At 35.7% G+C, this 72,089-nt stretch overlaps 4 protein-coding genes and 1 pseudogene across 10 annotated transcripts; 3 read left to right on the top strand and 2 right to left on the bottom strand.

Annotated features, from left to right (window-relative positions):
* The first annotated feature begins 12,214 nt into the window (after window positions 1-12,214).
* Window positions 12,215-13,338, top strand: LOC145166781 (uncharacterized). The gene has a single exon (XM_079085822.1). It carries the CDS (start codon window positions 12,301-12,303, stop codon window positions 13,117-13,119), a length of 819 nt encoding a protein of 272 aa, XP_078941948.1. The 5' UTR covers window positions 12,215-12,300; the 3' UTR covers window positions 13,120-13,338.
* A 595-nt stretch (window positions 13,339-13,933) lies between these two features.
* On the bottom strand, window positions 13,934-16,524 carry LOC145162712 (uncharacterized). 6 transcript variants are annotated; one of them, XR_013739265.1, is made up of 8 exons: window positions 16,144-16,524; window positions 15,861-15,961; window positions 15,585-15,669; window positions 15,027-15,126; window positions 14,694-14,813; window positions 14,392-14,613; window positions 14,199-14,318; window positions 13,934-14,087 (listed from the first exon to the last, which is right to left on the bottom strand). XR_013739265.1 is itself a non-coding variant. In XM_079081783.1 (8 exons), exons 3-7 carry the CDS (start codon window positions 15,649-15,651, stop codon window positions 14,491-14,493), a joined length of 348 nt encoding a protein of 115 aa, XP_078937909.1. In that variant the 5' UTR covers window positions 15,652-15,669; window positions 15,861-15,961; window positions 16,144-16,524; the 3' UTR covers window positions 13,934-14,087; window positions 14,199-14,490. The 6 variants fall into 6 exon arrangements, 1 of the variants encoding a protein (XP_078937909.1); XR_013739266.1 differs by having other exon boundaries at window positions 14,199-14,282; XM_079081783.1 differs by having other exon boundaries at window positions 14,199-14,493; window positions 14,556-14,613.
* Window positions 16,525-31,900: 15,376 nt separating this feature from the next.
* On the top strand, window positions 31,901-32,269 carry LOC145164235 (putative mitochondrial protein AtMg00820 pseudogene; annotated as a pseudogene).
* Window positions 32,270-60,667: 28,398 nt separating this feature from the next.
* LOC145164234 (uncharacterized) lies at window positions 60,668-62,380 on the top strand. The gene is made up of 2 exons (XM_079082957.1): window positions 60,668-60,693; window positions 62,245-62,380. The coding sequence occupies exons 1-2, from the start codon at window positions 60,668-60,670 to the stop codon at window positions 62,378-62,380; spliced, it is 162 nt and encodes a 53-aa protein (XP_078939083.1).
* Window positions 62,381-62,819: 439 nt separating this feature from the next.
* LOC145166780 (uncharacterized) lies at window positions 62,820-65,517 on the bottom strand. 2 transcript variants are annotated; one of them, XM_079085820.1, is made up of 6 exons: window positions 64,954-65,517; window positions 64,443-64,857; window positions 64,198-64,352; window positions 63,830-64,092; window positions 63,389-63,451; window positions 62,820-63,278 (listed from the first exon to the last, which is right to left on the bottom strand). In XM_079085820.1, the coding sequence occupies exons 1-6, from the start codon at window positions 65,243-65,245 to the stop codon at window positions 63,021-63,023; spliced, it is 1,446 nt and encodes a 481-aa protein (XP_078941946.1). In that variant the 5' UTR covers window positions 65,246-65,517; the 3' UTR covers window positions 62,820-63,020. The 2 variants fall into 2 exon arrangements, with proteins under 2 accessions (XP_078941946.1, XP_078941947.1); XM_079085821.1 differs by lacking the exon at window positions 63,389-63,451.
* Window positions 65,518-72,089: the final 6,572 nt, after the last annotated feature.

Below are 72,089 nucleotides of genomic sequence, written 5' to 3'. Positions count from 1 at the left end.
ACTAAAATGAAGTATATCCTCTCCCTTAATTATAGCAAAACAACTTTTTCAATCCCTGCAGCCTCACGAATTGAAACTTTTGTTTTCTATAATTAACATTGCTAACTTGCAACACTAACAATAATTATCATGCTCCCACTAACATGATGATTATTAGCATAACACTTATGCTCCCACTAGCTTTGACATGTACTCAGAAATCAGCTGGACTTCTAGAAATCAATACTTTATTGACTTTCTTACCAAAGTTCAGATTTCTGATACGAGATGCTTTGATAAAACTTTATCAAAATCATACACCTTTCCTTAAATAGCATGCATGTGTGTCTAAACAATTTCAGAACTATGAAAAGGGATGCCGTAATCATAGTCTCAATTGTTTCGACCTTTTGCCATCTGCTTCAAATCTACTTGGTGGAAGTGTTTCCTCACCATCATTTTCATGAATTGGAGAGAAACCTTATGACCCTTAGATTTTATGGTGTATGTGTTCTTATCCATGTGAATCGTCAAAACCATAGTCATAAGACAAGGATAATGACAAATCCAAACTCATATGGACTGAACTTATGCAATCTTAACTTCTTGCCACCTGGCAGTACAGGGCCTGCCATTGCTTCCAAGTTGTTATGCAACCAATTGAGAACTTTCAGAACTCCTATGCAAAGCCAACTTTAACTGGAATGGGCACAGAATATGTCAACACGATAGGTTATAAACCTCAAGTCGTGTGCTAGTGAAGAACCTCAGGTTTTATTCTTGATTAGTTCTTGAAATTCTTTTTAGGATCTTTAAGACTCCCACTATCCTCTTGACATATAAGACTATCTTGCCAAATATTCAAGAGATAGTGCGGATTCTTTATCAAGACAAACACTTCACACAATTAGCCTTAGTTGGTCTTTGTTTTATCCAAAACATCACAACTTACCAATTTCAAATGTATAAGAGTAGGACACTTTTACTCTTACATTTGACAAGTGTTTTAAACCTTTCTTTAAGATATGTCACTCAAGTTACAATCTTGGAGTATGACTCTAAGATTTGTTTTGGAACGAAGTATGACTCATCTTCCTGATCTAACCATTTCAACAATTCATGACTCCTCTTCTTAGTCATAAGAATGCACTAAGATGACCTTTAGAGGACTAATTGTGATATGATTTCTAAATAATTAAGATGATCACAAACATGATACTAAAGTACTCTCCCATCTTTTCAGATTTGAGAAACTTTTATCTTTCCGCCTAATTTGATTCTTCCCATTCGTTCTGTCATACATTGAGACTTTTCCAATGTTTCAGAATTATACTTAAACTTGTAAGTATAACCATATTTACTAAACTTTAGTAAATCAAATAGTCTTAACGAGCTTTGTGGTGGACATGACCAGTGCACAAGAATGTGTACTCGATCCCTTTAGTCCTTCACTTGACTCACACATCCATGTGAACAAGTAATTAGTCTTGATTTTCCAATGCTTGAAAGTTCTCATTCATCATACTATTCAACTTGCATGATTCCAAGTTTCGGTCCAATTGAAACTTGGGAGATGAGGAACTTTCCTGATTTGGTAAATTTAGACACTACCACAAATGAAAGAATCAAATCCATTTTCCAATATTGCTGTCAGTGGAATCATATAAGCAACAATTTTCCACAAATGCCATTGTAAGGATACTTCAAATAAATAAAATTAAACAATTTTCTTTTATTTTAAAACTTTGCGGAAAAACTTATCCTTACAATCCACATGGAAAATTGTTGTTATCTATTCCTTAGCAATATATCATAACTTCTTAAGCAACTGCTCAAAATTCTGATGCGATCGAAATCCACCTTCGCGATCAGAATCAGCATATACTTCCTTTAAGATTTCTCTCTATTCTTTTATTCTTAAAACATCAACATGTGACCCAGTCACATCATGTAATGAGGATCTCAGAATAGAACTTAACAGAGTTAGATAATGGGCTCTACCTGATGTAGAGTCAAACTTATTGACTTTAACATCCTTAGGTAAATTTGGCAGCTTTGCAATCAACGCCCCTTCCTTTGGCAAAATAAACATATGGACCCTTTGGTAATGGGACTATCTCAGACTTAGCCTTTCTCTTTACCATTTGGTCAACTGGGTTGACTATGGCCAATCCCTTTCCATTGGGAAGAGAATGCTTTTTCTGGATTTCCAGTGTCACCATTGTCACTGTCCATAAAGTTTTTGGGAAGTTGATCTTCTAATCAAATTTGCTTTACTATCGTTCCAAATCATTGCTGATTCAGCAGCACCAAACAAATAGATATGATCATTAAGGTTCATGTCGTAGTCTGTTTCATAGTAGTCCCAAAGGAACTCACTATGTGACTTAGAAAGTGATTGAACATCCAACTTTCTCAAGACTTTGACACCCAACTCTCCCGGCTTGTCAATATGTGACTTCATCTCTAAGATGTGATCACACATAGACCTTGCTTGCCATTAGGGCTTGAGTGACCTTGAACTTGTGGGTTAGGGAGAATAATTGGAGGAGGTGGAGGAAGTAAAGTTCCAAGAGATTTGGGAAGATCATAGATGTCTGAACTCGACATCTTTTGGGAGATATTCAAGATAGTTGATTTAAAGTCCTTAATATAACACCCAATATGAAATATTAAGGCTAGGATCCAACAACTTATTTATAACTGGAAGAGGGATGCCGTAATCCGAGTTATAAAATAGTTGAAGGTAGGTAAATGACGATTTACCAATTTCCACCATGAAAAACGAAATAATTTAATTAGGTTTTTTACTTGGATTTGAAACTCCTAGATCTTTTGAGATTCATTGAACTTTTCAATGGAATGTTTCAATCTCGAGTGTGCCCTTCAGGTTTTGTGACTGGGATGCCGAGGATCACAAAACAAGGTGTGAAGTAACCATGCAAATATACTTGGTACCCTTAATATTTACCCCTCAATCGATGTGTCGGTTAACCACACGAGCTCCACCGATACTATGATAAATATTAAGTTACCCTTTGCCTACTTTGTTAAATCCAGGTTAGTGTGTCGGTTAACCACACACGCTCCACTAACGGTTTAAACAAACTGCAAAGTGTAATTTCATGGATTAGCACCTTATTCACATTTTCCTAAGTAACTAAGATTGGGAATTAATAAAAGGTTTAGTTACTTAGTATTTATCATTAATACTTTTAATGAAGGGAGAATTATAGTCCTTGTCCTACCTGTTCGGCTAACGACCCTCCACCGGTCAAGGAAGCGGTGAGTGAGAGTGGACACCGATTAAACTGCCATTTTATAGGCAGTAACCTTATACCCCCCTTATAGACCGGCTTCGTGAATAAGGCCTACTAATGGTAAGACGACTTGCTCTTATACATATAATATATTAAACTTTTAATATTATAATAGTATAAGGGTGTATTTTAGACATTTAAAATACTTGGTGGTTTAATCTATTAATTAAACTAGACTTTTAATTTAATTAAACTCAAACCATATATTTATGGATTAATAATACTCTTTTAATTAAACGCTTTAATTAACTATTAATAAAGTCCATAAGAGTTAATTTGAACTATTCAACAAAACATCATAATTCCAATTATTAAACTCAAAATTAAAACCATTTAATTAATTGTTTAAGTTATGAACCCATGAGTTTTAGAATTCAATTCTTTTTTTCATAAAAAACTTTTCTCAAATTCCAAAACTTGAGGGCAAGTTTTGTAATTCTTGAAAACCTTTGGATTCCATAACTTATGGAATTAATGGTGTTTTATGATGAAACTTTCCATGTTCCATAACTTAAGAACAAGTTATGGAATTCTTTAAAACATTAACACCAAATTTTGTAACTCCATAAAAACTTTGAATCAAATTTTTTTTTTAAAAAAAAAAACTTTCATATCCATAACTTATGGAAGTTTCAAAAACCCTTAAGATCACAACTTTAAAAAAAAACTTTTGAGCTCCAAAATTTTATGACAAAATATGTAACTCCTTAAAACATTTAGATCAAACTTTTAAAACTAATAAAATAATCATATCATTATATCTTTTACTAAATTTGACCTAATTCAACTCATATAACAAATGATTCAAATTTTACAAATAATTCGTTTTTCACAAAACAAGTAATTATCTTAAAATTTGACAAACGTCATGTTTTTTTTTCCTTTTTTTCCAACTTGAAAATAAAACATTTGCATCAATATAACAGAAAACAACTCATGGCTCTGATACCACTGTTGGGTTTTGAGCATTCTAACACTCCTATGGTGTACATGCAACCCTATAAACCTTGGATCTATGTTTTCTCTATTATACATGCAAATATTAAATATTCCAAGGTTTCATCCTAACTAGCATATTATGAAGCACCTATACTACAAAGTTCTAGTTAGATGACATACCTTTTGATGTAGCTTGATGTCTTCAAGCTTTAAGAGCTTCGCCCCAATAGTGTGGAAGCCTCAAATGGAATCACAAATCACCAAAACACCTTGGAAGAACTTGAGAGAATATGTATGCACACTAAAATCGGCCCACTCTTATTTTCACACACTTGTTTCAATTTTGTGAGCCAAGGACCCCTTTATATATTATGGAGGATTAGGGTTACATCCATGTAAACCCTAATACCCATGACCTTTCATTTACATAGGATCCATGGGTTAAAAGCTCCATGGACCATCCATGAAAGCTTAGCCCAACCTAAATGAACTTGGCCCATTCCATATATATAAGAGTCCATATTTAATTAGTTCTTTTTGATCACTTAATTAATTCTAAATTAATTCTTGATCAATACTAATTAAATAATATGATTCCATATTAATATATTAGAACTTATAATATGTTAATATAAATCATAAATATACTATTCTCAAAAGACTATCCATATAAATTGTGTCGGTGAAGTGCAACCCAAATGGACCATGCCGGGTCGGGTCAAGTACATACCAAATATAGTTATGGACTTAGACATTAATCCAACAATAGCTTCATGACATGCTCATATCCAAGAATGATCCCAAAATAAGCTAATAATGACCATAAACTCTCAAATGAAGAGATCTAGCAAATAAATGACCAAGGTAAAAACTTCATACCTCAATATGGCTGCCATAACAGAGAGACACCGGATCTACAGCCTCTCCCTTCAGATATGCACCATCCACTTCAAGCTTCTTCAAATAAACACCAAAAAGGCACTCTTTAAGCTCTCACACACTCAAAATGATAAAGAAAGCACGAACTAGGGTTTCTCTGGACAAAGGGGGCGATAAGTGAGGCTAACAATGAGGCTTAAGGCCTTTAAATAGGGTGTAAACCCTAAAAATTAGGATTTCATGATCAGCCTTCAACTCGTCGAGTTGGGGCCTTCCAACTCGTCGAGTAGACCTTAAAATATACGCCGCTGGAAAGCTCTCTACATGACGAGTTGGAGCCTCCAAACTCGTCGAGTTCCATTCCAAAATTTTGAAAATTACTATATTTATTTCATACCTGGACCAAGCGTTACACAATGAGAATGTAGAATCATGTCGTGCCTTTCCATTGAACAACTTGAAAAACATTAATCTTAACAACGTAAGCATAAAGCTTAGTGAGTTTACCAGTATACCACATATTCAACCATACATACAATGCATACAAAAACGGGCTCTCGACTTCAGCCGATCATATCATATCAATTACATATCCATATCGGGACTCTTTAGCTTACGGCCTTATCTGGTCTTGTTGTCATCCCAACAGGGAACTGTTTGACTCATGATCCAATCCGGTCTTGTCATCATCCCACCGGCCACTGTTTGACTCACGACCCAATCCGTTTTTGTCATCAGAACACCAGGCATTGTTTGACTCACGTCCTAATCTGGTCTTGTCATCGCCCAACAAAACATATAAACATACAAGAAAACCTATACAAAATGCTAATATTAAAGGATCACCTTATGAACGCATTATCATACTTAGTCGAAAAATAAGACATATGGTCGAACAAATAATCCAACCCGAGAGCAATCAATCAGACACGAACCATGCAATAAGGTCAGATTAAGAGTTCTTAGGCTATCTAAATTAAACTACATACCACCCCTAGGGGCATTCATTCAAAAAACGATAAATACTACCATTAGACTATCCAAACATGACACAAAATTGTATCATGTAATCAACCAATCACATATATATATATATATATATATATATATATATATATATATATATATATATATACAGAAAGTATCCTACTCTACTAGCATAAATGTACCCTAACAATACCAACGGAATCTCAATAGCAATCTCCACAAAGAAATAGCTAGCACAAACCACCTAATAACAAGTCGTATGAGCAACACTATTGACGTGAGCTAGATGAACTTCTCATCACATGCCAATAACTCTACTTGTATCGTATCTTGAATCATTACTTGATATATATATATATATATATATATATATATATATATATATATATATATATATATATATATATATATATAAATATGTATTTTGTACTTTATTTATACTTTTCTTTCAGAAACCTTCTTGTATTATCATATTGTGTATACACCTTTTCTTATATCATTATATAAATATTTATTCATTACTTTATATACTCTTCATCTCAAATACTTATACTTTTGTTTGCTTTTAGTAAGTATATATTCCACTCGTGTCTCATCATATTTTCATTCGTATTACCTTTCCTTCACCTTCAACATTAAACACCATTTTTTATATATTAAGGTTTATATGACCATTTTATGTTTGGAGCTCACATCTTTTCTTTTTATTACATATTTTACTCTTTTAACTTAGTGATAGTTTCATTTTATTTACTTCTTTTTATATATTATTTTAGCATATTTCATTCATAATTTAACTAATTTTCATGCATATTTTCCTTTTTGTTATTTTATGACTATTTCGGGTACTTTCTAGTTTCGTGAGCATAATTGCATATTTTAAGGAGATTACCAGAACGAGACCTTTGAGAGGCAAATGGACTTGGAGGACAATGGAGAATCATGGGCTAGAAGACTTGTGGAGTTGATGCAAATAATGGGCTTATTGATATTTGAAGGCTTGAAAAAAATAGACTTTGAATTTAGAAGAAAACGGAAAAATATTTGAGCATGCGGAGATTATTGATCAGGCTATTACATGAGCTATGGGTAATTTGGAGAGGCCAAATTGGGCTTACATTGAAGAAAACTTGATGAATAATGGGCTATAAGCTTATTGGGCTCGATCTGGCTCAATGGGATAAAGCTTTGGAGGCCTAAAACTCAAATGAACCCACATTAGGCGCCACCCGCGCAGGGCTGCGCGAACCGTGCACAAACCTACAGGGGTAATTTCGCAAAATTTGTCTTTGGTGCTATATGAGGAAGGTTTGTGTGCAACTTTTCCCCACTTCTACACATCCAAAAAATGGTCATTTCTCTGGAGTTTTGGGAGGTCTTTGAGCACTTGCAGAACATCAAAACACCATGCTTTTGCTCTTGATTCTTGCTACATGTTGGGTACCTTTTACTTTTACTTTGTTTTCTTGAGTTTAACCATGCTAGGCTAAACTAATCTTGGTTGACTTTGGTAAAATCACTTGAATTTTGGTTGAATATTGAAGAACTCCATGAACTTGTTCTTGAATCTTTGTGAGAAAGTTTTATGTTTAAACATCTTCTTGCTACTTGTATTTTTTTATTCATGAGTTTAAATATATTTGTAGTGATTAGTTGGCTAATTTATTGATTAAGTAATGGATCCTCAAATTAGCAAGCAACAAGTGGTTCTTGTGTTAGTTTTCACTTCACACAATCACAAAAAACATTTTCTCCAACATTGTAGTCAAAGAATTTGACTCCTCTTGGATTTGGTTACTTTTTGGTTCTTAATGCTTGTTAATTTTCAATAATTACATGCTTAATGGAAATTGTGACTTTAACTAAGGAAATATGTTATGAGCTTCTCTAACTATTTTAATAAGTAAGAAAAGTCTAGGTAATCTCAAGCTTCTTGGATTACTATAGCCAAGCTAGAGATTTAAGACAAGTATTGCACTTTGGATTCTAATGATATGTTTACCAAATGTTCAAGTGAGAAAACCTTAAGTCAACCATCTTTCTCTCATTGATTTTACATCAAACTCTTGCTTTTGTTGAATTGGCTCTTTAAATCGTAGTTTAACTCTAGTTTTCTTTCAAATATTTCAAAAGACTAACCCCCCCCCCCTCCCCCCATTTTTACTTTTATTGTCATTTTACAAGTATATTTACAAAGAGGCTGATATTGAGTAACAAATTGAACCAATCTTCATGGATTCGACCCCTTTACCACTATACTCTATTTTAGTGTAAAATATTAAGGGTTATTTAATTTGTTGGCCTCGACAACCACCACTTACTTTGTTAAACATGTGTTTACCTTGTTAAATGTTAAGTATTCCCATATATATGAAACTGTACATACCAAAAAATCCCACTAAATCTCGATATATGACGGTTAATATGCATTTTGAGGTGGGTTTCTTTGCTTTAAGCTTCAGTACAGGAGCATAAGTATCAAGGAAGTTATGCAGTAGCTTTAACAAGAAGTAATAAGGTTTAGAACTTATTAAACTTGACTACAAAACCGTATATGCAAAAAAAATACCCAAAATTTGAGTTTACCGGTGGATTAAGGGTCATAAGAGGTTGCACCAACCTCCATAGCATCGGGGAAAGGTCAAAGATGTGACTAGGACATGAGGGAGTGCTTGCTTCTTTGGTGGTGGCCTGAATCGATCCACAACAACCACTTTTTGTCAAAACCCTAGTTGATGCTCTGTCTTCCCCCACTATTTTCTCTTAATATTTTGGGCTAAACAGAGAAAAGTTGGCTTCATAAGGCTATCAGGAGTGGTCACCACTTGACCATTCTAAAAGTGTTTCCACCTAATCGTCACGTCATTACCACTTCCCCAGCACACACTTAGGAAATGGTTATCACTCCATATCACATTTATTATGCTTGTACTTTATGCTTAATATCTTGTATATTTAATAGAGAGAGGGAAGAAGATGAGAGAGATAGACAAAGAAGAAAGTGGTCAAGCGTGGTTCTCACCACAACCATTTCCTATTACTCCATTTAGGGTAGTGCTCACATCCATAACCACCCCCCCCCCCCCCCCCTCACCATCACATCCCCATTATGGATAGCCCAAGGTCAAGACTAAGGGTAATAAGGGATGAGTATCGAATGGCTTTCAAAGATTCTCGATTTGTAGGTCTAAAAGTGGGAAGGAACAAGATGTGTGTGTCTGTGTTGTTGTGCGTTTAACCAGAATGACAAAAAGAAAACAAATTTTTTGAATGGTAGCTTTGGTTCCTAAAGTTGGGCATGCTAGCAATTCCTCCCCTATATCTGAATTCCTAATACACAAGAGGTTTCCGGAAACTACATTATAGACCCTGGACTTATAAACTATTATTATTATTATTATTATTATTATTATTATTATTATTATTATTAATTTAACCATTTCTATTCAATTATTCGTTTTATTTAATAAATCTCATTTTAATTAATTTGCTCCCTTAAAGTATTATATTGCCTCGTTTACGCCATTTAATTCATCCATATATTTATTTTCAACTTATTTATTTATTTAATTAACTTATCTATCATTAAAGTTTAATTTCTAATTATATAACCGCCCATGTTATTTATCGAGCCTTTTTTTCTACATAATTAAACAAAAGACGAAGCGTTATAGTGATATTGTCATCTGTTATTTTCTTGTAATTAAAGATTTCTTCTGTTAATTTGACACCATTTGATGGTCTGTTTATTTGTTGTCATTCAAGAAATCATATATCACGTGTGATAGTGCATAAAGATTGACATTCATGATGAAAATCATTGTTCAATATAATTATTAAGTTGGTAATCAAAACTGATAATCATAATTCGTAATCACAAGTTGAAAACCATTAATAGCTAACTGTTCATGTTCCTCATTGACATTCCACGATCCGCGTTCGATAATATGTCCTTGTGGGCTGAAGAGTCGATTCGATGTTAAACAAAATTTGTTAACGTTGGTGTTGTTTTTTCTGGAGAAGTACAAGACGTATGAACTTTTTAGTTGAAGTTTTTACTCAATTGGAATCAAATAATCCATAAACCAATCACCAAGAAAAACCCAAACCTAAATTAAAACAACTGCACTCAACCATAAGGTGTAAAAACTAGATTATAAGTTAATAAGAACACATTCTATTATCGATGAAAACAACACCAAAAAATTCCCCGATTCGAAAGGAAATGGTGTATCATACAAGCATACACATAGGAATAATATTGTAATAAATCGAATATAAATTCTTGAATTCAAAGGCGAATCATGATCACGAAAAAAACTTCAATTCAATTCTGAAAATTCTTAGTGTTATAACCGACATGAAGTATAAAGAGGAGAATCAATATCAATTTACTTGTTTCGTTCAATGAGCTCCAATCGTGAGTCAATGGTGACAAAAGACCGACTAAGGTGGCGTAAAAGGAAGGGAAAAACGAATCAATGTGTATGTCGTATTTTGAGGTCTCGATTTTTGTTTGCTTCAAACGTAAAAGGAAGAGATTCCAAAAGGGTTAGAATAATTATGTGCAATTTGATCGATTCATATTATGTCAAAAAGGTTTTAATATTTAGGGGTAATATGCTCAATCTATTTTTTTTAATTATAATCATTTTATAATATAAAAATTATTTATAAATTTTCAAAAGAAAATTTTAAAAAGAGTTCAGATGAATACAATATTTTGAAAATTAAAATAATATTAAAATTTAAAGTTAGGTCAAATAGGATATTTTAATACTACATATTTGACTCCTTTTTAATATCGTTTAGAGCCTTAATCACACGTGGCTATGTATTTAGATTCATCTTAGTAAGGTGGTGTTTTAAAGAGGTAAAACGTTAGCAATCTACGGGACATATTGATAGAAAAAGAGCTATTAAAACGTTCGCAATCTATAAGAAAAAAATGTTCGCAATCTATAAGAAAAAAATGTTTGTTTTTTAAAATTTACATGTTGCTAAAATAAATATGAAATATAAATACATTAAGGTTATGTTCGGCGTATAAGCTGAAAAACTAGCTGTTAGCTGAAAAGCTAGTTGATAGTTGAAAAACTAGCTGTTCAATAAAAAACTAGCTGATAGCTGAAAAACTAACTGATAAAAAATAACGTTTAGTAAACTAGCTGAAATATATAAATAATAAAATTATATAAAATGACATGTAAGAGTATGTGTTTCTATAATTAATTAAGTGTTGTATTTGAAAAAAATTTAAAAAAACTTCTAAAAAGCTAGTCTAAGTAGCTTTTCAAAAAGCTAGCTTATAAGCCATTTTTTGGCTTACCAAACACGACAACATAAAAAATGTCGAAAAATAAGTTAGCTTATCAGCTAGTTGTGGCGTGCCAAACACAGCCTAAAAAAACCTTCAAAATTAGAATACCAGTTAAAAAAATAAATAAATAAAAAACTAAAATTTAAACAGACTCGTTTTAAATAAAGTAATCAAATCTACGACTTCTAGTTATGTTTCATTGCAAATTAACCATAATAAAAGATAAAAATACAATCACTATTAATTTAACCGAATATGAAAAACACAAATGTTACAAAATGAACAAAAATAGTTTCTTTTAAAAAAAAACAAAACAAAACAACTAAGACTCACAATAACATTTTAATTTTCTCTTCTTCTTTTTTAAATTAAACTCAAATAACTTGCTTTATCAATTTTCGTTAAGGATATTCGGATACGAATTTTCCATTGATTTGGATTCAAAGCAAGCTGACGTTGTAAACAACAAAGACTTGGCCACGTGAAATGGTAAATCACAGATGAACAAAATCTTGCCGACACTGACTTCACAAATTGACTCTTATGACTTATCTACAACAGATTACAGGTATAGCACATATACGGATAGACCTAATTCCTCGTTTTCTGAAGTTATTAAAAAGCATGAAGCCGACTTATTTGAGACGTGTCCATCTTTTGATTGAACAGCTTTTAAAGTGGTTTAGTCATCACTTACCACGTGTGGTTCTCTCACATGCCATGCATCTTCATTTCACCACGTATACCATCTTTTCATCATCTCACTTTCTTCTATATAAAGCCCCCCAAATCTCACCGAAAAAGCACAAGAAAATCACAAACCAAGTGTTCAATTCTACGTTTTCAAGTTTCTTCTAAATATTATCGAGTGAAAAAATGGCACAATACGGAGGAGATCAGAAATACGGAAGAGAAGGTCGCCACACAGATGAGTATGGCAACCCTGTTCGGAAAACTGATGAGTACGGAAACCCAATTCACTCCACCACCGAGGGAACCATGGGTGATTATGGTGCAACTGGCCACCAAGGTCTAGGTCACACCACCGGAGGTACAGGGACGGATTACAAAACTAGCGGCGGTTATGGTGCCACCGGCCACCAGGGGCTGGGTGCCAATATAGGTCATGCTACCGGTGGTTTAGGAAGTGACTACGGTACCACCGGCCATCAGGGTTTGGGTACCGGAGGTTTGGGAACTGATTACAAAACCAGCGGTACCGGTGGTCATGGCACCACCGGTCATCATGGCATAGGCACTGACGTAGGCCATAGGACTGGGGGAACTGGAGGTCATTATGGCACCGGTGGAGCCACTGAATCCTATCAAAACCAACCTAGCGCCACCCCTTTTGCCGGCGGCGGCATTGGCACAGGAACTGGGGCAGGCTACGAGGGACTTGGAGTCGCCGGTCACAAGCAACCTAGCGCCACCCCTTTCGCCGACTCGGTCGCCGGCACCGGAACTGGGACAGGCTACGATCGACACAGATCAGAAGAAGGGCATGAGAAGAAAGGGGTGATGGAGAAGATCAAGGAAAAGCTTCCCGGTGTAGATAGCACCGACGAGCATCAAAGGGTTTCCACCACAACAGCAGGCGGCGTTGGTGGTGGTGGTTATGGGGAAGGAGGTGAAACCCATGAAAAGAAAGGGATGATGGAGAAGATCAAAGAGAAGCTTCCTGGACATCATTAGATCGTATGATATATGTGTGATGATGCGTATATATATACAGAATAATGAAATGACAGAATAATAATCTGGTATTGCTGTCGTTTGTCACGTATGTTGTTGATGGGTAGCAAGCAGAGACGGGATTGAGCGTTGTATTGTCTGTTATCTGAATCTCGTATGTAATTTGGTTTAGTTTTATTGTGTTTATGAAAAATACTTTGCTTATTGTTAATTACTTAATTTCCTGTCTTCCAGTTATAAGTACCTTTCCCAGAAGATGTACGTTTTGTCGTTATACCTCGGTTCCTACTGGAAGTCTGAACCTCTTCAGGAGAACGTACCTCTTCAGGAGATGTCACTACTACAAAAATGCTTATAGAACCCGGTTATATTTATTAAATAACCCGGTTTTGAACCGGGTCCTATTGTCGGCGAGTTCCTACTGGATGCGGTTTTTTTAACAATCGGGACATATAAAGATATTGGAGTATACAAAACATGGGCACACAAGGAGATTTGGACACGGTTCTACCATACAAAACCGAGTCATATAAGGAGATAAGACCCGGTTCCAATTCTCAAAACCAGGTTATGTAACAATTGCATCTGCACCGGTTCCATTATAATAACCGGGTCATTTAAGGAAAGCTGATTTTTTTATAATACTTTTTTATGAAAATAACTAATAGGGCTTACATCCAAAATTACATTATGTTACAATTAACCACCAACAAAGCTAAGACTTAACACATCCAGCCATTATAGTCATTAATTAGCAACACATATTCAATACAAAAAAGTATACTCTAATTAGCAAATTATGTTAATGTAGACATACTAAATAACCAACCATTATAGTCATTAATATAAACGTGTTTGTGTGTCACAAAAAACAACTTGATTTGATCATATCTTACTACATAAACTTTTTCAAAAAATAAATTGTTATTGCATCGAAGTAGAAGTGTAGCAGCCATCCTCCATTCTTACTGGAAAAAAAAACACAACAAAGAATCAATTTTTTGTCTAATATTTCAAAACATATGATATTTAACAATCATTAAACTAAAAGTAAGATGCTTTAATGATTAACAGCTAACCTTATATGCACCTTTAGACATCATTCATATAATTATTCCGAAATTCCATAGTCCACGTAGCAACAGTCGTAACCACACCTTTACCTTTAAGGGAATTTTTTCATTCCCAAGGGTACCAAACTAAATAAAATATTACATAACATGTTTTTGATACAGACAAAATGAAAAAAAAAAGTATTTAATAAGTACTTACTCTATTTGGGAATCCATATTGCCTGGTCATTACAACATCAAACATCCATTTCATTACATAGTGCCCACTCAGCTAACTCTCGGATACGCCAACTTGGTTTCACTAAAATTGTGAAAGAAAGGAAACATAAGCAAGACAAATGAATTGAGTTGGATAAGTATTACCTCAGCGAACATCCATACATATGGAGTTGATATGTTTTTTTCATACCTAGCAAAAGCCCTAAAAATAAACAATCAATTGAGTTGTGTTCAAGTTTATAAAAAGAACGTAATTTTCATGCCTATTAAGAAATTTCTTACATGTACAAAAGTTTGAGCAGGTAGTAGGTGTCGACAGGATTTTGCACACGCTTCATCAGAGAATCCAAAATGTATACGACACGACTTGAAGGGCAAATCACCAAGAGGACCCAATGCATACTGATTATGTTTAGCAATTTTAGTATAAATGAACAAATAAACAAATAACTAATAATACAGATAGAAACTTATGGTACTTTTTCAGGGCAAATCACAAGAAACGATGTGAGACACATAGTTGAAAAAACATAAATCTTGTGAAACCAACTACAATATACACATTTTATCAATAATGAAAAGATAAAGACCATTTGATGCAATAATGGTACCAACTTGGATAAAATGAAAGAGGTTTCGTAGAGGTACGAATATATTCCCTTTGCACACGGATTGCGGTGACATCTATTTCTGAATCTTCGATGCTTGTGTGGTCCTGAACAAAAGAAAAAGAATACATATTACATATAGAATACATCTTGCTAAAGAATTTGAAGTTTCTCCCTAGAGTCCAAAGGGTATATATGTCCAAAAAATTTTGGTGGTTAGACAAGTAAACAGCAAGATAATCTTGTGGGGGTAGATTCTTGGAACCTTGAAATTTCAGTCTAAAAAATGGAGTGATAGTCATAGAAGCCCAAACTTTAGCAACAAAATAATGAAACTTGCTTTGGTATCAATCCCTTATTACCACAAATGGATGTGCCATTAACATGGACATAAACACAAATATAGCAATGAACAATGTAATACTGTAAAAGCATATTCCTCTGATTTTTTAGCCCAAATTCAATTTTGCACTTAAAATATAAAACAATTGGGTAGATATAAAATATTAAAATTATAAAGAAATAAAACTCCTCATAGAAATTAAGAATTTATGATGACTATAACCTGATAATTGATATGAATATGAAGCTCCAGGTGAACCAGTTCCAGCAATTTCAGATCTAACAATCATTGATTTCCATCTTTTATCCTGGATATGCCATTTATATTGATTATACATGCTAATTAATCTTTATTATGGGTGAAAAAAGATTGAAATGTGGAGGGGCATTTTTGTCTACTAAAGATAACAAAGTTCTGAATACCATTTGCATTAAATATAACAGGAACCTGGTTATATAATTTCAAAATATCACAAAACCATCACGAAAGATCACTTACTATATACAGTGTGCTTCCTCACCAGATCTTTACACGGAGAGCTAAAAAGTCCCTTTAAGAGCAGGTATCAACAAATTTAATTTGAAGACCAGATCTTTGACCTGCAACACAAACACACACACAAAAACATATTTTTTTTTAAAAAAGTTATACAGATTGATGTGGAGAGGGATATATCGATACCCAAATCCATAGTTGTTGCTCAACGAAGCGTGGATTGTTGTCATCGATAATCAACACAGTCAAAGCTATAATAATCAAAGGAAATAACAAAAACATATACCAATTAATAAACATACAAAGTACAACACCAATAGAAATGTTGAGTCGTCTAGACGATCGAATACTGCTACACGGACAATGATTTGGCGACCTAGCTAGTGAGACGAGGAATGAGATAGGGTTAATATAGGAGAGGAGAAGGGTTTGACACACCGATGTGATGGTCGACACGATGAAGTGGAGTCGTCGGTTGACGCACGAGAGAAGGGTTTGAGGCGACGGTGCAGTGGTAAAATTCGTCGATTATTGTAGTGGAGAAGAAGAAGGGTAAGGAGTACGTACTGGTAATCGATTGGACCCCAAAATCGGTGGCGGGATATTGAATTTTCATGGCGGGATTTCCAAAATTTTACCTCAAAATAAGTTAGCCAAAACCAATTTATCTTTTAAATAATTTTGGCATAAATATGCACCGATACAAATGTAAAGCCATATATTTATTTACTTTTTCGTCCAACCAAATACTATGGAGGATTTTTTTTCTAATTTGTATTGTTTATTTGGATCTACATTTCATTCAATACTTTTGTTATTTTTTTTATGTATCTATATTTTTAAATATGAAAGAAGGCTAAAATAAAAATGATGAGCAAATTTACAATCACTTTCATGTTTCATATTGAATTAACTTGTTTTACTTTCCAAAGTATGTGGATGAGAGGTACCAGATTTGGTCCCTAGGATTAGAATCGATAGGTCTTAATTCGAGAACAAGGAATCTCCAAAAACTAACTTTATTATGTGGGTGATAGATACGAAATTCGGTCTCTATGATTAGAATTGATAGTCCTTAATTCGAGAACATGTAATCAACAAAATTGTCTTTGACTAGCTTTATTAATTGCATAAAAATAAGAATCAATGGCGCACCATGTTTATAATGACATGCTAAACAACTTTAAACAATATCATATAAATTAGGAATAACTATCCTATTATGCACAGATAACTAAACAACTGGATAATAATATTTATTCAAATAAAACACTCAAAATAACTTTCATATTTTATTGCTTAGCCTTTAAGCAACCCTACTTCTGCCTTTGATAGGCCTAGCCAAACTATCCAGGATTATCAGTGGGTTATGATATCCATAATTCTTCATCTTGATTTGACCATAAGTAAGTGGTGTCATCGACACCATCATTTGAAAATGGCATGCCAATAGAAAATGGTGGTAGCTCGTCAAACTGATCGTACTCTTCCTCGTCCACGATATCATTAACACCAAGTATATTTTGTTTTCTATGCATGATGATGTGCTTTCCGGAGTCCTTTGGGTCCTCAACATATAATACTTAGGTAGCTTGTTTAACTATAATGAATGGTTCTGATACATAACATACACTGTTGTTCTTTTTTTTCCTATCTATCTATTCTTCTCTTTTCTCATCTATCAGATGGATATTAGTGCTCATAACCATAACAAGCCCGATAATATTACTATAAATAACAGTGTTCTTTCGTGTAACGTCCAAAAAATGTCAATAAAAATTTTCATTTTAAAGCATCGAGTCATACAACCAATTGATCCAAAACCAAACAAAGTAAAATTTATTTTCAAACATCATAGTATATCAAAAGTAAAAGTGTGGAAAAGGCCATCGAGTCATGCAATCAAGTCGGACCCTTCCTTTTGAAACTAGAAGTACCTGGAAAATTTTAAACCACAAACCATAAGCAAAAAACTTAGCGAGTTCCCTAAAATACCACATAAACATATGGCCTCGCCCAACATAAAAAAGGCCTCGCCCACATACATAACGGGCCTCGTCCAACATGAAAACGGGTCTCACCCAACGGGCCTCACACAACATACAAACGGATCCCACCCAACGGGCCTTGCACAACATAAAAACGGGTCCCACCCAACGGGCCTCACCTAACATACATAAAGGGTCTCGCCTAATATACATGCAAGAGTTACAAAGACAGCTAGCACTACTAGAAAAACAGCTTTTTACGACGCGCAATGCGTGTCGTAAAACGCTCAGACGACGCGCAAATGTGTGTCAAGGAAGGCCCTGTCATAACGACAGACGACACGCTTTTGTGCGTCGTCCATTTACGACGCGCATTTATGACACGCATTTACGACGCGCAGTTATGACACGCAATGCATATCAAGGAAGGTCCTGTCATAAAGGAAGACGACACACATTTGCGTGTCGTAACCTTACGACGGGCGTGTTTATGACACACAATGCATATCAAGGAAGGCCCTGTTATAAAGGAAGACAACACGCATTTTCTGTAGAAGTTTTTATTAAATACATAGCGACATGTCCTCTGCAGATAATAGGAACTTGTTCAATTTTTTTTTGTGAATTTTATCAACATGTTTAGATTTGTATTTTCAACTAATCGAACATTCGAAAAACTTTTAAATGAAATACGAACATATTCAAATAAAATGGCAACAATCTGATAAAAGTCGAATCAGAACATTCAAAGTCATAATGTTAAATATGTGTTACAATTTTGAAACATATTCAAACCACATAATCACTATTACACGTCAGCTAAGTTTTCTAGAAATTGGTTTGGATCGGGTGGCGGTGATTTGGTAGTTTAGGAGATTGTGATGAAAGTATTGTGCTTGTTTATCCAATACTTGTTTAAATGATGCATTAAACTTGTCATATATTTTATTAAAAACTAGAAATTATTCCATCCCCCACTAGACCCCTATGCCAATGACTTATTCTACTTCTACGACTACATGTCATCTGCAAAGCTTATATACAGTAAACATGTCGTCTATATAAATCTTGTGGATAGAAGAAAAAAATGTCGAGATAGATGTCATCGGGATAGGCCGCTCTTATGCAGACGACAAGTCGTCGGCATATGGTCGTCGAAGTGATTTTCGATAGAAAAAAGAAGTTTCACTATATACTTTTACACTATATACTTTTACAGACCATGCCGGTATAAAAGCAGACCACAAGCCGTGCCTATTCCGACGACAAATCGTCGGGAAAAGTGGGTAACTGTCGTTTCCCTTTAAGTTATAGCGACGACTTGTCATCGGTATAACATATTTTTTTATATTTTTCACAGATTTTATTATATATATCAAATTTTGTTTTTGAAAACAAATATAAACAATATATATATATATATATATATATATATATATATATATATATATATATAACATATGTCAAACACTAAATAAGCATACAAACCATCATAGTTCAAAATCGTGGTCTACTACATACCAAAATAATAATAAAATATTTAAAAAAAAAGTATTTAACAAACATTGTTCAAAATAACATAAAAGTTCAATCACTACAATCTTCTCCCGTCTCCTCGGTCATGTTGATTGGTTCGGGGGTATTTTGTGGAATCATATTGGGATCAAATTGCAATTGTGGCATCGGTGGTGGTTGAAAGTTAGAAATTACGGACGTCAATGAGTTATTATATGCGTGTTGTATTTATTGTTGCATTTGTTGTGTTATTACAACAATTTGGCTATTATCCGTATTTTGAGATTGAGCTTTGTAAGATTTGGAAGGAGGTTGATTTAGAATTAAATGATCGTTGATTCTTGGTTTCCTTCCAACTCCGCGAATGTTTCTACGTCTCTCACCGAAGGCACGAGTAAGACTATGAGACTCATTTACATGTTCGTCCTCCCCGACCGCTTCTTGCATTTTCATATACTCCACTTGAGTTTTTTCCTAAAATAGAGAAAAAAAAATACACAATCATTAATTAAAACAAATAACTAAATTTAAACACTAGAATAATAATAATAATAATAATAATAATAATATACCTTAAAAACTATAATAATAATAATCACATATTTAAGAACGTATTAACTTCGCTTACTACTTACCTAATCTTGTTTCGCTTGCAGTGTAAACCAACCCCGACTTTCTTTAAAACGCATCTATCTCTAACCCGCAATATGTTGTGTCCTTTGTCCTTGTTCAACCAATAATAAGCCAAAAACAATTAATATATTTATATAAGTGTTAATAAAAAATTTATATAATACAAATAAAATTTATTACCTCTGTATGGTGTCTGTTAACACATGACCTACTACCATGAACACTTATATGTGGAAGTTTAATCCTACATTCTTTACCTTTTACCGACTAATTCATATAACCGTCGTTCAAAAAAGAAGATCAATCAACTCATTCCATGCTTCGACTTCTATATCTTCCGATGGATTTTGTCTTGTAGTTTCCACACCCTCTATCCGCCGACTTCGTCAAAATGACGTTTCACGACATGTATATGTTCTTTATATGCTCTTCGGTCGTCGGTATTTACAGCCGCTCGAACGCCTTCCCATAAAGTTGTACCTGATAGCTATTAAGATCAAAATATGTATGCAATAAAAAAACAAATTTAATTAGTATAAGAAATATTTAAAGTATAAAAAGTTTTACATATAAAAAGTATTGTGTACTCGTTTCTAACTCGAGATAGATAACTTCTTTGTATTCGATAAGGTCATGTTGTCAAGACCTATAATGGAGTGGTACATGTTTTTCCACCAAATTTGAGATAAATATTGTTAACATTTTGCCAGTCTTTCTTACAAATCGATAGGTCTCCCATCGCTATCAATTCCCACGGGGTAAAGGGTTTTCACCGTTGGCCCCATACGCTTTATACATATTCAAACTTCTTCCTTTGCCACACACTTTCTTCGGGTTTGCTACATTGAGACGTAGAATTGGAAATTTAGAAATTTAGAACTTTAAAAATATATCCAATACTTAAGAATTTCATGTAACTTACAAGATTCACAACCCGTTGCTATCTCGTGCGTACCCCCATGTGGAGGTCTTTCCCCGCCATCTCCTACATGCCCCCTCGCGAAATGTGCGGCCATCTGTTAAGAAATATTATAAACATTCAAAATATATAATAAACATACTTTAAGTAAAACTAATAAACAAATATTAAAGTAATAAAAATATAAAATAACTGTAACATACAATCAATCAAAATATCACTAGAAGAATATACATGTACAACATAACCATTAATGAATTCCTCATCGTTACTAAAATTATCATCATTATCTGAAGAGTACGTATCATCACCGTCATCATCATCATTAATGAAATTGTCATCGTTTATTGTAGGAGCCACACTGATTCACCACCTTCGTCGTTATCTAAAGAGTACATATCACCACCGTCATTGCCTAAGTTGACAACCAAGGTAAAATCGGTTAATGGAGTGTTATTCATAACATCTATCTCATTAACAACATTGATACTTGGATAATCCCAAAGTTTTCGATGATGATCATCTTCCACAACTCTCAAGTTATTGTTTCGATTAAGATCTTGGAGATAAAACACTTTTTTAGCATGTGTGGCTAAGATGATTTGTTGATCATCATATCATGTGTTACTAACATACCATTCATGACTGGTATCGATAACAACCATATTCTTTTTAGTAATTAATAGAACATTACATAATGACGCATTGAACTATTTACCACGAAAGAGTAAAACGGAGTAACCATGTAAATAGTGCAACTCTATGATGTCCTCTAGTTAACCATACAATGGTGTAACGTCTACCCCTAATGTAACAACACCACTATTTTGAGTAGTGTGTCGGAGATCACAGCTACGCACAACAAATTGAACACCATTTACTATGCAGGTAGTGTAAGAATATGCATTCAACGGACCGGACCATATGTCAACGCCTTTAATTCGTCGGTACAGTCCAAATGCATATCTTTTTTAAGACGATAAATATGTAAAGAAATATAATATTATATGTTTAAGTAATAATATAAATTAGTTTTACTTTATAATATATAAGGTATTTACTTTTCTTTGGAACCATGAAGGAAATTCTATTTTTAAATCACTTTCAAGCGATTCTGATTCAAATTTGCTAGATGTGGGACAAAACAATTAGAATAGTTTGAAGATATCATAACACTATCGAAAAAGTACTTAATAGATCACAAAACTTGTGATTTTTATCCTTTCATCTCATCCTCATCACAGTTGTTTAGCACAAACCAATGCAATGATTTTTTGGCCTCTTTACAAAGTTCAGCTAGCTTCTTAGTGGACATCGGTTGACATTGTGACGAGAACACAGAAAATTGCCTCTTTGGAAGGTCAGGATCCTCATTTCTATCAACACGGTTGAATTTGGTTTTCATACCCTCAAGATACATATACCAGAAAGTCAAAGCTTGTTCTACAACATAACCCTCTACTATTGAACCTTCTGGCTTGCCTTTCTTTCCAACATAACTTTTAAGTTTTTCAGGTATATTTAAAAAGGATACATCCATATCATGTGTACATGCCCTCCAAGAATGGATTCTTTAGGTAAATGAAGAAGTAGATGAATCATTATGTCAAAAAATGTTGGAGGATATATCAACTCAAGATTGCATAATATCTTCACCACTTCTGATTGAGCATTTCTCATGTCGCTAACATCCAATGACCATGCACAAATTTTTGTAAGAATGTACACAAGTCAATGAGTGTTGTTGAAACATTTATTGGGAGACCTACTCGGAGCCATATAGGTAGAAATCGTTGCAAGAGAATGTGATGATCGTGAGACTTTAGCCCAACCATATTTGACTTGGTATCATTAACATGCTTCTTAAAGTTCGATCCAAATCCATCAAGTAGTCTCACTCCTTTAATGAATTAACAGAAATATTGTCGATCAATTGGTTTGAAGGAGTAATCAACATGTGGCAGTATCATTAACCTTCTTCTTGCTGTTGTCTTTATTTGTCTTGTTTACTTTATTCCTCTTGTTAACTTTCTCTTTTAGCCATTGATTTGGCCGAATGCCCATATTTTTCAAGTCATATCTTGCATCTTTTTTGTCTTTGGTTTCTTCATTCATCAGTGCAGTATTCAACTCACTCTCATCTACATTTTTCTCCACATGTATAACATCTATATTGTGTTTTAGCTTGAGGTAAGAACAATACTAAAGCTCAATGAAGATACTTTATTTTGTCCAATTCAACTCTCTCTTTTTGTTTCATCATCGCGCCATCTTTTTTGCACCCCAATGCTCAGGATGTTTCCCTGGAATACGATTAGGGAGACGAGCTAGTTGCTTTAATATAGCTGCATTACTGAACAATAGACTCTCTCGGGTTAACCACTAAATAATAGACTCTGTCTCCAGCTATGACTCATATGCAATAGACTCTGCCTCCAACTATGACTCATACACAAGAATCTTCTATGACCAAAATAACAAATCTTGTTAGTCACACGAATGAAAAGATGTTTCTTTGTTACAAGTAGGGCATGCTAAATAACCTTGACCACTCCATCCAGACAAATTGCCACGTGTTGAGAAATCATTGATAATCCATAACAACATCACACGCATATTGAATACAGTGTTGGTTGATGCATCTTTTATTTGGACTCCTTCAACCCACAACATTTTCAACTCGTCCACCAAAGGCCTCAATAAAACATCAATTTCCTTTGAGGGTGATCTAGGGTCAGGAATCGGTAAAGTTAGCATGAAAGAAGACTCTTTCATATATATATATATATATATATATATATATATATATATATATATATATATATATATATATGGTGGTGTATTGTGTTGGAAATTATAGAGGATAAATTGCAAGTTGGCAAGTTTCCTCTATCCCACATTGGTAGGGGAAGAAACTTTTAGTGGGTTTATATGCTTAATCCCTTGATAGGACTTCAAAGGCTTTAGTGGATCAAGGAATGGGCCAAGCCCACGCACGCCTAGCCTAGCCTAGCACTAGCCGATGTCGCGAGTGCGCGAAATGGCTAGATTTAAGCGCACTTGGCACTTGGCGTCGGTCGCTGGGAGCTGAGGAGCTTTCATTTTTGGCGAGTTCGGGTCAAGTCGGTTAGACCGACCTGGTAAAACGGTTGACCATAGTTGACTTCGTGGATAAGGTAACGGAATATTCTGGAAGGGTCAGAAAACGGCTTGCTTGGAGAGCAAGTCGTCGCTCTAGGGTTTCTAGGGGCCGGCATATTGGGGCCCGTTTCATGCCTTCTAGGGTTTCGATACCTATAAATAATGCTCCCTAGGAGTTGTATTGACCACTCACGAAAATCAAAGCTCTCTCCCACTCTTTGCGTTTTTTCTTCCAGTTTCCGAGTATTCGTTTTGTGTTTATCGGTTTCCAGTGCTGTTGGAAAATCGATAGATCTGCATTAAATCCTAGGGTTTTACTCTGTTGCTTACATCCAATAGAAGCGAAGTAAAAAACCTTTAAGGACAGGAGTCCGATCCGTGCAGTTATTTGAAGTTCAAGATCAGCCATCAACAGGTCGGTTTTACTTTTCTGTCTTGTATTTAATTTCGTCCAACAACAGGACAGTCTTCTTCTACCTTTATTATAATCAGATCTAATCGAGAAGGATTAATCTGGTTTTGGACAAAACTTGGTAAATATAATAATAATAATTGGAATTACAACATTCTTAAAGGTTTTTTTATTGTGATAAATCAATAGACTAATGGACATTACTGGTAGCCTCCACTTCATGAACCAAGAGTTTGCCAAACTTGACCAATTCGATGGTCAGAACTACACCCGTTGGGACGAGAAGGTCAAGTTCATGCTTCATGTTTTGAAGCTCGCCTTTGTGTTGGACCCAGAACTGGCACCAATTCCTGCTAATCCAATTCCTGAGGAGGGGAAAACTGTGGACCCAACGGTCATCGCAGGACTGGAAAAAAAAGGACTCTGCGTAGAGAGTCTGAGAAACTGTGTGTGGGTCATATCAAGAACTCCCTATCTGATCGGCTCTATGATCTTTACACGTCGGTCAAAGATCAAGGAGAGCTATGGAATGCGTTGGAACTTAAGTACAAGGCACATGAGGAAGGTACTAACAAGTACCTTGTGTCTAAGTACCTAGAGTTTTAAATGGCTGATAACAAATCAATCATGGAGCAAGTGCATGAACTCCAAGTCATGGTCAACAAGTTGAACGCACTCTCCACCTCTATTCCAGAACTCTTTCAGGTTGGTGCGATTATCGTAAAACTGCCACCCTCGTGGAAAGATTTCTCTAAGAGAATGATGCATAAGTCTGAGGACTACTCCTTGGATGATCTTGTTGGTTTTTCTACGCATCAAATACACTCTAAAACTAGGCAGCGGAAAAAAATCGAAACAACGATATACCTAAGTGTACATGCATCATATGGATCTATGGCTTCATGCTAATTACATCAACCCTAGAAAACTGAAACATAAGTAAGAAAACATACCTCTTATGTAGCCCTTGATCTCCATGCTTGAGATCTTGAACCTCCATGAAGTTGCTTGGATGAAAGGACCCAAACCAGAATCCCTGTAATGGTGTCACACCCAATGACACCAAAGAGTGGAATAAAATAACTAGGAAAAGGGTCAATTTCCCAAACCCAAAGGGGTTAGAAATCATCCCTAAGAGGGAGAGGAAGAAGGGCTGGCGAAACTTCAAGCCAAGGTGCAAGGAGGAATGAAATCCCTAAGGCCCTATTTATAGCCTTAGATGCCTCCTAGGGTTTAGTACTCCTTCCCATGTGGGATGGGAGCATAACCACGAAATTTCACTCCTCTCCCATGTGGGATGGAGTGATTTTCATCCAACCCTAATTCCATAAGGTTCTAGAACATTCCTGATTAACCAACTATCGATTAATGAACATTCAACCCTTTAATTAATTAAACTGTTAACTAATTCCCATAATATATTTCCAATTAGTTTCTAATTAATTATTAACCATAATAATTAATAGACCAATTTCTCCTTTATTTATTCTACTCAATTTGGCTCTTGAGGGCAACCCAAAAGGACCCTGCTATTATTAGAAATATGACCAATAGTTAATGACCTTGGACACTATTCCAACAGATCTGATGAAACACCTCCGCATTGAGGAGGAAACGCGCATTAGGGACAAGCGTGGTAAAGTCGGATCGAGTGTGCATCATGTGTCAGCTGGGGGTTCTAGTCACAAAGGCAAGTCTGGGGGACAGAACAAGAAGAACTTCGGACCCAAGAAACAAAGCTTCAAGAGACCGGGTCATCAGAATCCTAACTCAAAGCCAAAGAGGGTCGGACCTTGCCACGTCTGCGGAGAGATTGGGCACTATGTGAGAGAATGCAAAGATCGCAAATAGGACTGGTTGCACATGCAGTCGAGCAGGTGACTGACATGGTGGCAAGTGTGAACCTTGGAGAGATTTTTATGATCTCCTCCCTTACCCGAGCAATCTGTGCTCGAGGATGGTTCGTGGACACTGGAGCCACCGTGCATGTTTGTGGGCGACGAGAGAACTTCCGCACTTACCGCCCAATGCCACATGGGACGGTCGTCATTTATGCTGATGGCCACAGAGCTGAAGTTCTAGGAAGAGGTGATGTTCGTGTGAAGTTCACACGTGGTGAATGGTTAACCCTTCGAGATGTTCTTCATGTTCCTACTATCTCAAAAGGGTTGGTTTCTGTGGACAATTTTGACAAGGGTGGGTTCAAGATGGTGCTTGAGAGAGGCAAAATTGTGATCACTAAAGGCAGAAGATATGTTGGTAGGGCGAACAATTGTTCAGAAATGTATCGTTTGTGCCTTAGTGATGAGGGTAGTGTGAGTGGTCCTAGTATAGAGAGTGGTGGTTCTAGTGTTGCAAGTGTGTCAAGTGTTGATAATGAAATAATTGGTGGATTGGTTCCTAATGTGAATGAAGTGAACTTTTCTAGTTATTTTGTTTGTTCAATTTCTTTATGGAATAAACGTTTAGCTCACACTAATGTTAAAAACATTGAAAAAAATGAAAACTAAAGGAATGTTAAAATATGAGACAAAAGATTTAGAAAAATGTGAAACATGTGTGAAATTAAAGTTCACTAAGAAACCATTTCCATCAGTTAAGAGAAACATGTCATTACTTGAGTTGATTCATTCTGATATATGCGAGTTAAATGGAATCCTTACTCGAGGAGGAAAAAGGTATTTCGTCACATTTTGTGATGACTCCAGTCAATATCTACATGTTTATTTGCTGAGATCAAAATATGAAGCTTTTGATGCATTTAAACGATATAAGGTTGAGGTCGAAAATCAACTTGAAAGACACATCAAAAATTTTCGCTCGGACAGAGGCGAAGAATATTTCAACCAAGAGTTTGACACATTCTGCGAAGAGAATGGAATCAAACATGAGAGAACTTCACCATACACTCCCTAACATAATGGTTTGGTTGAAAGAAAGAACCGAACCCTTTTTGAGATGGTCAACTGTATGTTGAACCAATCGGGTCAACCAAACAATCTGTGGGGGGAAACACTATTGACTGTGTAGGAACCCTCCTTGAAAACGCACCGAGGTGTCCCTCGGGTTCACAGATCCTTGCACATCTGTGCTTACTGTGCCTAAACCACCTGGATTAGATGTAAGCAGAGTAGGATTCCTGGAGCTTCCTCGGTCTCCTTGACCCGTGGTCAAGTTTGGCCTCGGCTCCGTTCTGGCATGGGCTGAAGAATCGCCCTGCGGTTGGGAAGGTGTATCAAGTGTTTGGATTACAAGGTCTAGAATGGAGTGCAACTCATGTTCCTCAAAGAAATGAAGTCTGGAAGCCCTGGAGACCTTAGGGCGAGAAGAACTAATTAAATCCTCTTGGGATTTAGTTGGGGGAGAGTCTCCACGTTTGGATGAAACATATACACTTGCTGTATCTGAGTAGTTAGGAATGGTTGAAGAGAATGGGTATGCGGCTACCCCAAGAACGGTGGATGCGGAAGAATAATATCTATAAATTTATCGTGTATCAAAATATAAAAATATGAAGAACATGATGAGAATTCTTAGAAGATGAGAAAGAAAGAGAGATAAAATATATTTCATGAAGAACATAGGTGGGAGAAAGAAACTCTCCCTGGATGGGAGAAATCCCACCACTTTCTCTCTCTATAGATTACATTTTAGAAGTGCATAATAAGAAATGACCATCTCTCCCTTTATATATGAGGGAGAGACAAATACACCAACAATACAAATAAAGGGAAAAATACAACCTAACTATCACTCATTATTTGTAGAGCATTTCCATGCTCCAACATTCTCTCCCTAAGTGCTTACAAATGATGAGAGATCCAATAAGTGATACAAGGCTATAATACAGTAATCCGACTAGCAAGTGTGGTAATAAAATGAAACATAGTGAGAACCAAATGCTGAAATGTCTCTGAAACTCTGAAGTGTCTGTGAAGTCTGAATATTGGCCATGAATCTCTAACAATGAAGGTCTTTGGCTTCAAAGCACAACCAATGAAGCAGAAAAAATAAGATCCAAATCTTCAAACCAGTCATAATCACCGGAAGAAGAAGGTCACCATGAGCAAGTAGAAGATCCAATAAAAGAAACACTTCGGCTTCAAAAAGTCTGAAAAACATCTCGAGTTCTCGAATCATAATACACCAAAATTCTTCAAAGAATAACCTGCTAAAAATGTGAAGCATCCATAAAATGAAGTCCGGATAAAAATAATGTGAGTCCAAAGACATGGTCCAGCAATGCCAAAAAATTTGATCCAAGGATCAAAAATAAGTGTCACGTCACATCGCCAAAATAATCTTCGTCTTCAACATATCACAAATCCAAACTCGTGAAACCATAAAATCTGAACCGGATGCGAACACAAAATCATCCTGTGGTAGAGTCCGAATAATAAATAATTTGAATATGAAAACATCGAGTAATGCCAAAAATTTGATCCGTAAAGACCAAACATAAGTGCCACATCGCATCACTAAATAAATAATCGTATTCAGAAGTCTTCAAAAATCCAAACTCAAACAATCATAATAACCAAATCCGGATGATATTCTCTCCCTATTTTTGATAACCAATGACCGGATATCAAAAATCAACAAATCATCGGATGGAGAGTGTCGGATACCATGAGCTAAGAGAGCTCTCCCTAGATGTATGAAGGGTCTCGATAAGACACGAGAAATAGAGTAAGATAGATACTCTGTGTGATGAGAAGGTGGGTGATATAGTTGTTGAAGCTGCATGAACAAATACCATAGAACGAAGAATCATTGCATGAAAAATATCTCTGTTGTGCCGAAAATACCAAAAATATCCAAACTGCGGTGCCGGAACTCTTGTAGTGGTCTTCAATAGAAAATAAAGTATACATGCTCAAGATACATGATTCGTCAACCAAAGATCAAGAGCGTTAAGTCATAAAATCCCATAAAGTGAAGAATGCGAAACAACTTTGTTGATCAATCGCCGTTGCGGTGCAAGCATCACAAAGAATGATATGAAGTCCGACTGCGGTATGAAGTATTCTTCCAAAAATAACCGGCATGAAATGAACCAATGTGACAATCCAAAGTTTGGTTGTGGCAAAAATTGGTGTTAACAAAAAATAACTGGTGTAAAAAAATAATTGCTTTTAATAAAAAGATTGGCTAAATAAAAAAAATTGGTGTTAAAAAAATTAGCTGAATAATAAATAATTGGTGTTAAAAAATGGCTGAAAAGAAAAAAATAATAATAATAATTAAAAAATAATGGCTGAGAAAAAAATTTGGCTAGAAAAAAAAGGAGTTAAAAAAGAGGGTTAAAAAGAAAAGGGGAAGATTAGAAGTGAGGAGGAAAGGAGGGGGGAGGAGGAAAATGGGGCTGGAGGGAGGAGGGAAGGGAAGAAGGAGGAGGAGGGCTGAAGGAGGGTGGAGGCAAAGCTGAGAAGGGAGGATCCGAAGAGGGCAGGTTGCGGTTCAGGGGAGATGGCTGCGGATGGAGGGAGGATGCGGATGGTGGGTTCGGACGAAGTAGCTGCGGATCAGAGAGTGCGGTGCGAGATGGGCAAGGCAAGGCTGCGGTCCGAGCTGCGGATGCGAGCTGCAGTCCGAGGAGAGGACTTCGGTCCGAAGGGCAGTGATCCGAAGTCAAGAAGGGCTAATGGTTGCGGGATTCTCAGTTAGGCTAAGAGGTTGCGGACCAAGGCTTGGTTGAGAGGCTGCGGACCAAGGCCTGAGAGGGGCTGTGGGGAGGCTTCTTAGGAGGCTCCGGTAGGCAGTTTTTGGCTGCTGATCGGGGGTCCGAGAAGGGCTGAATATATGACGAAAAATGCTATTTTTTCATGAAAAATGGTACCGCAAAGACTATTTATTCATATTTTAATAATGGAATCTTTTATAAAGCATTTTAAGTCAAAAGTTGGTCTTGGGAAGGCAAAAAGAAGAGTGTGCAAGTGGGTTTTTAGGGACAAAAGGTGATGGGAAAGGACAATGTCACATGGTTTTGTCTTTTTGAGGGAGTAAATAGTGAAGTACTCTTTACCCAAAAGAGTAACAAGGACAATTGACTTTTTGCAAATAAATTATCACATCCAAACAATTCAATTTGAAGATCTACAGCAACTAAAATATGAGAATCAAGAGCTTCATACCTCATGAAGATAAAATTTGCTGGAAGAAAAAATCTTCAATAAAGAAATGTTTTGCTCCACTTTCTTCAAGAATAATAAGCCCATTAAATTTGTGTCTTCTCATTTCCAAGAACAAATACCTCCTGGAACAATTTCTTCAACATTTTGGAGACCACAAAAATAATTTCTTCTCCCATTTTTCTTCATTTCATCAACAGAAAAATACTAAGAACTTCAAGAACGTAAATTTCCAGCAGTGAATTTGAGTGAGCAGCAGCAACATAATTATTCTACTAAGTAAGAATCACCCAGAAAATAGAAAACTCATCAAAAATTTCCGGTTTGAACCCAAAAATTCTTGCAAAAACACGAAAAACTTCAAGATAATCACCGAACGGGAGTCGTTCCCTTGAACTAGTCGATTAAACCTTCAAGGTACGACTCTGATATCAATTGTAGGAACTCATTTTTATACGAACGGTGGATGCGGAAGAATAATATCTAGAAATTTATCGTGTATCAAAATATAAAAATCTGAAGAACATGATGAGAATTCTTAGAAGATGAAAAAGAAAGAGAGATAAAATATATTTCATGAAGAACATAGGTGGGAGAAAGAAACTCTCCCTGGATGGGAGAAATCCCACCACTTTCTCTCTCTAGAGATTACATTTTAGAAGTGCATAATAAGAAATGACCATCTCTCCCTTTATATATGAGGGAGAGACAAATACACCAATAATACAAATAAAGGGAAAAATACAACCTAACTATCACTCATTATTTGTAGAGCATTTCCATGCTCCAACAGACTGCTTGCTATGTTCATAATAGGATCACTATTCGTGTGATTCTTACAAGCCCTTATGAGTTGTGGAAAGGTAGAAAGCCTAACCTAGACTATTTGAAAGTGTGGGGGTGTGTTGCTTATTATCGGACTCCCGATCCTAAGCGAACCAAATTAGGAGCATGAGCTAATAAGAGTATATTTATTGGATATGCTCAAAATAGCAAGGCTTACCGGTTATTGGACATTGATTCAGTTGTTGTTGTGAAATCCAGAGATGTGGAATTCTTTGAGGACAAGTTTTCTAGGGATGAAGAAAACTCCAGTCATACAACACCTACAAGTACTTCTTGAGAAATACTCCCACCTCATCCTATTGTGGAGGAACCAAGGAGAAGTACCATGGCTAGAATAGAGAAAACTTTTGGAGATGATTTCTACTCTTATTTGGTCGAAGGAACGCAAAAGAAAGTGACGAGAGAGGTCATTTTTTTCCATTAATCTGGAAGATGATCCTAAGACCTTTACTGAATCCATGACGTCTCGAGATGCTCCTTTGTGGAAGGAAGTCATCAATGACGAAATAGATTCAATTATGGGTAATGGAACTTGGGAGTTAGCTGATCTACCCAATGGGAGAAGACCCATAGGATCCAAATGGATATTCAAGAGGAAATATCATCCAGATGGATCTGTATCCGCCTATAAAGCAAGATTGGTTGCAAAGGGCTATAGGCAGCGAGAAGGGATCGATTATTTTGATACCTATGCCCAAGTTGCTAGGATTAGTTCAATTAGAACGCTCATAGCAATATTAGCTTTAAAAGGATTGTACATTCATCAAATGGATGTGAAGACAACCTTTCTGAATGGTTATCTCAAGGAGGAGATTTACTTGGAGTAACCTGAAGGTTTCGTGATACCTGGACAAGAAAAAAAAGTGTGTAGACTTGTTAAATCCTTGTATGGATTGAAGCAAGCTCCCAAACAGTGGCATGAGAGATTTGACACCACTGTGACTGCCTTTGGTTTTCAGCACAACAGTGCTGACAGATATATTTATTCCAAATATATATCCGATTACATAATAGTTATATGTATTATGTTGATGATATGCTGATCATTGGCACTCACCTAGAAGGTATTCTTGAGACGAAAAAATACCTATCCTCGAACTTTAAGATGAAAGATCTTGGAGAAGTTGATACAATTCTTGGTATCAAGGTGAAAAGGACAGGTGGTCAGATTTCTCTTAGTCAATCTCATTATATAGAGAAAGTTCTGACAAATTTTCAACATTTGAACATTAAAGATTTCAACACTCCTTTTGATTCAAGTGTGAAACTAAAGGTGAATTCTAGTCGAGCAGTGGCTCAACTAGAATATGCTAGTGCAGTTGGAAGCATGATGTATGCTACTCACTGTACACGACCTGACATCGCATTCGATGTAAGAAAATTGAGTCAGTATACTCACTGTACACGACCTGACATCGCATTCGATGTAAGAAAAAAAAGTGGTTGGGTTTATACTCTAGCTGGTGGTGCTAATTCTTGGGCGAGCAAGAAACAGACATGCATAGCTCATTCAACGATGGAAGCAAAGCTAATTGCCTTAACAGCAGCGGGCAAAGAGGCAGAGTGGATTTGAGATCTACTTATGGATATCCGTTTGTGGGATATTCCAATGCCTTCGATACCCATGTATTGTGACAGTGAGGCCACGCTGTCTAAAGTATATAATGCGGTATATAATGGGAAGTCGAGACATGTAGGTCTGCGACACAATTTTGTGATACAACTAATTGAAAGTGGTACCATCAAGGTTGTCTATGTCAAGACAAGTAGAAACATGGCAGATCCGTTTACCAAACCTCTGATGAGAGATTTTGTTACATCTACCACGGGTGTCATGGGTCTAAAACCACAATAGAACTGTTTAGTGATGGAAACCCAACTTGACATTAGTGCACCTAATTCTCAAGTTTAAAGGGTAACAACGGAGTCACTAACGATAGAAGGTACTATCATTAATGATAGATCCATGTGAGGTAGGATAGTACGTCGTCGCCGAGAACGAGGTTGAGTTACGACTCTTAAAAACGTTTTGGAGACATCTAAGCAAATAAGATGTTATAAAACTTTGCCTATATTATCTAGAGGTGGTGCCGCCTCAAGTGAAGATTAGTGGTTTATCTTCTAAAGGGTCGTGAAAAGGGTTTATAGTGCATGGCCATATTAGCGCTCAGGGAGAACACAAAGATGACTTGTGATGTGTGGGGGTAAACCGGAGAGGTCATTAAGGTTCATGGTTTAAACCTATAAGGATACCATTGAATCGGTCTCTTCTTGTTTGTTCTCATTAAACTAAGGTTTAATCTTCGTGACACCCAAGTATCATCATCTGTCTGAGTGAAAGGAAACTTTCCAACTTGGTGGGGGATTGTTGGAAAATTATAGAGGATAAATTGCAAGTTGGCAAGTTTCTTATATCCCACATTGGTGGGGGAAGAAACTTTTAGTGGGTTTATATGCTTAATTCCTTGATAGGCCTTCAAAGGCTTTAGTGGATCAAGGAATGGGCCAAGCCCATGCACGCGCCTAGCCTAGCCTAGCACTAGCCGACGCCGCGAGTGCGTGAAATGGCGCGATTTAGGTGCACTTGGCACTTCGCACGACGCATCGGTCGCGAGGAGCTGAGGAGCTTTCATTTTTTGGCGAGTTCGGGTCAAGTCGGTTTGACCGACCCAGTCAAACGGTTACCTTCTAGGGTTTTGATACCTATAAATACTGCTCCCTAGGAGCTGTATTGACCACTCACAGAAATCAAAGCTCTCTCTCACTCTCTGCGTTTTTTCTTCCAGTTTCCGAGTATTCGTTTTGTGTTTATCGGTTTCCAGTGTTGTTGGAAAATCGATAGATCTGCATTAAATCCTGGGGTTTTACTCTGTTGCTCACAGCCAGTAGAAGCGAAGTAAAAAACCTTTAAGGACAGGAGTCCGATCCGTGCAGTTATTTGAAGTTCAAGATCAGCCATCAACAGGTTGGTTTTACTTTTCTGTCTTGCATTTAATTTCGTCCAACAACAGGACAATCTTCTTCTACCTTTCTTATAATCAGATCTAACCGAGAAGGATTATTCTGGTTTTGGACGAAACTTGGTAAATATAATAATAATAATTGGATCTATTATTCGCAACTAATCGACATATTATTCTCAATATTATTTGTCGGTTTCCTTGCGTGTCAATTAGTTTGAATTACAACTTATTGTAGGTAGTCAATATAACCGGCCAAGTACTGTAAGTACTATTAAAGTTGCCGAATGGATTAAATCCATCAGTAGCCAAACCTAGACGAACATTTTTAGGTTCTTTGGAAAACTCTTGATATCTCTTATCAAAATCACACCATGACTTCCCATCAACCGGATGACGCATAATACCATCCATTGAGCATCCAATATTATGCCAACACATATCTTTAGATGTGAATCCGGAGCTATACATTCGTCGAAGCCTTGGAGTCAAAGGAAAGTACCGAAACATTTTTTTTGGTACTTTCTTCCCATTTGTAGTTGCGTCCACTCATCTACTCTCCTTACAAATCGGGAAATTTTGCATGTAATCATTCTCCTCAAACAAAGCATAAAATTTGGGGTCTATACCTCGTCCCTCCTCATCTATATTTTCTTCATTTGTATTTTGTTCTGCCATAACATCATCAATTACATCAAACATATCATTAGTTATTGGAGTGTTTATCGGAGTGTTTATTCTTCGAGTCGAATGGTAGCCTAAATTCGAAGAAGCAACATGTTTCTCACGGTACTTTTATTAGTTTTATTATAGCATTCTATTTTCACTTCTTTTTCATATTTATAGTATTTATAGCATATTATTATTTTTTTCAGTTATAGCATTTTACTTTAAATATTATTTTGTTTTTTTCTATTATACAATCGTACTTTTAATAGCTTGTTTTCTTTTATAAATATAAACAAGAAATGAAAGTAGAAAGTTTTAATAAACAAACTATTAACGTATCCCTATAGGAATACGTCGAAGATAACGGAGCAGATATCTAAAGGACGACCTAGCTAACGGTTGCTACCCGGCATGAGTGTTAGGCATGGGCCCTCACCCTCGCGACTTCACATTTAGACCCCGATGCTCTATCACAAAGCTCCAACTCATAACGAGAAAATTTGGTCTATAGCAGGCTAAAAAAATTCTAATCGCTTCCAGAGCGACAAGTGTGACGCTCAGAGCGCTACCCTTCGGTGGTTCTGCACCGATAGCAGATAACCGCTAGTGGTGCACGATCCGCTAATAGGACGTCTCCACGTCCCGTCGGTCCAAATAAGACAAAAGATATTGTCGGGGACATGCTCCCACGACGACGGGTATAAAAGAAAATCTTCTTCTCCACAAGATAGGGTCTCCTCATTCTCTACCTTAAACTAAACCCTAATTCTCTCATGCATTTACTGACTAGACCGTCGGAGCTTTGTTCTGGGACCCGCTCCCGCTCCCGGACGACGACTGAAGACAGTTCTTTCTTTGCTGTGATTCTTAGGCTTAACCCAGACAAAGCTACCTTATAGCATCTTATTTTTGTTTTTTTAATTATAACATTATACTTTAAGTATTATTTTGTTTTTTTCTATTATAACAATTTACTTTTGTTTTCTTAAATTATAACATTGCACTTACATATTATAGCATTGCACTTACCTATTAAGCACTTTACAATACAAACCAATAGAAACTTACCTATTATAGCATTGTACTTACCTATTAAGCACTTTACTCAAACTAATAAACCTAAAAACTTAACACAATAACAAAATCATGCATATTATACATTCCAAACATCTTATACGTACTTAGACTAGTAAACTAAATAAATAGCAAAATCGTACATATTATAAATTTTATACATCAAATTTAAACCTTCTTATATTACTTAAAATATTAAACCTAAACAAATAATAAAATCATGCATATTATACATTTTATACATCTAATTCCAAAATCTGGAAACATACATTTGCCTATTTCAGAAAAATTAGAAAACCGAGAAAGAACCCCCAAAACTGGAAAACCGCACCGCTATGAAATGCCACCGAAATACCACCGAAAATCTGAATGTCGACGTCTTTGCTAGTTTACTCATCAGAAAAATAGCATCAAATTAGAAAACTAAAACAAAAAACACAAACACTGAAAATAGCAACCAAATTAAAAATAAATAAATAAATAAATAAATAATAAATAAAAAAACTAAAGAGGGATATTGTAGATTTACCTGCTACCCTTTAGTGGTGGTCGGAGATGAGTGGTAGAGGGGTCGGATTTCTACAAATTGAAACACAACGAACTCAAATCTACGGCTAAAATCTATGAAATCAGTAAAGGCAAAACAAAAGAAGCAAAATATCGGTGAAAAGGAATTTAAATCACGTCAAGCTCTGCATTGTCAGACTGTGGTGGCCGGAGACGGGTGGTGCTCGAAAATCAAACCCAAATTCTGTGAAATCCAACCACAAAAAATTCAAAATCAGACCCAGATTGTGAAATCACGAAAAGTATAATGGATGAATTGTTATACCGGTGAAAGGGGTGAAATCCGGTGGAGATAGCGTCGGAAAATCAACAGTCACTGGTGAGGAGAGTTTTGGATGGCTCAATTGCGCGATCATGAATAAAGATGGACTTCAGGTGTTAAAGACATTTGAACCTTATATCGATGACATGTCTTCAGTATAGGCTTAATGAAAAAGACGTCGTAGTGAATTTCTCGCAAATAAAAAAATAATTGAAAACATTAATTTGTGCGACAAGTTGTCTGGATACATTTCACCCGGATCGCCACATCTTGTGCCGAAGACATGTTGTCGAGATAGATTTTGGCAAAACGACATCGTTTTTAATTTTTTCACCAAGGAATATAAATATATCGAAAATATAATATTTGTAACCTATACCGGTGACATGTCGTCGACATAGGTTTTCACAAGACCACCAACTTGCTATTCATTCCCGCCGAAGCTATGGCGACGACTTGTCGTCAGTATAGAGGTTCGGTTTAAAGTTGTCAGAACCCTATACCGTCGACATGTCGTCTGCATAGCTGCCTTTGTAGCGACGAATTTTGTCGTTGGGATAGATGTTGTCGGCACAAGTGTAGTTTCTTGTAGTGCCCGCTTCGCATGGGACGTATCGGTAATTTGCAACTGTTTTAGCCAACGTTATCAGTTTCAATATCCGTGTTGTGGGAAGTAAACTCTAAATCTTCTATTAGGCAATGATCATTTTTTAATACGTGGACAATTTGTTGTAAAAAAATTCGGCTTAGGGATTTTTTTAAATTACAAGGAAAGTTTTGTAATTTGTTTTCTACAAATGGACCAAACCTGACAGTATATGAGAGTCTTGTGGTGATAGTGGCACACACAAAAAATACTCTATTTAAACACATAGACTATCTCTGTAAAAATAATTATACAAGGACCTTTTTTGTAAATTACAGGGACAACTTTTGTAATTTATTTTATATATAGGACCAAACATGTCACACCCCCGAACCAGACGGCGAAAACGTCCGAGGGCTCGTGTGATTTAATTTGAAATATCATCACAATGAATATACATGAAACATAACATAAACATCACCATGCATTAATACATTACAACCGTCATTGTTCACATCAAGTACATTGTTTACATTACATAATCCAAAACATAAATTGTTTATCGATTGACATCACACAAAAGACGTTCAGAAACACGCTTGGTAATTCTTCATTCTAACAGTTATCTGAGAACACAAGTTATTTTGAAAACGGTCAACATATATAATGTTGGTGAGTTCATAAGCAGGTTTGATGTGAAAAAGTTTTGTATCGTTTATAAAACCCAGAAAATCCGATATTTTCTGAAACAAAAACTGTTTGCAAAAAAAAGGGTGATGATCCATAAGTATACGTGTGCATGATTTCAAAACATGTAAAAGTGATATGCCTTTCATACTAGTTTCTTGTATTATAGTTGTTGTAAGTAAAAGTGAATAATGTTGTTCTCCCGGAAAACCCGATGTTTTCCGATATAAAGAGTATGATAGCCTTGTATTATTGTATCGTCACAGCGTATGAATATGATTTCCCATGATTACTTAGGTGGTAATGGATCTCTATGTGAGTCGTTATAACCATGCATAATAATGACTATTTCGCCTGTCTTGGCATTTTATCAAATGCCGGTTTTGAATTAAGATTTTGTCACCCTAGACTGGCCGAGTCTAACTGTAGGGAACAGCTCAGGTGTGGGGGAGTCATCCCCGTATAGATCTATACACAAACTCTCGCTCTCCCTCCAGGAGACTTTGATTATAACTACAGGCTACGACCGAACACTCGTTGGTGCCGACCGGTATTTCTCACTAAATCCCAATTATTACCCCATGAATATGTATAACGTTACGTGTATTTTGAATTTCTAAACCGTTTGATAGATCCATGAATACGAACGAATAAAGCCCAACGAACACGAAAAAAAAAAGACAACTGGGGCCCATTAATCATTTTTGTTGACATTTTCGGCCCAAACATAATTTATTTTACAATTTCAGCACCAAAATACAATGTTTGACATTTTCAGCCCTTATTTGTAAAAAGTTTACACTTTTGGCCCAAATTCCGTAAGTTTTACAATTTTGGCCCAAAATCCAAAAAGTTTGCATTTTTAGTCCAAATTTGCACTAAAGTCGTTTTCAGCCCCTGAAATAGTTTATTTATGTTTTAGACTCATATTTTGATAAATTTACAACTTCGGCCGCCAAAAATCTTTATTTTTCACAACTTTGGGCCCAAAAACCGTGAGGTCCAAATCTTAAGCCCAATAAGCATAAATTTATGTTTTTAGCCCCTTGAGAAGTATTATTTCCATAAAAATCAGATTTTATATAAATAAATACCATTTTGTCCTTATAAAACCTAAAAACATCATCTTTTAACCAAATCTTTGTTATTTTGCAAAAATGACACATATAGAAATCTTTGGCTTTGTTTTTCACTTCTTAAACATAAGGACTCTTGGATCTTTGAAGTATGTTGTTTATTATGTTTTTGTTTATGAATCTTTCACACTTTTAGCTATATATCTCGAGATCTAACAATTATTATCACATTTTAGCAACACAAACCAAAGGAATCACATATAACATGCATACACACATAGATCAACACATATCACTTGTATTCTCCCCCCAAAAACAAGTAAAAACCGAAAACAAGGGGGTATGAACTCACCTTGCTTAGTTGTTCACGGTTTTGAAGAAGAAATGGAAGAGGTTGAGGTGATTCTCGGCCCTAGCAAGCTTCTTGAGAAATCTTTGGGCTTAGATGGGTTCTAAGAAGCATGATCATGAATTTGAATGAATTAAGAGAAGATTTTTGATAAGATATAGTAGTTAACCCATGGATTCAAGTAAAAACTTACCAAGGATTTGTGATATGAGTGAAGAATCTTCTTGGAATGCTTGCAAATCTCGAAATTTTGATGGAAGAATGAAGGTGCTCTTGAGAGAATTTTGGAAGTATTTGGAACTGAATTAATTATGTGTGTGTGTTGATGCTCTCGGCCAAGAGTAGAAGAAGAAGAGAGGAGAGAAGTTGTGAGGTAATAGATGCATGGAGATATGAGAAGTTGCATGGATATATGTTGAGTATAATGCTTGGTTATCCTACATGTAAAAATGAGGTGGCATGGTTTAATCTTTCATTCTTTTTTTTATACTTGGGCCGAAATGGGCTAAAGGAAGGAGGTAAATTAATTTGGCCCACTTCTTATCTTGGTTCGAAATTATGAGGTCCATAGAGAAGTTTTCGGCCCATTGGGCCTTTAGGGTAGTTCACGGCCCAATTTTGTATAAAAGAATGGATTTATGGTCCATGAAAGCTAATTGAATCAATTATGGCCCAATAAGGCCCATTAAGGTAAATCAAATCATTTTGGATCCATTATGGCCCAAAATGTTAAGTTTCATGGAAGTGGGTCCAATTAGAGCCCATTTAAGGGTTCTAGGCCCAAAACAGTTAGATTGGAGACTTATTGGTCCATTAGGACCAATAAGGGAATCCTAGTCCATAATAGACTTAAACCGGGATTTTTAGGGTCTCCAATCTTTCGTTGACCATTGGGAGTGTTTGTATTGAGTTTTGCTCTTTCATTTGGATTTTTAATGGAAGTTTGTGGTCATTGAATATTCTCAAATCATGTTTTCAAGTCAGGGTTACAATTGTTGTCATTGATAATGCTTACATAAGGATAGAGTTTCCTAGCCAAATTTGCTAGTTGTGACATCATCCCCCCGTTAGAGGGAATTTCGTCCCGAAATTCTTTTGAAGCTAGATTTGTGAATGCGAGAATAAGTGAGGGTACTTTTGTTTCATTTGGTCTTCGCGTTCGCATGTGAATTCCGGTCCATGCTTTGCGTTCCATCGAACCTTCACAATCGGAATGCGACTTTGCTTAGTACTCTTCACTTCCCTGTCCATGATTTCAACTGGTTCCTCGATGAACAGGAGATTCTCGTTGATTTCGATTTCTTCCAATGGGATGGCAAGAGTTTCATCGGACAATCACTTTTTTAGATTGGAAACATGGAACACGGGGTGTACGCTGCTGAGCTCAACAAGTAGCTGCAGCCTATAGGCCACTGGGCCGATTCGGGCAAGAATCTTGAATGGCCCAATGTATCGTGGGTTTAATTTTCCCCGTTTCCCGAAACGAATCACCCATTTCCAGGGAGAGACCTTTAACAACACCCGATCCCCGACTTGAAATTCCAAGGGCTTTCGTCGTTTATCATCATAGCTCTTCTGTCGGTCTCGTGATGCTTGAAGTCGAGCTCTGATTTGAACTATCTTCTCTGTCGTTTCACGTATGATTTCTGGCCCTGTTAAAGCATTGTTTGGTGTCTGTCCTCTTGCTAGCTGAGTGTCACTTACCTCAGCCCAACACAACGGTGATCTACATTTACGACCATATAATGCTTCGAAGGGAGCAACTTTAATGCTCGCGTGATAACTATTATTGTACGAAAATTCAATCAAAGGTAAGTGGGTATCCCACGACCTTCCGAAGTCTATCACACATGCATATCTTCAAGCGTTTGACTGGTTCGCTCACTTTGACCATCTGTATGTGGGTGGTAAGCAGTGCTCATGTCGAGTTGTGTTCCCATAGCTTTTTGAAGTGATTGCCAAAAACGTGAAGTGAATCTACTATCTCGGTCTGAGATAATAGATACTGGCACCCCATGGAGTCTCACGATCTCCTTGATGTAGGTTCGGGTCAATTTTTCCATCTTGTAAGATTCCTTTATTGGCAGGAAATGGGCGGATTTGGTCAATCTATCGACGATTACCCATATAGCATCCAGCCCATCCGTTGTCTTGGGTAATTTAGTCACGAAATCCATGGTAATCCTTTCCCATTTCCACGCGGGTATTTCAGGCTGCTGTAATAGTCCCGAGGGCTTTGGATATTCTACCTTTACTTTAGCGCAAGTGAGGCACTTGCCAACGTAAGTGGCAATTTCTGCCTTCATGTTAGGCCACCAATAATATTGCTTGATATCCAGGTACATTTTATCTGAACCCGGATGGATGGAGTATCGTGTCCTATGAGCCTCATTCATGACTACCTCTCTGAATCCCCCAAGTTTAGGGACCCAAATTCGGTTCATGAAATAATATGTTCCATTCTCCTTGACTTAGAAATTCTTTTCCATTCCACGTAACGCTTCGCTTGTTATGTAATCTGTCTTCATGGCATCAAACTGAGCTTCTTTGATTTGCGAGAATAGATGGAATTGAATGGTTATCGAAAGAGTTTTCACACGACGATTCGAGTATTCTTTTCGACTCAAGGCATCAGCTACCACGTTAGCCTTGCCTGGGTGGTACTTGATTTCACACTCATAATCGTTTAGCAGCTCAACCCATCTTCGCTGCCTCATGTTTAACTCCTTTTTATTCAATATGTGTTGGAGGCTTTTGTGGTCAGTGAAAATGGTGCACCTTGTACAATAGAGGTATTGTCTCCAAATCTTCAAAGCAAAGACCATAACTCCTAATTCGAGATCATGGGTGGTATAATTCACCTGATGCGTCTTTAGTTGTCGGGATGCATAAGCTATCACCTTCCCACGCTGCATGAGTACACAGCCTAAACCCTGATTCGAAGCATCACAGTAAACTACGAAGTCCTCAGTTCCCTCTGGTAATGATAGTACTGGTGCACTACAGAGAGCTCGTTTCAGAGTTCGGAAGGCAACCTCCTGCTTTTCTGTCCATTCGAATGGTACGCCCTTTTGTGTAAGCATGGTAAGAGGCTTGGATGTTCTGGAGAAGTTCTGGATGAATCTTCTGTAATAGCCTGCGAGACCCAGAAATTGACGAATTTATGTGGGTGTCGTCAGGACTGCCCATCCTTCAATGGCTTTAACCTTGCAAGGGTCCACATGTATCCCTTCCTGGCTGACAACATGACCTAAAAAGTTCACGCTACAGAGCCAGAACTCACACTTAGAGAGTTTTGCGTACAACTTTTCGGTTCGTAGGGTTTCCAAGATTTTTCGGAGATGTCGATTGTGTTCCTCTTCGCTTCGAGAATAGACCAGGATATCATTGATGAAAACGATTACAAAGTTGTCAAGGAATGGACGGCAAACTCGATTCATCAGATCCATAAATGCGACAGGGGTATTCGTTAATCCGAAGGGCATTACAACAAATTCATAATGTCCATAGCGAGTTCGGAAAGCGGTCCTGGGGATATCCTCCTCCCGGACCTTGAGTTGATGATAGCTGAATCGCAGATCTATCTTAGAGAAGTAGTTTGCTCCTTGAAGCTGGTCGAATAGATCGTCGATTCGTGGAAGTGGGTAGTGATATTTGATAGTGAGCTTATTCAGCTCTCTATAGTTGATGCACATCCTAAAGGATCCGTCCTTCTTTTTAACAAAAAGTACCGGAGCTCCCCAAGGCGAGAAGCTGGGTCGGATGAATCCTTTGCTCAAGAGTTCGCTGAGTTGGCTTGACAATTCTTGCATTTCCAAAGGAGCCAACCTATAGGGCGATTTGGCGATGGGTGTAGCTCCTGGCACAAGGTCGATTCGGAACTCGACTTGTCTTTCTGGGGGTATCCCCGGAAGATCTTCAGGAAAGATGTCAGGGAAATCGCAAGCCACTGGGATGTCTCGAATATTAATCTCTTCCTTGGATTTATCCACAATGTGAGCCAGAAACACAAAGTCCTTCTTTTGTAGACACTTCTGTGCCTTAATACATGAGATAAGACGAAGGTTCGTACTGGGTTTATCTCCGTATATGATTAGGGTTTCGTGGTTAGGTAGATGAAGGCGAGCGACCTTCTCGTGACACATAATTTCAGCATGATGGGGGCTCAACCAATCCATGCCGATAATCACATCAAAACTCCTAACAGTTACACGCATCAAGCTTATTTGAAATGTGTGGTGATTTAAGGTTAGGGTACATCCTACGTAGATTTCCCCAGTTGATTCTCTTTTCCCATTAGTCATTTCCACCGTAAAGGTTTCATTAAGCGTGTGGGGTTGTTGTTTTAGCAAATGTTTGAATTTATTACTAACAAAACTCCGCTCTGCCCCAATATCAAATAGGATGCATGCATATGTGTTGTTAAGGAGAAACGCAGCGGGATCGTGAACAACTTCCCCTTGACCCATGGTCAGCACTCTCCCTGCTCCTCCATTCCCTTGGTTGTTGACATTGGGGCAGTTTCGACGAAAATGCCCAGTCCTTCCACATCCATAACAGGTGTGGCTAGCCCCAGCGTTGTTGTTGCTGTTGTTGTTGTTGTTGTTGTTGTTGTTGTTGTTGCGGTTGTTGTTGTTGTTTCCCTATTGCTGAAACTGGGGAGGATAGGTCCTACAGTATCTTGCCGTATGACCCTTTTGGTTGCAACTGGTACAATGCATCTCCCTGCATCCACCATTGTGATAGAGATTGCACTTGTTGCACTTCGGTAGATTTTCGAAATACTGCTTAGGGGCACTTGGGGTGGATGAGGCTGGAGCATGCGGGGTGGAGGGGACTTGGGTGGTTGCAGCATGAACCGTTACTGTTTGTTGTTTCTTTGACGACTCTGAGCCTTGTCGTCCCTTCCTCTTGTTATTCTTTCCCTTCTTGTTATCACTCTCCTTCTTGCTTTCAGTTTCTCCTGCTTTCTCGCCCTTCTTGTTGTTGTGGTCGTACAACTTTTTGGCTAACCTTTTGGCGCTGTCAAAGGTTTCGGGATTTGCGGCTATCACGTTTCCTTCAATCGGGGAGGTTAATCCCCAGATGAATCGTTCGATCTTCTTTCCTTCTGAAGTAATCATTCCAGTGCACAACAGAGACAGTTCACTAAACCTTGATATGTAAGCATCGATGTCGGAGTTTCGGACGGTGAGATTCCATAACTCTTGCTCCATTTTCTGAATCTCGCCACGCGGGCAGTATTCAGCCATTAGCATTTCCTTTAATTCCATCCATGGCATGGCATTAGCCACCGGAAGAGTCATAGCCTCCACATGTCCATTCTACCAGGTGAGAGCTTGATCAACAAATGTACATGCTGCAAACTTCACCTTGACTTCTTCAGGGCATCCGCATATCTCGAACACCGATTCCACCTTTTCAATCCATCTCTTCAGGGTTATCACCCCCCCCGGATGCCATTAAAGGTTCGTGGTTTGGCGTTGGTGAAATCTTTGTAAGAGCATGTCTTGGTAGGTCCTTGGTTCATCCCGTTGTTTGAACTTCCGGCCCCCTGTCCGTTGCCTCCACCATTATTCCTATTGTGGATATGCGCCAGTGCTGCTGTGACTGCAGCAGATACAACTGCTTAAAATGCAACTGAGTTGATTTCTGGTGGCGGCGGTGGTTGATTGTTTCCGCGAGTTGGTCTTTGAGGCATCTTACTGTCATGGAACAGAAAGACGTTGAGTACGCATCGTGTTAAAGTTGGGAATTTCGTGAACCGATTGTGCATCTAAGTGGTTCCACAGATTTACACCAAATAAGTAAAATATAAACCACATAACAGATAACAACATCACGATAAAACACATAATATATATATATATATATTTTTTACTAATAATATTCGTACTTTGATACATTAAAATTTGCCCGAAAGGGCATACATAAGGGTACAAAGTTCGGCAGCATAACGACTCTATGAGTAGTGTAATCACTTAAACATGGAGTCGGTAGTACATAACATGGTAATCATAAGTGAACATAGCACTAGTAGGGGGGTCTACAGATTCTAAACATACTAGGAGGTGTCTAACGGTGGTAGAGAGGTCATATCCCAAAATGTTGTGCCAATAACTGAGCCATCTCGGTCATTTCATTGATGACCTCATCCCTTTCCTGCTCAGCCTGTACAACTCGTGCCTCCATGGCAAATAGCTGTTTCCGAAGTGTGGCAGCCTCTACTTCCGGAGAACGATCCTCACCCACGGGATTTCCGGGTGGGGCAGGGTGGTCCTGGTGTGTCTTGTTGGTAGGTGGTTTGACGGGGGCTTCGTCTGCGTCTCTTTCCTCCTCCATGTCGTCATCAGTCCCCTTAAATTCGTAGTCCGTATCAGTGTACTCGTCGGGCCCAATGTCGTGAGCTGCCCCTTGTCCTTGCTCGGGGTTGTCTTCAATCATTCCGTGGGCCACTAGGGCCTGGTGAAACTGTATGCCTTGCTGTTCCTCCGCCATGGTGACTGAGATGGGGAACACGTAAGGAGGGTATATATTAAACCATTATTATTCCTAAGACATTTTAGTTGTTATTGTAATTGGTTTGATGCTCTCCTCTTGGTTAACAAAAAGGTATGCCTTAGGTTTACTGACCAACCTGTCACACCCCCGAACCAGACGGCGGAAACGTCCGAGGGCTCGTGTGACTTAAATTGAAATATCATCACAATGAATATACTGTTGGATTAATGTCTAAGTCCATAACTATATTTGGTATGTACTTGACCCGAACCGGCATGGTCCATTTGGGTTGCACTTCACCGGCACAATTTATATGGATAGTCTTTTGAGAATAGTATATTTATGATTTATATTAATATATTATAAGTTCTAATATATTAATATGGAATCATATTATTTAATTAGTATTGATCAAGAATTAATTTAGAATTAATTAAGTGATCAAAAAGAACTAATTAAATATGGACTCTTATATATATGGAATGGGCCAAGTTCATTTAGGTTGGGCTAAGCTTTCATGGATGGTCCATGGAGCTTTTAACCCATGGATCCTATATAAATGAAAGGTCATGGGTATTAGGGTTTACATGGATGTAACCCTAATCCTCCATAATATATAAAGGGGTCCTTGGCTCACAAAATTGGCACAAGTGTGTGAAAATAAGAGTGAGCCGATTTTAGTGTGCATACATATTCTCTCAAGTTCTTCCAAGGTGTTTTGGTGATTTGTGATTCCATTTGAGGCTTCCACACTATTGGGGCTAAGCTCTTAAAGCTTGAAGACATCAAGCTACATCAAAAGGTATGTCATCTAACTAGAACTTTGTAGTATAGGTGCTTCATAATATGCTAGTTAGGATGAAACCTTGGAATAGTTAATATTTGCATGTATAATAGAGAAAACATAGATCCAAGGTTTATAGGGTTGCATGTACACCATAGGATGTTGTAGTATACTAAAACCCAACAGTGGTATCAGAGCCATGGGTTGTTTTCTGTTATATTGATGCAAATGTTTTATTTTCAAAGTTGGAAAAAAAAAAGAAAAAAAAAACATGACGTTTGTCAAATTTTAAGATAATTACTTGTTTTTGTGAAAAACTAATTATTTGTAAAATTTGAATCATTTGCTATATGAGTTGAATTAGGTCAAATTTAGTAAAAGATAAAATGATATGATTATTTTATTAGTTTTAAAAGTTTGATCTAAAGAGTTTTTTGAAACCTCCATAAGTTATGGATATGAAAAGGTTTTTAAAAAAATTGATTCAAAGTTTTTTATGGAGTTACAAAACTTGGTCTTAATGTTTTAAAGAATTCCATAACTTGTTCTTAAGTTATGGAACATGAAAAGTTTCATTAAACCTTAATTAAACTCATAAGTTATGAAAAATCCAAGAGTTTTGAAAGGTTTCAAAACTTGTCCTCAAGTTTTGGAATTTGTAAAGTTACCCCCCATGTATACTTTAATTCCAAACTAGACCTTAGAATTTTAAAAGTTTAAAATTCAACCCTTATACTATTATTATAATTTTAATTATATAGATATGTATAAGATAAAGTCGTCTTACCATTAGTAGGCCTCATTCACGAAGCCGGTCTATAAGGGGGGTATAAGGTTACTGCCTATAAAATGGCAGTTTAATCGGTGTCCACTCTCACTCACCGCTTCCTTGACCGGTGGAGGGTCGTTAGCCGAACAGGTAGGACAAGGACTATAATTCTCCCTTCATTATAAGTATAATGATAAATACTAAGTAACTAAACACTTATAAATTCCCAATCTTAGTTACTTAGGAAAATGTGAATAAGGTGCTAATCCATGAAATTACACTTTGCACTTTGTTTAAGCTGTTAGTGGAGCGTGTGTGGTTAACCGGCACACTAACCTGGACTTAACAAGGTAGGCAAAAGGTAACTTAATGTTTATCATAGTATCGTTGGAGCGTATGTGGTTAACCGACACATCGATTGAGGGGTAAATATTAAGGGTACCAAGTATATTTGCATGGTTACTTCACACCTTGTTTTGTGATCCTTGGCATCCCAGTCACAAAACTTGAAGGGCACACTCGAGATTGAAACATGCCATTGAAAAGTTCAATGAATCTCAAAAGAATCTAGGAGTTTCAAAATCAATTAAAACCTAATAATACATTTCGTTTATCTTGGTGGAAATTGGTGAATTGTCATTCACCTACCTTCAAATATTTTATAGCTTGGATTACGGCATCCCTCTTCCAAGTTATAAAATAGTTTGTTGGGTCCTAGCCTTAATATATCATATTGGGTGTTATATTAAGGACTTAAATCAACTTTACGTGAATTTCTCCCATTGTTGATGTCTGGTTTAGACAACAATGATCTTCCCAAACCAAGCTTTCCTAATGAATATGACTTCCCGAGTTTGGCTCATGGAAGTCATACTTCTCTTCCTCCACCTCCTCCAATTATTCTCCCTAACCCACAAGTTCAAGGTCACTCAAGCCCTAATGGCAAGCAAGGTCTATGTGTGATCACATCTTAGAGATGAAGTCACATATTGACAAGCCGGGAGAGTTGGGTGTCAAAGTCTTGAGAAAGTTGGATGTTCAATCACTTTCTAAGTCACATAGTGAGTTCCTTTGGGACTACTATGAAACAGACTATGACATGAACCTTAATGATCATATCTATTTGCTTGGTGCTGCTGAATCAGTAATGATATGGAACGATAGTAAAGCAAATTTGATTAGAAGATCAACTTCCAAAAAAAATTATGGACAGTGACAATGGTGACACTGGAAATCCAGAAAAAGCATTCTCTTCCCAATGGAAAGGGATTGGCCATAGTCAACCCGGTTGACCAAATGGTAAAGAGAAAGGCTAAGTCTGAGATAGTACCATTACCAAAGGGTCCATATGTTTATTTTGCCAAAGGAAGGGGCGTTGATTGCAAAGCTGCCAAATTTACCTAAGGATGTTAAAGTCAATAAGTTTGACTCTACATCAGGTAGAGCCTATTATCTAACTCTGTTAAGTTCTATTCTGAGATCCTCATTACATGATGTGACTGGGTCACATGTTGATGTTCTAAGAATCAAAGAATTGAGAGAAATCTTAAAGGAAGTATATGCTGATTCTGATCGCGAAGGTGGATTTCGATCGCATCAGAATTTTGAGTAGTTGCTTAAGAAGTTATGATATATTGCTAAGGAATAGATAACAACAATTTTCCATTTGGATTGTAAGGATAAGTTTTTCCGCAAAGTTTTAAAATAAAAGAAAATTGTTTAATTTTTATTTATTTGAAGTATCCTTACAATGGCATTTGTGGAAAATTATTGCTTATATGATTCCACTGACAGCAATATTGGAAAATGGATTTGATTCTTTCATTTGTGGTAGTGTCTAAATTTACCAAATCAGGAAAGTTCCTCATCACCCAAGTTTCAATTGGACCGAAACTTGGAATCATGCAAGTTGAATAGTATGACGAATGAGAACTTTCAAGCATTGGAAAATCAAGACTAATTACTTGTTCACATGGATGTGTGAGTCAAGTGAAGGACTAAAGGGATCGAGTACACATTCTTGTGCACTGGTCATGTCCACCACAAAGCTCGTTAAGACTATTTGATTTACTAAAGTTTAGTAAATATGGTTATACTTACAAGTTTAAGTATAATTCTGAAACATTGGAAAAGTCTCAATGTATGGCAGAACGAATGGGAAGAATCAAATTAGGCATAAAGATAAAAGTTTCTCAAATCTGAAAAGATGGGAGAGTACTTTAGTATCATGTTTGTGATCATCTTAATGATTTAGAAATCATATCACAATTAGTCCTCTAAAGGTCATCTTAGTGCATTCTTATGACTAAGAAGAGGAGTCATGAATTGTTGAAATGGTTAGATCAGGAAGATGAGTCATACTTCGTTCCAAAACAATTCTTAGAGTCATACTCCAAGATTGTAACTTGAGTGACATATCTTAAAGAAAGGTTTAAAACACTTGTCAAATGTAAGAGTAAAAGTGTCCTACTCTTGTACATTTGAAATTGGTAAGTTGTGATGTTTTGGATAAAACAAAGACCAACTAAGGCCAATTGTGTGAAGTGTTTGTCTTGATAAAGAATCCGCACTATCTCTTGAATATTTGGCAAGATAGTCTTATATGTCAAGAGGATAGTGGGAGTCTTAAAGATCCTAAAAAGAATTTCAAGAACTAATCAAGAATAAAACCTGAGGTTCTTCACTAGCACACGACTTGAGGTTTATAACCTATCGTGTTGACATATTCTGTGCCCATTCCAGTTAAAGTTGGCTTTGCATAGGAGTTTTGAAAGTTCTCAATTGGTTGCATAACAACTTGGAAGCAATGGCAGGCCCTGTACTGCCAGGTGGCAAGAAGTTAAGATTGCATAAGTTCAGTCCATATGAGTTTGGATTTGTCATTATCCTTGTCTTGTGACTATGGTTTTAAGGATTCACATGGATAAGAACACATACACCATAAAATCTAAGGGTCATAAGGTTTCTCTCCGATTCATGAAAATGATGGTGAGGAAACACTTCCACCAAGTAGATTTGAAGCAGATGGCAAAAGGTCTAAACAATTGAGACTATGATTACGGCATCCCTTTTCATAGTTCTGAAATTGTTTAGACACACATGCTTGCTATCTAAGGAAAGGTGTATGATTTTGATAAAGTTTTATCAAAGCATCTCGTATCAGAAATCTGAACTTTGGTAAGAAAGTCAATAAAGTATTGATTTCTAGAAGTCCAGCTGATTTCTGAGTACATGTCAAAGCTAGTGGGAGCATAAGTGTTATGCTAATAATCATCATGTTAGTGGGAGCATGATAATTATTGTTAGTGTTGCAAGTTAGCAATGTTAATTATAGAAAACAAAAGTTTCAATTCGTGAAGCTGCAGGGATTGAAAAAGTTGTTTGCTATAATTAAGGGAGAGGATATACTTCATTTCAGTTCTAAAGGCTTAGATTGAGACCTTAATCATCCTTAGTCAAGAATATATATATGAATTTCATGTTGGATTGGTTCAACTTAAGGAAATTCTATATATTGCGTTCTCAAAATTCGATTATGATTACGGCATCCCTCTTCATAGTCAAATTTTGAAAACATGGCAAATAAAAATATTGTAGCAAAAGACTGGTCTAGAATCATGTCTTTATGTGAAACATCATGAATCATGTACCATTTGCTTTGGGTACAGGATCGATTGCATGTGCTATAATATTTGTCATTTCTAAATTTTTCCAAATGCCCAGAGGCATTAAGAAGGGAAAAGGTCTAGAATTGGATATGACTAAAATGATTAAGCAATTGTCGAGGACAATCTGAGGTTTACCAAAGATTGGTTGCTCAGGGACAGTTGGAAGTATAGTGCTAATTTTGGAAAGACCATATTGACATATTCTGAAAAGAGGCATCTCTTATTCAGAAGTGATAGTCAAAATGAGAATATGGAGTTGTCTCCATAGGTGGAAGTTATCTGTGTAAGATTAGAAAACTTAATGCAAGAAGCATGTCCAAAGCAATGTACTTTGAATATGAGACTTAGTTTCCATGGAGTTGATCTCCATTGGAATACCTTATAATGACTGTTGACAAGTCTTTGTGACTTTGTACATATTCATTACAGGAGGGTCAGTGCATATAAGTTTAAAATCTAAACAGATTTCGATAAATGATAGGAATTTGAAATTCTCACATTTTTCGATAAGGATTTGGGAGTGTGAAATTAGAATCATTGAAATTATGTTCAATTGGTTTATTTCACAAAGTAAGGATCATCGACAAACATAGAGTGCATACTTGGTGTATGGCAAAGCTATTGTTTAAGAAAAACATTGTGTACATGCTTGGAGCATGGGACAACTAGTGTTTTTAATTCAAGTATAAAGTTGATAAAACCGAAACAATGAATAATGAGTAATCAGTATGGTGATAAATAAAAGTGTTTATTTATATTCATAGGGTTTGATACCATATTTGATTCATTTATTCTTGTGTTTCACTTTGCATGTTTTGACTTCCAGAATAACTAAGTCGCTCTTCCTGAATGATTAAGTTATTCAAACCATCCACAGTCGGTCATATGTTGGAAGTAGATATGAATCAAGACTGTCATGGGTTGGTTTGTAGAGGTCCAAGTTGGTGGACAAAGTGGTGCTACAACACTCATGAGTGCTCATAAGTTATGAGTATTGGATTCAACCCACGCTCATTTGAATCACTTCATGGATTTTATCACGAGTGATCATGAGACGATATCTTATATTCTTAAAACCTAGAGATATGAGTTGTTACTATGAGTTGGTTATACATTGATTGCACGAAAACGCATTGGTAACTCGATGTTATAAAACGTGCCTTTGTGTATGATTCAACAAGTAGTAGAACAAGCCATATGAGTCGAAGTTTATCCATTCCTTTTACCTTCGGGATAAAAGCGATATCCGTGGGCCCCTCGATGATTTAGCGATGACACATGTGAGTGCTTGGCCAAGCCAGGACTGATTTGATTTGTTCAATCAGTCAGTCATCATAAATCGAAAATCGGGAAACAACAAATGGACAGAGAGAATGATTATAATCCATGTCTCAGTCCATATGATATCTAGAATGGATGAATATATGATCCCTTATCTAATGGACAAGTCATTGACAAGGTCAGAGTTCGACAGCGGCTTTAAGAGCTACGATTGCCAGTTAGGTTTTGAAGTCATACTCAATAATAGTTTTAGACTTATCCAAGTGGGAAACTGTTGGATTAATGTCTAAGTCCATAACTATATTTGGTATGTACTTGACCCGACCCGGCATGGTCCATTTGGGTTGCACTTCACCGGCACAATTTATATGGATAGTCTTTTGAGAATAGTATATTTATGATTTATATTAATATATTATAAGTTCTAATATATTAATATGGAATCATATTATTTAATTAGTATTGATCAAGAATTAATTTAGAATTAATTAAGTGATCAAAAAGAACTAATTAAATATGGACTCTTATATATATGGAATGGGCCAAGTTCATTTAGGTTGGGCTAAGCTTTCATGGATGGTCCATGGAGCTTTTAACCCATGGATCCTATGTAAATGAAAGGTCATGGGTATTAGGGTTTACATGGATGTAACCCTAATCCTCCATAATATATAAAGGGGTCCTTGGCTCACAAAATTGGCACAAGTGTGTGAAAATAAGAGTGGGCCGATTTTAGTGTGCATACATATTCTCTAAAGTTCTTCCAAGGTGTTTTGGTGATTTGTGATTCCATTTGAGGCTTCCACACTATTGGGGCTAAGCTCTTAAAGCTTGAAGACATCAAGCTACATCAAAAGGTATGTCATCTAACTAGAACTTTGTAGTATAGGTGCTTCATAATATGCTAGTTAGGATGAAACCTTGGAATAGTTAATATTTGCATGTATAATAGTGAAAACATAGATCCAAGGTTTATAGGGTTGCATGTACACCATAGGAGTGTTAGAATGCTCAAAACCCAACATATACATGAAACATAACATAAACATCACCATGCATTAATACATTACAACCGTTATTGTTCACATCAAGTACATTGTTTACCTTACATAATCCAAAACATAAATTGTTTATCGTTTGACATCACACAAAAGACGTTCAGAAACACGCTTGGTAATTCTTCATTCTAACGGTTACCTGAGAACACAAGTTATTTTGAAAATGGTCAACATATATAATGTTGGTGAGTTCATAAGCAGGTTTGATGTGAAAAAGTTTTGTATCGTTTATAAAACCCAGGAAAATCCGATATTTTCTGAAACAAAAACTGTTTGCAAAAAAAAGGGTGATGATCCATAAGTATACGTGTGCATGATTTCAAAACATGTAAAAGTGATATGCCTTTCATACTAGTTTCTTGTATTATAGTTGTTGTAAGTAAAAGTGAATAATGTTGTTCTCCCGGAAAACCCGATGTTTTCCGATATAAAGAGTATGATAGTCTTGTATTATTGTATCGTCACAGCGTATGAATATGATTTCCCATGATTACTTAGGTGGTAATGGATCTCTATGTGAGTCGTTATAACCATGCATAATAATGACTATTTCGCCTGTCTTGGCATTTTATCAAATGCCGGTTTTGAATTAAGATTTTGTCACCCTAGACTGGCCGAGTCTAACTGTAGCGAACAGCTCAGGTGTGGGGGAGTCACCCCCGTATAGATCTATACACAAACTCTCGCTCTCCCTCCATGAGACTTTGATTATAACTACAGGCTACGACCGAACACTCGTTGGTGTCGACCGGTATTTCTCACTAAATCCCAATTATTACCCCATGAATATGTATAACGTTACGTGTATTCTGAATTTCTAAACCGTTTGATAGATCCATGAATACGAATGAATAAAGCCCAACGAACACGAAAAAAAAAGACAACTGGGGCCCATTAATCATGTAAGTTATTTCCAGGCTGTTGGGTATGTGACGGACACGTTATAGTCCATGAAGCATATGATAATTTATTTGGACCATATTAGCAATGCAAATGGGCCACTAAGGCCCAATAGCATATAAAAGCTATTAAGGGTCCATTAGGCATGTAATTGGATCACCGGAAGCCCAATAAACATGTTTTGATTATATTGGGCCCAATAATCAGGAAATTGGGTCACAAAGGCGCAATAAGCACGATAGGAAATGTTAGGCCCAATCATTGTATCGTTTAGCTGTTTATCGATGTAAGTTTGTAATATAAGAGTTGTTGTGTACCTAGTGTTTACTTACAACGTTAAAAAGGTTGGACGATTGATTTATAACGACACTTTGGTTGTACATATGTATATATATACTTTTAAAACCACACGTTATAGATTTAATATCTTTGGCCCAATTGTTTAAACGTTATCATATTTGACCCAAAATATTGATTTGACCATTTCAGCCCCTTTTTCACATAAAGTTACAATTTCAGCCCTTTCTTAGTAAAAATGACATTTTTAGTCTCTTTTGATCATTTTTGACATTTTTGGTCCTTAAATCATTTTTGTTGACATTTTCGGCCCAAACATAATTTATTTTACAATTTCAGCACCAAAATACAATGTTTGACATTTTCAGCCCTTATTTGTAAAAAGTTTACACTTTTGGCCCAAATTCCGTAAGTTTTACAATTTTGGCCCAAAATCCAAAAAGTTTGCATTTTTAGTCCAAATTTGCACTAAAGTCGTTTTCAGCCCATGAAATAGTTTATTTATGTTTTAGACTCATATTTTGATAAATTTACAACTTCAGCCGCCAAAAATCTTTATTTTTCACAACTTTGGGCCCAAAAACCGTGAGGTCCAAATCTTAAGCCCAATAAGCATAAATTTATGTTTTTAGCCCCTTGAGAAGTATTATTTCCATAAAAATCAGATTTTATATAAATAAATACCATTTTGTCCTTATAAAACCTAAAAACATCATCTTTTAACCAAATCTTTGTTATTTTGCAAAAATGACACATATAGAAATCTTTGGCTTTGTTTTTCACTTCTTAAACATAAGGACTCTTGGATCTTTGAAGTATGTTGTTTATTATGTTTTTGTTTATGAATCTTTCACTCTTTTAGCTATAAATCTCGAGATCTAACAATTATTATCACATTTTAGCAACACAAACCAAAGGAATCACATATAACATGCATACACACATAGATCAACACATATCACTTGTATTCTCCCCCCAAAAACAAGTAAAAACCGAAAACAAGGGGGTATGAACTCACCTTGCTTAGTTGTTCACGGTTTTGAAGAAGAAATGGAAGAGGTTGAGGTGATTCTCGGCCCTAGCAAGCTTCTTGAGAAATCTTTGGGCTTAGATGGGTTCTAAGAAGCATGATCATGAATTTGAATGAATTAAGAGAAGATTTTTGATAAGATATAGTAGTTAACCCATGGATTCAAGTAAAAACTTACCAAGGATTTGTGATATGAGTGAAGAATCTTCTTGGAATGCTTGCAAATCTCGAAATTTTGATGGAAGAATGAAGGTGCTCTTGAGAGAATTTTGGAAGTATTTGGAAGTGAATTAAGTGTGTGTGTGTTGATGCTCTCGGCCGAGAGTAAAACAAGAAGAGAGGAGAAAAGTAGTGAGGTGATAGATGTATGGAGATATGAGAAGTTGCATGGATATATGTTGAGTATAATGTTTGGTTATCCTACATGTAAAAATGAGGTGGCATGGTTTAATCTTTCATTCTTTTTTTTATACTTGGGCCGAAATGGGCTAAAGAAAGGAGGTAAATTAATTTGGCCCACTTCTTATCTTGGTTCGAAATTATGAGGTCCATAGAGAAGTTTTCGGCTCATTGGGCCTTTAGGGTAGTTCACGGCCCAATTTTGTATAAAAGAATGGATTTATGGTCCATGAAAGCTAATTGAATCAATTATGGCCCAATAAGGCCCATTAAGGTAAACCAAATCATTTTGGATCCATTATGGCCCAAAATGTTAAGTTTCATGGAAGTGGGTCCAATTAGAGCCCATTTAAGGGTTCTAGGCCCAAAACACTTAGATTGGAGACTTATTGGTCCATTAGGCCCAATAAGGGAATCCTAGTCCATAATGGACTTAAACCGGGATTTTTAGGGTCTCCAATCTTTCGTTGACCATTGGGAGTGTTTGTATTGAGTTTTGCTATTTCATTTGGATTTTTAATGGAAGTTTGTGGTCATTGAATATTCTCAAATCATGTTTTCAAGTCATGGTTACAATTGTTGTCATTGATAATGCTTACATAAGGATAGAGTTTCCTAGCCAAATTTGCTAGTTGTGACAAAACATGCCAACATTTTCGTTGCCAAAGTCTAAAACCCTAAAGTATACTATTCATAATTACTATTTAAACATATAGACTATTTCTATAAAAAAGAATGCACATGGACCTTTTCTTTAGATTACGGGGACAATTTTTGTAATTTATTTTATAAATAGGGTTCAAACATGCCAACATACTAAATTATTGTGGCCAAAGCCTAAAACCCCATAGTATACTATTCACAAGGCACTTGCTTTTTATTATATATAATAATTTACCCATTCGTCTCTCGAATTTCTTGTTGGATTACATATCTTTCCTGGCAAATAGTAGTCACATGCCTTTAAGTTTATGTCAAACATCACGGTTGTGTCAACGACGCTCCTCAATTGCTTGCAATAGCACTTGCATTTCAGCCAGTTGTGCATCAAACTGTAATGTTGCTTCCAATCTTGCTTTCTCCAACTCTTTCTTAATCTTGTTATGCATAGGACATGTCAAAACTTAACTAATAAAAACAACTAACATCAACAAAAAGTTGAAAAAAATTGCAATTATTTCACAAGACATATGCGTTGCTCATAATTAAAACCATCTTAAATGATGCATGTAAACTTTTAGTGCCAAGTACCAAGTGCTCTTTCCTGAAATATCATCCATTCCTTCTTCCAAACGATTATAATCTTAAAAATATTTAATACACTTTGATCATCATCAATACGTCGCCTTTTATACTCGATTTCTTTACCAATCATGGAGAAAAGTGTTGATGATTCCATTATCATCAATATGTTTTAGTCTAGTGTAGTATGAATAATAAACCGAGTTTCTTTTATCTATTTTATGTGGTTGTATGTGCGGGTTGCGCATTCAGATAGTTAATAAAGACTTGGGAATATGGGGTCTGAGCGCAACGTTGCCCCCTTAGGGGGTTCCAATAGGCATAGCTCCTGGCGGATTATATAATTTTTCCTACCAAAATCCCAAAGTTGCATCTGTGACATCCCCATTTTTATGGCTCAAAAGGCCTTTGATTTATACTTATTTTAAAAATAGAGTAGTGTAGACTTTGTCCCATAAAAGTATTTCCGAAGAAATGTTTTTCACTGATTATTAAAACTTGGGAGCTCATAATTGATACAAGAAACATAAGCATAAACCTAATCATTACAGACCTTACAATATATTTTATACTATGGCGTATATTTCCTCCCATCTTTCATCAGGTTCGAACATTATTATCTTTGTACTGCTTCCTGTGATACAAAGAATCTTAGTGGGTCAAGTTGGGAAACCTGGTGAGTACATAGGGTTATCAACTCATAATAATATAGTCAATTTGTTTAATTATCTATTTCGTGTCAAACAATTGACCTGATTACTCATTCCCATTGTCTTCTTTTTTCATCTATGGAGTCCTATCTTAAGGACTATCATTGTAATTATCATGGTTGTCATCTATATTCTATTAGATGACTACATCGTTAGTACAATAGTAATAGTTCCTACATCGTTAGTACAACCAGTCCCTATATCGTTAGTATAATAGTATCAATTCCTAGATCGTTAGTACAATAGTACTATTAAAGTCGTGATATCCTATCATTATTTGCATCTTTCATCGTACTATGTCATCTTATCATTTTTACATTTTATTACCCAATGTATTATATTCATAAAAATACATATACGTCATAAATCATATAAATTTATCTTTATATCATTTCATATAATACAGAACATCTGTACACATAGGCACATATAACATTCAATTATCTAAATAATTCATATATGTGTGGAAGATGAAAGTAACTATGCACTCACTTGTTAAAAGTGGATGACTGGAAAGTTGGGTAGCGCTCGCTTCAATACTTAGCTTTTCCTTTGATGTGACCTAGGTTCATATCACTAAGTCTTAGTCTTATATTCCTGGCGACTAATGATAGTCTAGATTCCTCACTAATTTCAATGTCTACATCAAGATCTATCAAGTAAGGAACAACAAGGTAGGATCATATCAGAGGTAGGATTTGTTTGGTATACAGAGTCTACTCTTTGGAAATTCCACTTTCAACACCTCACTAAATCCAGCCTAGACATCATTCTCGTAAGTAGATCAATTGCTATAATGACTTGGAATCACTGATAAATCTTATTTATAGGTTCATAATAACGACTATGAACATAAATGTAAGTTACACTTGAAATAAAATAAGTGTAGCTTAACTTACAGAGATTTTAGTGAAAACCGGGAAATCGTGTGGACATAACTCTGTCCCGGGAGCTTCTATTCTCCGACTTTCTGACGTTGCAGGGCCTCGCTAAAGTAGTCGGAAAACTAGAGAATAAATGGGCTAGAGGTACGGAAGTATTCCAGAGGATTTGAGTGGAAATGGTGTGAGGAGAATGTTGAAAAACAAATATATATATATATATATATATATATATATATATATATATATATATATATATATATATATATATATATATATATATATATATATATATATGAGAATTTTGAGTGCGCGTCGCACACTTGGTCGGGGTGGGTGTCGTGGCTCCAGCAATCATGTGACATGTGGCAACTTCTCGGTGGTATGTCAGAGGCGTGTCGCGCACCTGCACGTCCGATTTAACATATTTTCAAAAATTCATATTTTATTCATACAACCTCCATTTTTTACGTTCTTTATATCTGGGCTTAGTTATCGACGAGATCTACAACTTTCATTTAAACTTTGTCGACTAATTTTCACTTTATTTTTAAGGTTATATTCTTAACAGACTTACACTGTTAAAGTCCATATAAAAGTCATAACTCTTTCGTACGGCATTCGTTCTCGACTGTCTTTATATTGACGGAATCATATCGTCGAGATCTTCGACTCTCGTTTAGATTGTTTTTCCTAACAATCGACCGACTTGAATTTCGGTTTCTATGTTATACAGTTGTGCTGAAAACTTCGAAAAATCATAACTTCCTTACATGAAGTCAGATTTAGACGTTCTCTATATGCACGCTCTCGGTTTAACAAATATTATGACTTTTATTTACATTACTTAGTCTAATAATCAATCTATCTAAAATTCACTTTTTACGATATGCATAGTCGTGTCGGTTTAATCGCGAAACTTCGAAAAATCATAACTTCTTCATACGAAGTTGGATTTCAGAGTTCATTATATGTACAAAATCTTTGTCACGTATACTATAACGTTGATTAAGACTTTATTCTAAATAATCTTCTATAAAGATGTCATTTTATCGTTTATTATATCTTACATGTCTAGCCCAAAGTTGTGGGTGTTATAACATTCATTAGTTAGGGCGTCGTTTCACCCTTAAAACCATTGTCTTTTTTGTATATGTAGAAGATTAGAATGTTGCACAATAGAGACAAACACAAAAAACTGCATCTTTTTCTTATCTCTACAAGTTATCTCTAGAAAAAATACAATCAATTGCAAGGTATTTTTGTGTTGAATTTGGAATAGACTTGTATTCCTATTCGATTTGTTCTTGGATTATCCCAAATCGGATTTCGTGATATCCATACAATAGGGTCGAAATCATATATTTTAGAAAATGTTCTTATATACAATCCTTATATTATCCAAGTGCTATTATTGATATTCAAAACACAAAGTAAAATTACGAATTGCATTAACAAAAAGATTAGAAGCAATGATGGCAACAAACAATACTTTCTTCAAGTAAAACTGCAGTGGAAACCAACCTCTATTAATGGCGACGAACAACTCTAGAGATTGTATTGAATGAAAGAAAAGTGACGATGTGGCCAATTAAACTACGACTTTTGTTACTTGCAAGTGCATGACTTCAAAATGACTTGAGATTAATAAAGCAATCTTAGACCGAGTATCACAATAAAGAACCTTTTTAATAAACTTTTTGCATCTAGTCATCCACACATCCACAAATCCAAAAGCTTTGTAAAACTTCATTGTAGTAATGATATTTCACAAAGCGGCTACCAATATCAACCATTCGATTTATAAAGTAAATAAATGAATTAAATAATGAAACAATTCTATTTATTGAGCTTGTAATTTACAAGCAATGTGGAAATGTTTGGAAATTAAAAGAATAATTTAAACTATCACAATAGTTCGACTTTATATAACTTATTTCACCCGATAAAGTCTTGAAAAAGCTACTATTATCAAAATTGGACACTCATATACATGATATATTTTCATAAGACCCAATGATACTACTAGATTGGAAACCACATTCTAGAAGGATTCAAATCCAAATAAAAATTGGAATAAATTACACGAATGGTCCCTATGGTTTGGGATAGTTTACGCGTTTGATCGTTAACTTATTTTTTTAACTTGGAATTTCTCTACTATTTGTTTTTGTTACGCGCTTGGTCCTTACTGTTTGTTTTTGTTATGTGTTTGGTCCCTGTCATACCTAAAATAACTATTATTTAAATAAAGAAAAATAATGGGATAGGTAAAATAAGGCGACAGGGGTGGAATTGGAGGTCTGTTTACAGTGTCGGCCCAAGCCCAGGGCATCAAGTTGTAGTGGGGCATCAATTTTTTAAAGCGTGTTATAGTATTATTGTATATTGGGTCACACACATCTATTTGGTTAGTCCAGTAAAACCATGTGAAGACATAAGGGGCAGGCGGGCAGCAGCCGATGGAGACCTAATTAGCGCCATCAAGTTCGCACAGATGCATGGCGACTCTTCAATTCTTCTTCGATCTAAAACACACGCCAACTGAAGATGAAGAACACGAGGCGTCGGGCGTCCCTTCTGGAGAATGGAGATGGACCGTTGACTACTCGATTAGAATTTAAAATCATCTCGTCTATCACTCTATGGCTATATCGATCGCTCACCAGTCATCGCTCTCTGCCTCTCTCGTCCGCTTCAGCTTTCAGCCTTCTCTCGCCCTTTCTCTCGTTAGCTTCTCCTATGTTCTTTCTTTCTGAATCGACCTCTACTACTCTAAAGCTGTAATAGTTTATCTATTGCAGTAAATCTGTTGTGTTAAAGTGAAGATTCAAAGGTGCCAAATTGGGATTGATTGAATTTGTCCTCCTGAAGTCCTAATCCTGTAATCCCAGTAAGTTTTATCTATTATTTCAAATTTCTTGCATAACCTACTTAAAGTTTCGAAAATTAAAATTTATGAAATTTCAGTTTTCTTATATAGCTTACTGCCCAGAGAAGTGAAATTTCGATCAAGGTTGCAGTCTTGTTGATCCTGAACTACACTAAGCAGTCTAAGCTTCATTAATTTTACCGGTCACGGTTGCTTCTGTGGAAAGAAGTTTTTCGAAATTGAAGTTATTGAAATCATATCTTCGAAGTATCATGACTCAAGAAAGATTAAATGGATTAGCAATTTTGAGTATTGAAAGTCAATTCCTACGAAGTCTTGATTATGATAAAATAATAGATGTTTTTGCTTCAAAAAATGCAAGGAGGCATCGTTTTAGATAAATTTTATGTATGCTTTTGTTTGTGTAACCTTGTTTTGGTTTGAATATAAAATTTATTTCATTTTTGCTATTTTTTTTAATTAAATAAAGGCATAATTTAGAATCTCGCCCCGAGCATTGAAAATCAATGGACCGGCCCTGTCTGTTTATTTTAATAAATTAAAAAATCAAAGGCAAAATAGTCTTTTTAAGTTAGACAAAGACCAAACACCTAACAAAAACAAACAGTAGGAACCTTCTGAGTTAAAAAAAATAAGTTAAAGACCAAACATACAAATTACCCTAAACCATAGGGACCATTCGTGTAATTTACTCTATAAATTGATTACAAGAAACGATCTTTACCACTATAACATGATCATAAAACTCTTGTATGGAATTATATTCTAAAATTTCGTAACACCAATACAAAATCTAATGAACAAACTCCAATTTTCATATACCAATTCCACCAACACAACCACTCTCTAGAAAACTAAAACCCAACCTATCATTCTCACTGTAATCACATCATTTCCAACAACCAATATACACAAATAACACCAACTTAAAAACATCAATGGTGTTTTCCATTTTCCCTATTCTTCAACACATCCTTCAACACAACACCGATTCTATTCGCCATGTGATGTTCCAAAAACATTTCTTTCACCCTTTCATACCCTCTCTTTCCCATTGTTAACCTTCTTTCAACATGTGTCGCCATTTTCACCATGTTTTTTGCAAGAGGAGTCACCCCTTCTTTTCCTGGAAGATGTAGAAAACCCGTTGACCCGTTGACCACAATCTCTGATGTCCCTCCTGCTGATGTTCCCTATACAAACAAGTTGATCAATAAAATTAAATTAAAATAAAAAGATTTGAGTTTAAAATTTAATTACAAAGTCATCAAATATGTTTTATTTTTTTTTGTGTGGTGTTTACCAATACGGGTAGTTGGAATGCCATTGCTTCGATTGTTATCCTCCCAAAGCACTCTCCTCGGCCCTATAAAGATTTGATTGATTTTTAAAAAAAATGCATCGATCATAAATTATTAAATTATATTGTTTAATTATAATTATAGAATTTATAATTTACAAAACCAAAAGGTTAAACATAATAATAAAAGGATGATCACTAAAATGACCAAATGAAAATTATTTGAACGTTTATGACAAAAATAAATAAAGCCCAATTTGGAAATTATTCTTTTTTGGGAAATTATTCTTGTGTTGCGAAATTCTCATGGGACCATTATTAAAACAATTTACCAAAAAACAATTTCTCCTATTCCATTGTACCCAACATCTATTCATTATTCAATACCATTTACATAATCATAAAAAAATCGTAAGTACACCATAACTCTTCAAAGCTAATTACCTGAGAATTTTGTACTAGAACATCAATGGCTGCAAGATATGGAGCAACATTTAGAGTTTTATTCACAAAATGAACTCGATGTTGAATCTTCTTCAAATTCACAAAGTTTCTAAGTTCTGTTTCAAATTTAATCTGCACACTCATATCACTTCCCACAATCACTGCATGAACTGAAGGCACTTGAAGCTTCTTTTCTTGAATTATCTGTAAGCTCTCATGAAATGAACGCAAAAATAAATCTTGACCTTTTCCACGCGAAACACCTGTAAATCGTTATCATATTGACATATAAACATATAAACATATTCGATTCATCACCTTGTTTCTATATTGAAAGGAATAAAGTTAGATTAAAGCGAAAAACTTACTATTAATAGCAGCGAAAAGTATATCTTCATTACGCACTCCAAGAGACTCTCGAACATGCTCCCTTAAAACCCTTTTTGCTACATTATCTTCTGCGACATCCATGAGCTCTTTACTGTTTCCGAGATGAACAACGTAAGTTTTTGGCATCTGAATCCTGGAAATTTAAGCATGAATTGTTAAATTAAAGAAATGGGAGAGTTTATTTTAGGTATAAAGAGAAATTAGGAAAGAGAAAAGAGCTTACTTTAATCGTTCTTGAGTTCTGTTTTTCCAATATTCAGCTGTAACGTAGGAATCAATCATAGACCCAGCTACCATTGGTAAATGTTTGACGTAATCCAATTTGAAGTAATGACCTCGCATTTCATGAATCCACCATAGCACTTTTGGGAGAATTTGAGGGACGTTTTTATTCAGAACAGCGTCTAGCCATTTTCCGGCGACGGCAGTGTTTAAAACAACCAAATCGGCTTTAATGGCGGTGTTTATAGCTTCTTGACCTTTAGCAGAGAAGACCTGTACTCCACGATCCAGCATCTTGTTCTCCAAACTGTAAATTACCTCATCTTTCCCCGGTGGCTTTTGAAGCGTTATCCAACAAACTTCAGCACCAACACCTCGCAATAGAAACGCTAGTTCCATTAATAGCAATGGACCACCTGAAACACAAATCAACAAATTGAAAAGGGGATCAAAGGAATCAGAATGTCGATTACATCATTTCTCACTAATGGAATGAAGAATTGAAGAGTTACCAGAAAGAGAGAGTTCATGAGAAACGAGAAGAACAAGCTTCGACTTCATGAAACTGAGAGGATTCGCTACTTTGACTTTAGGCGGAGGCGACGCCTTCGGATTCACCGTCGATTGAAACCGTTTACCTGCAGCAGGGACATCAAAGAGACGGCGATCACATGAGGAATCATAAGCGGCCCTGATAATAAACGCCACCGCCGTCGAGATGGATAGCAAGGCTAGCAGAACCAGAAACCATCGCTTCTTCTTGTGGAAGAAGAATGTTGAGGATCCCGTGGACTGCTTCGCCATGGTTAGGGTCTGTGAAAGTGGGTGTGACTATTTTAGATGATCCAAGTCTCGGCATTGATCTAGGGTTCCTTGAAATCTTGTCATGCGCATCTGATCGACCTATAGAGAGATGGACACTTGTAACGATTGCTGAAAAGGCAGAGCTTGAAAATTGAAATCTTTCCGGAGAGATTGAAATGGAAATTTGTGAATGGAATATTGATCTGTGGGTAATATGCGAGAGCCGACCATGAAAAAGCTTCGAGCTTTGGGTCCGCCGAATTGTGTTACCAAAAAGTGACATCTTTTGTGGTAGACGTTACAATAATAAAGTCCTTAATATTTTCAAATTTTATATTATTATAACCAGTAAAAAAAGCCTAGCTTCGTTTCGGATTTTTTTTTTTTTTTTTTTACTTTTATTTTAAAATAAACCAAAGTTTTGGGTCTTTAAATTCATCAATTAAAATACAAACGGCGAACAAAGCCACTACAAATTCAATACTTAATACATCGAAACCAAAAAAAAAAAAAAAAAACATATGTTAGAGTATAATGAGTATTATGCCAAAAGTGTCATTTTAAAAAAAAATTATTTATTTAGATAGGATTGAAAAGTCAAAAGGAGGACCAAAAATGTAACCTTTACAAAGTGGTGTGGTCAAAATCCAAAAAAATAAATAAAACTTTACTATTTCCTAAAGGTTTATGTATTACTATATAAAAGAAAAAGGGCCAAAAGTGTAGCCTTTACAAAGTGGTGTGGTCAAAACCCAATAGAATGAAAATATAAAAATTGTGAAATTCAACAAAATCAAACAATGAGGGACCAAAACAGTCAATTTCTGAAACTATTGTGGCCAAACTCCTAAGCACATCAACTTTTCTATTCGTTAACTCTCTATGCTTTAATATGTAGTATTAATTTGTGTATTAATATTAATATATAAAAGAAGAATGATCAAAAGTATAATCTTTACAAAATGGTGTGGTCAAAATTCAAATGAATAAAAGAAAAAAATAGTGAAATTCAACAAAACCAAACAACATGGGACCAGAACAGTCAATTTTGGAAACTATGGCCAAACTCCCAAAAACATCATTTTCCTTAAGTCCATATGTTTTAATATATACACTTATTTGTAGAGTTTTTTTTTAAGGGGAGGTCACTTTTATTTGTAGAGTATTAATTAAAAAGTTCTTTAAAGAATTTAGGGGGTAATTTCAAGACTTTCTTAAAATTATAGAGTTTTTTTTTGTTTACACTTATATTTAGGGTTATGCTATAAATACTCCCTTAACTGATTTTACCCCCCCTAACATCAATCTAATCAACCTTTTAACTGATTTTACCCCCCTTAATGCCCACTCCCGTTATTATGTCTAATAACACCTAATAACACCAATGAACACCGCCCCCCCTCCCATGTTATTCCATGTTAAAGTCATCCTCGTTGCTTCCCGTTACCACCATAACATCTCTTAACGCCATTTCCTTTTTTTTCTCCTAGTAACGTGTGTGGGGCGTTGCCCACACCCACCACTCTAACTGATTTTACCCCCCTACCATCAATCTAATCAACCTTTTACATTTGATTTGACATCATTTTTTTTCTTTTTCTTTTTCTTTTTCTTTTTCTTGTTTTTTTCCTTTTTGTTTTTTTTGTTGTTTTTCTTTTATTAATAATAATAATAATAATAATAATACTATTATTATTATTATTATTATTATTATAAATTTCGATATCATATAAAATTCGGACAACATTTTAAAATCCGGACAACATTATAAATTTGGACGACATTATAAAATTTCAACGACTATATAAAATGGAACAAAAGTAAAGTTTGTTTTCAATCCGCATAACGCACCATGCAAATGTAATAACGAACCAATTTATGTCGTCCAAATTTATAATGTCGTACGAATTTTAAAATTTCACCTGAATTTATAATGTCATCAGATTTTAAAAACCGATTTATAAAATATAAATTAAAAAAGAATTAAAAACCGATTTTATTTAGTCGTTCGAATTTATAATGTCATCCGATATATAAAATGTTGTTCGAAATTTATAATAATAATAATAATAATAATAATAATAATAATAATAGTAGTATATAATAAAAAATAATTTAAAACCGATTTTATATAGCCGTTCGAATTTTATAACGTTGTCTGAATTATAAAATTTTGTTCGAAATTTATAATAATAATAATAATAATAATTAAAAACAACAAAAAAACAAAATATGAAAAAAAACAAAACAAAAAACAACAAAAGACAAAAAATCAAATCAAATGGTGGAATTGGAAAATGGAGGGGATACTTATAGAAAACCCCTATATTTAGAAGGTTTTTTTAACATTTATGCTCAAATAGACAAAAATTGGGGGTCAATTTCTAAATTTAGTCATAATTTTTTTTTCCAGATATAGACATAAAATTCTTTAGGAATCCTCTCTCAAGGATCCTACTATGTCATAAAATAAAATATCACTTTAAAGTGTCATTTATATGGATCTATTTCATCACATCCATTGATGTTGAACGACATATTCAAACTTTTGATACCCGTTGTTCCAAAACTTGCTTTAATCATATAATGACTTTACTACTCGCACATTTTGTTGCTTTCCCTCGGGTAAGATAACTGCTTGGCAGTTCCATGTATATTTATACTTCTAAAACTTTGTTTAGAAGTTTTAGTTTCATATCAGAATGATATACTTCCAAATTTCGAGAAGTTACAACCACATATAATGATTAGAGCATACAAATAAAATTAATCAAGACATTCTTATGTTTGTAATCCAAACATATATTTCAAATATGTCATTAGCTCTTACTTCTCATTTGGAAACTCACTAAATCGTAATGATTTCTCAAACTTAATAGTTCAAACGATAGAACCATTATTAGTTTTTACAACTTAATCCAATATGATCTTTTAAGAAGTGATCATTTGATTCTAAACTTATAATAATCATATTTCCATTCATAGTCCTTTCAACTTCATATTGAATATCTTAATATCCACTGAAACTTTTATCTTGTATTGATGAATTCCAACCAATATTAGTCGATTTAATGGAAATATCTTCTTGGAATATAGAAGTAACATTTGATTCTAAATTTCCAAACAAGAAATCAGTACATATTTCTGTTGAAATCATAGACCATTATGTTATAACTGATTCTCATATTCTTTGGATCTATATGCTTTCATTTTCCTCTTGAAAGTTCATTTATAGCCTAGTGGTTTACATACTAGAGGTATATCCACTAGCTCTCATGTGTGATTTGGCAAGATAGAATCCATTTCACTTTTAATTGCCTCTTTTGATTGAGGTCTTTCAGAGAAAGGGAATTCCTTCTTGAAAGTTTGAGGTTCTCTTTCAACCATATACATGCAGAAATCATCTCCAAATGATTTCTCACTTGTACCCTTTTACTCCATCATGATCTATTTCTTCCTCCATTTCTTCTTCATGAGAGTATTCTTTATGCCCAATTATTTTGGAGTACTTATAAAAACATAAAAAGCACATTTGCGTTTGTCGATTCTATTAGCATGCCTTTATAAATCTCCAACATTTTAGAGTCATATAGAGGAATACAATAAGAACTACTATTGTTTTGTGCATAACCAATAAAGATGCAACCAACAATCTAGTGTCCAATCCTTACAACCTTGGGGTTAGGTATAAAACCTTTGCGAGACACCCCCACATTTGAATGTATTTGTAAGATTGTTTTATATCTGACCATAACTTGTATGGTGTTTTATTCGTTTTCTTTTGGGGTACCTTATTTAAAAGGTAGTTAGCTTATAAGATAGCTACCCCCACATTCACCGGGGAAAGCATAACTTATCAACATGACATATCTTTTAAGATACGAATTTCCTTTCTGTGACACAATTCTTCAAATGGTGATATATTCACATACACAAGCAGTTTTTAGTACTTTTAATCTTTTCGTTGAATTGATTGTCAACTTCAGTTTTATACACTTTAAACTTGCATATTGTGTAATCTTTACTTTTAAGTAAATTTACATAGCAAAGTTTAGTGTAATCGTCAATAAAAGTGGGAAAGTACTTATTTCCACATTTACATGAATTCGACTTCTTATCACACACATTTGTGTGAATCAATCCTAAGGGTTTAGTTTTCCTCTCAATGGACTTGAATGTTTGGTGTATTAACTTTGATTCAACACATATGCTGCATCAATATTTTGACTTATATGAAAGTGAGGTATGTTTTCAAGTTTGATTAACCGTCTTAATGTGTCAATATTAACATGTCCAAATCTAGCATGTCACACATTAGAAATTTAAGCAAGTAAGCGGAAGAGTTATCAAACTCATTGATATTAGGCTCATTAGCCAATATATGGAATTTAAACATTCTACCATCCGCATAACACTTACCTATAAACATACCATTTTAAGTTAGTACAAACTTATTGGACTCAAACACCAAACAAAAATCCATTTTTGTTCAACAACCATCCAAACACTAAGTTCTTCCTAATCAATGGAGCATACAACACATCATTAAGTGTTAGCTCTTTTCTACGTGATACCATTTCTGGAATGTTTTAAACACCAAAGTTAAATGTTTAGAATCACAATTTCAAGAATAATTTTTTTTTTGCCTCAACTTGGACAACCGTATAATTATTGGGTCACTCCCTCTTTGAGCACACATGGCATGTAGCACCCATATCAATCCATCACTCAATGGACTTAGCATCCATAGAGTTTACTTCGGAAATCGTTCCACTTTGGATGGTGATATTTCTGAAATCATTTATACCCTAAATATAAATGTTTAGAATTCTAATTTCTAGAAAATATGTTTTCCTCTTGCTTGGACAAAACTCAACATAATTAAAAATCTTTATTTGAACAATTAGGAAACTTGATTTCTGATGCAGAAATTCTAAAATTTGATTTCTCATGCAGAAAAATTGATGCATAAATTATGATATCGGAAAATCTGATGTTTTCTTTCATCAAAACTATTTAAAATGTGATGTTTTTAAGTAAAACCAAGTTGTTTGATGATTTCCAAAGCTGTTTTACATAAAATCGAAGTTGTTTTTGACTAAACAAAGCCTTTTTGTTTTTCACAAAACAATGCAGTCTGTTCAAGACTGCTTTAGCCCCACTTAAACCTGTCAAAAATGCAATATAGGTTCATAATTTAGTATCCATGTCTCTTAGCTTTCAAGGGACTACTTGCACAAGTGCACACGGTTTTTCTACAATTTATTATGAATTTTACAAAACTAGGTATCATAGCTGTTAAAATCTAACTAGTCAGTGAAAATCGTATTTTTCACCCTAGTTAGAGTTGTTTATAGCTTTCCGCCAAAACTAATGAAACAAAGTAGACTCATATACCAAACTTTGAGAATTGGTTTCAACTAAAAATGAGCATCTATGATTAAGTTATGATTTTTCAAATATTGGTACAGATTAGAGCATTTCACGGCAACACCTAAATTGTGTTTTTGAGTTAAGCTAGCTTCTTAACCCATTAGGTACTTAATAGAATCAGTACCGAAGCTGGAAAATTCGATGCTTAAAAACAAATACATGTCTTAATGACTTAATGACCAAAGATGCTTCAAAAAAAATCCATTTTGTTTTCTTATGAAAATTGTGCAATATCAAAATAATGAAAGTAAATAGTTTCCGATTTCTAGTTCGTTTCGTACAAAAGAATTTGTTTTAAGATTGTAGGAATAATATTCCGGTAATGTACGAAAACAAACAAGAAAATAGAAAAACCGAGGCATGTGTTTCACACATTGTCCTTAAAACAAATTCGACCGCTACCGGGTGTTTGTTTCCCAGGATACAACAGTTTGAAGTGGTTCTTCTAGATCACCCGAACCCTCAATAGGTCTGGATTATATCTTCAATATAGCTAGAAAAAGAAGAAGATGAAGTGGGAAAAAGAGAGTTTTCTTACCTTCTTTTGGTGTCCTCAAATGGTTGTAGAATAATGGTATTTATACTACACATTCTATAACCTCCCATTTAAACACCTCTATTAATCACAAAGATTAATGTGTGTTAATATGTAATTAAATTGTAATATTAATTACAATTTATGTTACGAAAGAAAGAAATATTTGCAAGAAAGGTCCCTGAACTTTTCTTTTCTTTATCCCACCCATTAAACTCTTTTATTTACTTCTTCCAACACCCTTACTTTAAGGATTAATTTCTCATTCATATTAAATCCATTTTGGATGTGTTAAAAAAATGGGGAAAACCCATTTTTATAAATTGGTTAACACCAATTTTCCAACAGACTTCAACTCCGGCGACGACTTCAACTCCGGCGACGACTTAAACGACTTGAACTCCGGCGATGAATTCAACTTCGCATCGGGTCGCACAGCTCTCTCCGTCACTGATGGACCCCGAATTCCCCGATGTTATGGCCGATAGATACGGTTCCCGGGTATTTCTCACATTCTCATCTAATTATTAATGTCGAAAATGTCGAATATGATTCAAATTAGAGGAAAACCCATTTTATTACACTGAAAATGTATACAGATTTAGGATTTTTAGGTTTAGAAATCACAGGTACGTTATTTGGGATGATCCATTCCGCGGAGGGGGATGTCAGTCCGCAGAGGGTGCTCTGCGGAGTGATGTGTTACCTCCACGGAATGTTATAATCGAAGCAATGCAGTCCTCCGCAGAGGCTAGAGGTCAATCCGCAGAGAGGCCTCCGCGAAATGACCTCTACCCTCCGCGGAATGACCTTAAAAATAGGTTTTTGCAAAATAATTTTTTTCTGCTTTTAAGTATGTTGCTATTTTTTCATAAT

Source organism: Lactuca virosa, chromosome 3 (genome assembly GCF_052849685.1).
Source record: "Lactuca virosa cultivar CGN04683 chromosome 3, Lactuca_virosa_CGN04683_v6, whole genome shotgun sequence".
Lineage (NCBI taxonomy): Eukaryota > Viridiplantae > Streptophyta > Magnoliopsida > Asterales > Asteraceae > Lactuca > Lactuca virosa.
This window is presented reverse-complemented; position numbering and strand designations above follow the sequence as displayed.

What these genes read in the sequence shown, in the direction of transcription:
- LOC145162712 (XM_079081783.1), bottom strand. Translation starts at nt 15,651, where the DNA reads ATGATTGTTAGATCTGAAATTGCTGGAACTGGTTCACCTGGAGCTTCA. An exon ending in ACCTCTTTCATTTTATCCAA is followed by an intron (nt 14,814 to 15,026) that starts GTTGGTACCATT and finishes AAACATAATCAG; the next exon opens with TATGCATTGGGTCCTCTTGG. An exon ending in CTGCTCAAACTTTTGTACAT is followed by an intron (nt 14,614 to 14,693) that starts GTAAGAAATTTC and finishes GTTTATTTTTAG; the next exon opens with GGCTTTTGCTAGGTATGAAA.
- LOC145166781 (XM_079085822.1), top strand. Translation starts at nt 12,301, where the DNA reads ATGGCACAATACGGAGGAGATCAGAAATACGGAAGAGAAGGTCGCCAC.
- LOC145164234 (XM_079082957.1), top strand. Translation starts at nt 60,668, where the DNA reads ATGGCAACAAACAATACTTTCTTCAA. An exon ending in ACAAACAATACTTTCTTCAA is followed by an intron (nt 60,694 to 62,244) that starts GTAAAACTGCAG and finishes TACACTAAGCAG; the next exon opens with TCTAAGCTTCATTAATTTTA.
- LOC145166780 (XM_079085820.1), bottom strand. Translation starts at nt 65,245, where the DNA reads ATGGCGAAGCAGTCCACGGGATCCTCAACATTCTTCTTCCACAAGAAG. An exon ending in TCATGAACTCTCTCTTTCTG is followed by an intron (nt 64,858 to 64,953) that starts GTAACTCTTCAA and finishes TTTGTGTTTCAG; the next exon opens with GTGGTCCATTGCTATTAATG. An exon ending in TTCTAGTACAAAATTCTCAG is followed by an intron (nt 63,452 to 63,829) that starts GTAATTAGCTTT and finishes AAATCTTTATAG; the next exon opens with GGCCGAGGAGAGTGCTTTGG.